Source organism: Sycon ciliatum, chromosome 7, assembly GCF_964019385.1.
Source record: "Sycon ciliatum chromosome 7, ocSycCili1.1, whole genome shotgun sequence".
NCBI lineage: Eukaryota > Metazoa > Porifera > Calcarea > Leucosolenida > Sycettidae > Sycon > Sycon ciliatum.
The window spans coordinates 16,253,393-16,311,244 of NC_088649.1; the positions used below are offsets into that span (position 1 = coordinate 16,253,393).

Genomic DNA, 57,852 nt, shown 5'->3' on the forward strand with positions numbered 1-57,852 from the left:
GCCATGCATGTCGCGGTGTGCTCTCTTTCTGCGCATGTATCCGTTTCTGGCTGCCGCGCATGTCGCGGTGTGCTCTCTTTCTGCGCATGTATCCGTTTCTGGCTGCCGTGCATGTCGCGGTGTGCTCCCCTTTCTGCGCATGTATCCGTTTCTGGCTCCTACAGCTCGCGTTGCGCTTCCCTTGCTCTCCTATGTGTACACATGTCCATTTCTGGCTGTACCCGCATGCCTATTTCTGCCTTCGCGCTGTCCCCTGAGGAATCGCTTGAGCCTAGTATGGATCCAGTGATCCGAATGTAGCGCCGTTCCCAGCAAGAACTTGCCGACTTTATATTTTGTTGCTCTACAAGCAGCTTTTCGCTAGTCTTCTTCATGTCTCTTCTTAGAGTAGAGACCAGTTTTTTCCTGCTCTAATCAGTAGCTCAGAGCTACATCAATAGCAATAATAAAACCTTATAAAAGACACAAAAAAACTCTTGTCGATGCGATGACAACGACGACAAACTGGTGCCAAAACCCTACTAAGTAGATGCCAGCGAAGAAGGATAAGACGCCCGTCGGGACTTTGTTCCTCAGACGTAGGCAGGTGCATGTGCAGCAAGTGGCCATTCAGAGAGACATCAAGGAAGCCTCTGCCCTGCTCCAGACCATCGAACCTGCCTCTCCCGATCCGGACACCTTGCAAAAGCTAAGTTTCTTGTGCTCTGTTTTAGAATCTTCCTTATTAGCATATGACGATTTTTGTGGTAGTTTAGCTGAGATTTTGGTTCCTGAGAATCTGGGTATCTCTAAAGAAGATGTTGAAACTGAGTTAGAGGATTGTGTAAATTGCTCATCATCTGTACGCTCCACAATTACTGCCATCAAACGCACGTTACACACGTCATCGCCTAGCGCGATCGGAAACCCAGCTGGCGCTAGCGACCCAGACTCGCACGATCAGCATGTCTTAGCCTCAGCATCACTACACGCTACCGCAACAAAACTGCTATCTACCACACAACAACAACATAAATCCATGACTCAAACACAGTCACAGCTCCTACAACAACAGACCGCTCTCCTCAACACGCTACATTCTCAATCTCAGCCTTGTACTACTTCAACACCAACATCTGTCAAATTACCAAAAATTGAAATTTCTGAATTTTCTGGAGATTTTTTGAAATGGAGCGAATTCCATGACATGTTCATGTCCTCAATTGACAATAACACGGGGCTGTCAGAGATACAAAAACTCACCTACCTCAAGGACCACGTTACTGGGTTGGCCCATGACGCCATCTCCGGCCTCCCTTTGTCGAACGCAAACTACACCATTGCATTGGATATCCTCCGTGCCCGATTCGGCACCAAACAAGTACTGGTGGATTCGCATTACACGTCAATGCTCGACTTACCTTCCGCGTCGAACACCACGACATCTTTACGCAAGTTGTATGACCAGTTAGAAATTCACTTGCGTAGCCTTGATGCTCTCGGCGAGAAAACTGACTCAGGCGTAATTATCTCCATCATGACAAGCAAACTTCCACGTGCCACACTTGTAACCCTTGAGCTAAAAAAGGGCCCAACGCCGTGGACCTGCCAGGATTTAAGAGACGCTCTAGGAGTGTACATTGCGGCACACGAAGCGGCAGATCGCCTTTGCCCTCCAAAGAAGCCCAACGATACGAGCAGCTTCAAGGCCTCTCATGCCGCATCCCCTTCCCCATCTCCATCTTCTGGGCATTCATTACCAGCACAAGCAATGTCTCGGCGAAAGCCTACTTGTGCATTTTGCAAGGCCGCACATTATACAGACAAATGCACCAAAGTTACCACGATCAATGACAGACAGAAGGCAGCTAAAGGTCGTTGCCTCAAATGCTTCAGTACACGGCACAGTACACGTGAATGCACTAGCACAATCACTTGCTATCATTGCAAAACGTCTGGCCATCACCGCAGTTTGTGCCCGACTAAATTCACAGCCTCATCTCAAACCAGCCTAAGTGCTCATGCAGAGGTTTTCACACCTCACGCCAACACACTAACAGCGAACAGTGGTAGCCATGTCGTAATGCAAACGGCCGTAGCATCATGCTCCATACACGATGGCCACATTGTCAATGCGAGAATCTTGTTCGACACTGGTGCAAATCGCACGTATGTCACTTCACACTTAGCAACACGTCTCAACCTGCCTACAGTCGGTAAGCAGTATATTTCTTTAGCAACCTTTGGCAATAGCAAGCGACACACAACAGAATATGACCAGGTGGAAGTTAGGGTGCAGTGCAATGATGGCTCTATGCACCTCCTCAAAGCATGTGTGTTACCAGAAATAACTGCACCGATTCAGAGGGTAGAATTGGCAAAGCGGTATCCAGTCTTGCAATCCTTGCCCCTTGCCGAACCGCTAGCTTCTTCTTCAGGCTCATTGCCCATCGACATACTGGTGGGCCTCGATCACTACTACCATATTGTGGGTCCAGACCGCTTGGAACTTCCAGGGGGACTTGTCCTCCTGCAGTCTTCCCTCGGCTTCATTTGTACAGGTACGGTACCTACACCGGCCACGTCGGAGGGTCAATCATGTCTTGCAATCCACAGTCACAGCGATGGAGATCCCTCTATGGACTTGCAGCGGTTTTGGGCAGCGGAAGAGTTCCCTGTCCCAGACAACGCAGACCACGAAGACATCGTTCTTCAGCAATTCCTCCACACACTCTCTTTCGAGGACTCTCGCTATGTTGTCGAGTGGCCATGGCGGGACCTGCACGACGAACTTCCATCCAACTACGGATTAGCACTGGGCCGACTGACCTCCCTTTTGAAACGTGTCACGTCAAAGCGTACTCTTCTTCAACAGTTCAACAGTGTGTTGCAAGATCAGTTGACCAAAGGCATCATTGAGATAGTACCGCCTGGGCCCACTTCGAATTCTGTGCATTATCTTCCCCACCACTGCGTAGAGAAGCCTTCACACACGACTACAAAGCTCCGAATAGTCTACGATGCTTCCGCCAAGCTCTCACGCTCCCACCCCAGCCTGAACGACTGCCTAGCTGCTGGCCCGAACCTCGTCCCTGATCTCGCTGGAGTCCTCCTGCGTTTCCGCCTTTCGCCTATTGCCATTTCCAGTGACATAGAAAAAGCTTTCCTTCAACTCAGCCTATGCAAAGCGGACAGAGACGTCACTCGTTTTCTGTGGGTCAAGGACCTTGATCAACCACCCTCACCAGAGAATCTTGTAGTCTACCGCTTCTGTCGTGTGCCATTCGGGGTGATCAGTAGCCCCTTCCTTCTAGCAGCTACTGTTCGCCATCATCTCTCTATTGCCGACGTCCCAGACGCGCAAGAACTTCTTCGGAATATCTATGTAGACAACTTGTTTATCGGCGCAACCTCTCCTGATGAGGTCCTTCATAAGTACACTGCAACGAAGAAGTTATTCTCAGCCGCATCGATGAATGCTCGAGAATGGTCCAGCAACAGTCCAGAGTTCCTTCACCACGTTCCCGAACTCGATTGCGCTTCAACCGGTACACAAAAGTGCCTTGGTATGCTTTGGGATACCTGTCAAGATAGTCTCTACTGTACAAAGGTCGCTGCCACTCATGCCGTCATAGCAACCAAACGTCACCTACTGCAAACCGTGGCCAAGTTCTTCGATCCCCTTGGATTGCTTTCTCCTGTTCTGGTGCGCGCCAAGATACTTCTCCAGGACGTGTGGAAGTTAGATGTAGGCTGGGATGACCCTCTTCCACTTGAAATCTTGGATCGATGGCAGAGTATTGCGATTGATTTAGAAGAAGCGCATACTGTAGCCTTCCCTCGGTACGTCAGCAACGCATCACCCAATGTCTCGCATGCGCTCCATGTCTTCTGCGATGCGTCTGAAGCAGCCTATGGCGTAGCTGCCTATCTTGTTACCGACAATGCCCACGAGCGGGCATCTCACCTCATCTACAGCAAGTCTCGTGTTGCGCCAGTAAAGCCGTGCTCCATCCCCCGCCTCGAGCTGATGGCAGCTCTACTTGGTGCCCGAGTCATCCTCTACTTACGCAAGGAGCTTCCTTTGGCCTTCTGCTCCACAGTGTTGTGGTCTGATTCGACCACCGTTCTCCACTGGCTACAATCAAATGACAAGTTGCCAGTCTTTGTCCTCAACCGTGTAACCGCAATACGAGCCGTCAACGATCTCCAGTGCCGTCATGTTCGCTCAGCTCACAACCCAGCGGATCTGCCGTCACGAGGAGCATCAACCTCATTCCTACTGGACAACATCCTCTGGTGGCACGGACCGCCCCTCCTCACGCAGCCTCTAGCTGATCTACCATCAAATGGCCCAATCGCGCACGCTACCATCGCCCTTGGGGAGGGTCCTCCGGATTCAAAGGTGCCAGAGTCTCAGCAACCACACAATAAAAAACCCGATGCACATCACAAGCAAAAAAAAAGATGTGATGAAACACCCCCATTTGAACATCAGTCGTGATCATTTATGTGCCCCCTTTTTTGGCACCAAGCGATTCCCTTTTGTATGCACCCAGCCATGTCTGGCTGTCCTGCAGCTAGCAGTGTGCTCTACTTGCTCTCTGTTGTATGCATGTACCCGTTTCTGGCTGCCGTGCATGTCGCGGTGTGCTCCCCTTTCTGCGCATGTATCCATTTCTGGCTGCCATGCATGTCGCGGTGTGCTCTCTTTCTGCGCATGTATCCATTTCTGGCTGCCATGCATGTCGCGGTGTGCTCTCTTTCTGCGCATGTATCCGTTTCTGGCTGCCGCGCATGTCGCGGTGTGCTCTCTTTCTGCGCATGTATCCGTTTCTGGCTGCCGTGCATGTCGCGGTGTGCTCCCCTTTCTGCGCATGTATCCGTTTCTGGCTCCTACAGCTCGCGTTGCGCTTCCCTTGCTCTCCTATGTGTACACATGTCCATTTCTGGCTGTACCCGCATGCCTATTTCTGCCTTCGCGCTGACCCCTGAGGAATCGCTTGAGCCTAGTATGGATCCAGTGATCCGAATGTAGCGCCGTTCCCAGCAAGAACTTGCCGACTTTATATTTTGTTGCTCTACAAGCAGCTTTTCGCTAGTCTTCTTCATGTCTCTTCTTAGAGTAGAGACCAGTTTTTTCCTGCTCTAATCAGTAGCTCAGAGCTACATCAATAGCAATAATAAAACCTTATAAAAGACAACAAAAACTCTTGTCGATGCGATGACAACGACGACAATGAGTCTCTGCCCCAGGAAAGCCGGTCCGTGCAAGATGAACAACAATCATCTGTGGACTCAGCCAATCCTCCCCAAGGGCTGCAGCAGCAACAGCAGCAGGCCTCTACACCTGTTGCTCCATCGCTGCCACCACCATCGCGAGGTAAAGCCGCCCACTCATCTCCAGATGAAGAAGGTTTTACCCTAGCATCGGGAAAGCACACCTTCGCACCCCATGTCCTGACCCCCACCCAGCTGACCCCCGAGCAGCAGCCAGCATTCAATGTCGACATACAACAGCAATGGGCAAAGCAGGCCAGCGCGAAAGAGATGGCCGATGTTGCCAAACGAGTAGCCGCAAGGCATCAACGGCACTTGAGCAAGTAAGCATCCTAGTAATAGTTGTCAGGAACATTTTTGCGCATATCAATCTGTATTCTACTACTGTGCTGATTCTGCCGACACTCTTACAAATGGCGTCTCTTAATCCCCTAGCACCCAGCTTTTTCCCCTCTAAGTCAAATCTAACCAGGCCTACCAGTATATATCCTACTCACAATGCAGAACCCCTCCCTGCCCTTCTTGCTGATGTGACATCTAGCCATCCACCCTACACGCCCATAACACATTCATTCCACCTTAGGATAGGCCAACTCAACTGCCAAAGCGCCACTCATAAGATCCCAGTCATTGAGTCGCTACTACACATTTCGTCCCTTGACCTCCTATTCCTCTGTGAGACGTGGTTCTACCAATCACTGCCGGATGCAGCCATCTCAATTCCCGGATACAGCCTCCTGCGTAAAGATAGAGACGGTGCCCGACACTCCGCGATAGGCGGAGGACTTGCTGTTTATATTCGACAATCGCTTATGTGCCATTTCCAACGGCGGACCGACCTTGAATGCAAACTGGAGCACATTTGCGTGGAATTTATAGAATCGCAGAACAGTCGAAAGAATACATTCCACATGTTTTACAGGCCCCCTCACCGATCATCAGCAGAAAAACACGACTTTTTGTGTCCTTCCAGTCCACCATTGCCAACGCACTGTCAGCCTCAGGCACGACAGTCATTCTCGGTGATTTCAATGCCAAACTCCGACAGTGGAACGCAACAGATGTTGATACGGCAGAGGGCAAACAGCTAGCAGGATTGTTAGACGACCTTGCACTACAGCAAATTGTCCGAAACACCGCAACCCGATACTCAGCTACGGGTAGCCAGTCATCACTTCTCGACCTGGTTATCACAGACGCAGATCATCGTATATCCGACCTTGAAGTCCTAGATCCGCTATCAGACCACTGTCCCATAATCTTTAAATATCTCTCAGGAAAGCACACCCCAAAGCACCCGCCGCCCCGCTTTGTACCAGACTACGCGAACACTGACTTTCAATCTCTACGACAGAAACTTTCATCTCTTCCACTTCGGGAGTGTATGCTTGGTGCTTCCACCATCGAGAGTGTGTGGTGGGCATGGGAGTCATGTATCACACAAGCCATTGCCAGCTGCTTAGCGTACAGACGAGTTTCATCTCGAAGACAGCAAACCAAGCCTTGGTTCACCCCGCATCTGCATCACCTTCATCGCCAGAAGCAGCGCCTTTTCCGTGCCGCCAAGCGCCACCAAACAGTAGCATACTGGTTAACCTACAAGGCCCAGAGGAATGCATATCAGAACCAGTTAAGAAATGCCAAGACCCTGTACTTCAAGCGCCTCAGTGAGAATATTCACGATGAGCAAGATGCCCACCTTTGGTGGAAGAAAGCCAAGACACTTGCCAACATCTCCTGTAAGAAAGATAAAGTTCCTGACCTAACGTGTGAGGGCTACACGGCACAGAGCGAACCAGAGAAAGCAGAAATGCTCGCGAAGGTATTTGAGCGCCAGTGCACTCCTGCTCAAGGTACAGGTCCAATACCAGCACCAGCCGACGACTGTCCGAATGAATTATTCTCTCTGCCAGTCTTGGCCGAATCCTCAGTGTACCGGGTGCTCCGAAGGCTCCCGCAGCATAAGGCAACAGGCGGGAACATCTCGAACAGGATCCTCCGAGAGATCGCACCTTGTATAACGTCCTCTGTTACCAACCTGTTTAACGCTAGCCTCACCTTAGGTGAGTTTCCTAGTGCCTGGAAGCTGGGAACAGTAATCCCCATATTTAAAAATAAAGGTAACCCGTGTGATCCCTCCAACTACCGCCCTATAACCCTACTCCCAGCTATTGCGAAAGCACTAGACAAGATTGTCGCCACCAAATTCGGTCACTATCTCGAGGTCAACAACATCATTGTCCCGGAACAGTTCGGCTTTGTCCGTGATTGCTCCACAGTTGACCAGCTGATACAGCTCACTACTAAGATCGCATCGACCATGGATAAACGCATCCCTTACGATGCTGCATTTCTCGATTTTGCGAAGGCCTTCGATAAAGTGCCGCATGACGTGCTTCTCCAGCAACTCGGGACTATCTGCGATGCTCCGGCTACGAGTTGGTTTAAGAACTACCTCGATACGCGTACATTCAGCGTCCGCGTCCAACACCATCTGTCCTCCCCACGTCCCGTCAAGTCTGGAGTACCCCAGGGTTCCCACCTCGGGCCATTGCTTTTCCTGGTACATATCAACACCCTACCCAGAGCCTCGACACGCAACCAGCACGCTGATGTTTACCTGTTCGCGGATGACACCGCCGTCGGCCAAGCACGAACCAAAGGTACCAGCCCAATGGAGACTGCCCTGCAGGACACATTTGCCTGGGCCGACCGAGTAGGCGGAACCTTCAACCCATCGAAAACCGTTGTTATCTCATTCGCTGAGGAAGGAGCTGCAGAGACCATCCGCGGTATCCAGCCGTCAACCAGTCACCGTCACCTGGGAGTGTTGTTGAGTGAAACACTTAGCTTCCAGGAGCATATTGAACAGACAATAAGCAATTTTAGACAGCGCTGCATTCTTCTGTGCCATATGGCTGACCGTTTAACAGGAGACATCGTCAGGAAGCTGTACCTTACGTATGTCCGCCCCACAGCAGAATACGCCGCCCCAGTATGGGAGTCCTCCCTCTCTGCTGCACAGCGGCTCACCCTTGAACGGCTGCAAGCCAGAGTAGCTCGCACAGTCATGCGGCTTGAGAGATGCCCTTGCCCATCAGACGAGCCCAAGTCATCATTGTTTAAACAGCTGGGGTGGCCAAGTCTATCCTGGCGCAGGAAGATCGCCTGCCTTATGGAATTCTTCCATTTGGTCACCACCCAACCAGAACTTTTTGAAGCAGCGGGATACTGCCCCACGCGTAGTCGCCGCCGCCAACTCGCATTCACTCTGCCAAGGGTTGGGAAACACGCCGGGAGGTCATTTCTCTTCCGCACCGCTACTGTCTGGAATGCCTTGCCCGCAGACCTGAGAGCCACAGCCTCGCAGTCCCTGTTTCACAGTCACATTTGCACGCACTTCTCTGACACCAAACACAATGCCACTCCGCACTGACATGCCTCTGTCCTCCTTCTTTGTGCGTTGCGCTTATTCTTATTAATTTTTGTGTTTCTGTTTCGGTACATTTCGTATTTCAAGGCATACCCCGAGGCTATAGGTATCATTGATTGAAGGACCATTCTGGAACATTCAGCATAATTGTATTTCTCTTGCTAGGCTGTTCATTACGAATTATTAGCCCTCCACTGTCTGCTATCTCAACCCCACAGCCTCCCATTATAATGGAACTCCCTTCAATTTAGACTACGTCTTTGGGAAATCCTCAAATATATATAATAATAATAATAATATTTGTTCGGTGCGCATGGACGCGATGGTTCGGGTGGTGTTTCCTGATGTCGAGCTTTCTGCCCCGCCGGTTGCCATTATTGAACTCAGTTGCAATCCACTCTCTTCTTCGTACCCGGCTTTCTTCATGAATGCGGTCGTGAGTGTGGTGCCTTGTCTTGGCCTCAAACCACAGCTCCAACAATCTACGCAGCAGTCTAGAGGCACAGCGGCAGAAATCCACGGTCGTCGGACAAAATCCAAATCAAACTGAATACAGTGTAGTTGGGGTAGACAGACTCACGGTCAAAACCAAAGGCACAGGGATAGCACGGTTCCACGGACACAAGAAAGAACATCAATATCAGTTCATCATGTCAACTAGCTGCGCTGAAAAGTGAAAGTACAGGACTTCTGCATAGGAAAGTAATGATCTCTACTAAAAAATCCAAGATGTCGCGAGTAGTTCGAAATTTACTTAGTCGTGTTACCTCCCCTCCTCACGCTGGTCGTGGGGAAGGTAACACTCCAGAGCTTTTAGAGGATCCCGACATTGTGCCACCTACACCAGTGAGGAAAGTCGGAGAAAAATCCAAGGTGCAGGATCGGTCCGACAACCCCACCGAAATAGATGACTTGCACAAAGATTGTCTGGGTTCGAGACGGGGCAAGTGGACCTTCTGACTCTGACTTCCCCACCTTTTGAGTTCGTGACTTTGGCTTTTGCCTGACGAACACTGAGCTAGATTTTTGGCTAGAGAGTAGAGTTGTTTTGATTCGGCTTGTATCGTCATGCCGAAGCGCCGCTGCGCTCCTGAATGCACTAGCAGACGAGAGATGGAACTGAGGCTCCCATTCCATACGTTCCTTGCCGAGCCGGCCGGCCGGGAGGCAGAAAAATGAGGGAATATTATTTTAGTATCATTGGTGTAGGCTGCAACAAGCACATCGTGGTCCTGAAGTGTGACTACTTTCCCGCAGTGGAAGCGAAGTCAAGCACAACGAAAGTTTGTGGACGTCTGAGAAAGAACTCGATTCCCTTTGATTCGGCTGCACTAGCTCCATAGCGACACTCTCCTGAGGACAGACTGCGGAGAGGCCAGGAACCTGCCGAGTCACGAGTGGAAGCCCAAACCACGAAAATGAAGGGTGGAAGGACTGAGTGTGAGAGTCAGATGGCCTTTACTAGTACTTCAAGTAGTATCTGAGTTGAAGGAGAGAACAAGTGTGCTGGAGAAACGCTGCGACTGAGTCCTCAGGCCTGATGTGTACTAGCTACTGTTGAAGTCTCACTTGTTCCGATATGAACATTTCATCAGCCCAAGTCGCACACGATTTTCCAGCTATGGAGAGAAACATTATGCTCTTGAAATTCACATAGGAAAGACTGTCATGGCGAGATATTCAGATACACCGTGTGACATAGCCAAGTTTTTCCCTAACACTGTGCAATCAGTCTTGACAGCAGTGTAAGTTTCGAAAATGCAGCCCATCTCGGGGATACAGCAAAGGCTGTAATTAAAGACCACCGTGACTAGCGACCAGCCTGGTACTACAGACCACATTGCCAGGCACGGACGGTCTCACATTCATATCCAAGTCCAAACTTGGAATCAACTGTGAGCTCAAAGTTTAGATGGACATCACTCCCTGTATAGAATCCAGCCAATTGGCTTCACCCCTATATAGAGTCCATTGGTCCAAAATCAACTGTACGAAGTCCAAACTTTGAAATCAACGAGTCTTTATGTGGACAACAATCGCTGTATAAAGTCCAGCCAATTAGGCATCCCCTATCCAGAGTTCCAAATTAGACATAGGATCTGCTGTAAGCAGCGAATATTAATCAGAAAACGGCCTCTCCCTTTAATCCTTTACATCATTCACTTCTCAAGATAAAAAATAAGTATTGAGGCGCCACTGCAGCCACTTCATTACACGAAAAACCCTACAAACACCATCCTCAAGTCAAGTGGTCTCTTCGCAGACGCTGCAAATTACAATATCTCAATCATGTAGTGTTGCCAAATTATTGTCCACGCACACACACAAATGCACACACACACACACAACGCCAAGAAAATACGTAGAAAAAAACCAAGAATAGAAAAAGAATAATGGAGAGCCAAGGATTAATTATTTGTTTTCAAATTATTGTGCGTGCGCACACACACACACACACACACAAACTTCTACAACGCCAAGAAAACTATTGTTTTGTTTGTTGAGCACTGACCAAGAAAGCACAGCTATGGCGGACTCAACCCTAGACCTAGCCCTGATCGAGTTCAATGTGTTGCAGCAGGTAGCCAAGGACGTCCGAATTCCAGGATGGGACGACCTATCCAGGGCGGACCTCGTGTTCGCTCTCCGTAAGCAGGGCCAGGGAGCCAGCGCACCAGCCAGAGGAGCGCCATCTGAAACCGGTATGGTACCAATTGTATCAGAACTGTTAGACGTAGTCCGAGCACTTTCAAATGAGATTTCGCAAATACGAAATGTGATTGAAACAAGTAAGTCTTCGCAAGAAAACTTCGAAGCCCAATTGTCACGATTGCGGGAGGAGATGGGGGAGCTCAAAAGTCAGCAAGTGCGAGCCCCGGTAGTGCCACTAACTAACCACTCGGTACCAACCGAATACGTACGCTGCCATCCTTTGACGTGCATCTACTACAGAGCCCAATGTACAAGTAGGTCCAAATATGTACACTTCTACCATTTCTGGCGCATCCTCTACAGAGCCCATTGTACAAGTAGGTTCCCAGTACGCACCTCCCGCACCCAAACATGGCACGCGAATGACCAGCTCTGGCACTCCTGGTGACACTGACCGTAATGGTTGGCAGTATCCTCCACACCGACACATGGCTCGTGCTCCAGCACTGCAGCGTTCTATCACATCACAGTACAAAAAGCCGATGTCCAGTAAGCGAGGCAGCCTCCAGGGGGCAGAAAGGATCAAGCGGAAGTGCTTCTACCTCGGAAATGTCGATCCTGGGTGTGAGGCTGACTCTATCAGGGAGTGGTGCAAAAAGAAAGCAGTTGACGTCCTCAGTTGCTCAATTTCGGAGTCCAAGTACTTTGGTACTGCTTATGCTCACCTTGTTGTTCCGGCTGAGCATACTGACCAGGTTCTCGAAGAAGATTTCTGGCCAAGCAAAGTTTCCATCAGGGAATGGAGATTTGCATCTGACAGCACAACCTTGGATCAGTCTGCTAGTAACTAAACCATGCAATTGGACCCACACCCACCTTCCCCACTGAACTCACACGCACACCCATTCTTTCCTACCAGACACTCCCTTCCCACTCACCAGCATTCTACACCACCCCAGCTCACACTCCTATCAACAAACTGTCGTTCTGTAGTAAATAAGTGTACAGAGCTTACTATTGTTGCTGAAGAGTGGCAGCCTGACATAATCTGCCTAACTGAAACCTGGCGCGACCCGAATATTGCACTTAATATTACGCGTTATGACACCTTCCGGAGGCACAGGCCCCCTGCAGAGAATAAGTCCGGGACAAGTGCAAGAGGTTAAGGCGGTGTCGCTATCCTTGTTCGACAGAATAAGTTTAAGTCTGTTGCCATGCGTCCCGATCTAGCTCGCGATGGGTGCGAAGCCGTTTGGGTTCAACTCCAGCCGTATCCGGCTGCAGCTGAGCCGATCCTCCTCTGCTGCAGTTATCGTCAACCTTCTGCTAAGCCAACAGATATACCAAGGTACTGCCAGACTCTCGAAGACGTACTCATTACTCTTCCTCTTTCATCTTCTCACGTTATCTTGACAGGTGATTTTAACAGCAAGCACACGTCATGGTGTTCGACAGATTCCACCAATACTGCCGGTGCTGAATTGTATCGCACGCTCAGTCCATTTGGTCTTCACCAACTCGTCAACACATGTACATACACGTCACCCTCTGGTGTCCAAGCCTGCTTGGATTTGGTGTCCGACAGCTTCCAAAAAGCAACCATCCTCAACAAGCAGTTTACCTCTGTCGCGGTGCCTGATGACCCACGTTTAGTAATACCCCCTCTCCAATATGACACTCGTCTTACTCGCCAATTCACCCACGTTCACTACAGCAGATGTTCGTAAAGCCATCTCAAACCTGAAATCTGGGAAAGCGCCAGGGCTAGACGGTATCACGAACAATATGATAAAGAAGCTAGCTACTGCGATTTCTTTTCCACTTAGCCGCCTATTTAACCTCTCCTTTACCACAGGCAAGTTCCCTACTGACTGGAAACTGGCTAAAATTGTGCCTATTTACAAGTGCAAAGGCAGCAAATCCCAAGCTAGTAACTATCGCCCAATTTCCCTCCTGTCCTGTATTTCCAAACTTTGCGAACGGCTCTTCTTCAATCAATTGTATAATCATATTTCTCCTGCTCTGGATCCCGCGCAATCTGGGTTTCGTCGTGGTGATTCGACCGCTCTACAGATCACCAAGCTGATCCAAAACATTGCCGACCATCGTCATATGGGGCGGAAAGTTGCCATGTGCTTTTTCGACCTCGAGAAAGCTTTCGACACCGTGTGGCACCGTGCATTACTTGCTAAACTTTCCAAAGTTTTCGGTGTGTGTGACTCAGCGCTGGAGTGGATTACAGACTACCTATCCGACAGAACGCAAGTTGTCTTTGTAGGTGGAACTCTCTCAGATGCTTCACCTGTTCTGTCCGGAGTGCCCCAGGGATCCATCCTTGGGCCCCTCCTTTTCCTAGTGTTTATAAATGATCTTCCCAGTCATGTTAAAGGTGTGTCCTTATTTGCTGACGATACTGCACTGCTCCGGTTCAATGAGTGTCTAGACAGGCTGCGAGACAGTCTCCAGCGCGGTATCAACGAAGTCCATCAGTGGATGAATACCTGGAGACTAAGACCTAATATCGCCAAGACTGAGATATTATTCCTGCCGAACTCAGAGCCAACCTATGCATTCACTCTTCCCGGTTCCCTCACAGACCTCACAGTGGTAAAACAACACAAACATCTTGGTTTGGTCATTGACTCAGACTTATCGTTTAGTAGACATGTCGACTATATCTGTAGCAAAGTCAGTAAAGCTGTTGGCTACCTCGTGTCTCACTGCTCCCACCTACCGCTTGAATGCATTCGCCTTTTTTATCATTGCTATATTCTCCCCATTTTTCTCTATTGCTCAACCGCCTGGTCATCCCTACTTAGTAAATCGTTAATGAGTACCCTGGAAGTCCACAATAAGAGGATACTCAAAGTCCTTTTCTGCAAACCATCATACTTTCCTTCTGCCGAGCTGTATGATATTATGTTAAACACCTTCCCTATCTCTAGTCATGCGGATCGAAAACTGTGTATTGTTGTTCATTCTATTCGTCTTGACAAAGCCCCGCCACACTTTCGTAAATATAACTGGTTTCTTCCCACTCGTCCTACGCGCAATCCCTGCACTTTACCTAAAGCCCGAACCTCAGCTTATACCAGATCTCCGTTTTTTGCTGCCTATTCTCTCTGGGTGGCCCTGCCTCTATCAGTAAAATCGTCTTGTACGCTAAAGGATTTCAAGGCCAACATGAAGCTCGTGTTCTAATAACTGCTAGTTCTTCATCCACATTTGTTTCTCTTTGCCTCCAGTAATGTGTAATATTTATTTATTTTTGCTTTGTTTTTGTTTACTGCCATGGCTGGCTACCGCCCCCTCCCTCCATATTGGCCTATATTCTCTGGCCACGGGAAGGTGAAATAAATATATAAATAAATAAAAAACACCAAGAAAAGAGTAGAGGCACAATACACAATCAACTCCAACAGCCATGCAAACGTCCACCCATTTACACGTAAAGTCAAGAGGGATAACACATAATTATACGAAACGAATGCATACGTGGGCGGATGCACGCACGTTTACATACATGTAGTAGTGTAAGAGAGTAACATAGTGCAGTAGTCAGCATAATACTAGCACATGCTGAGAGTGCAATAGCAAGCTTCACCATTGCTCATGGCCATGCAAATGTTCAGCATCACTCAGTTCCACAAGGTTCTGAAGATCAGCACACCTGCAACAAATAGATTGCACAAGGATACGCTTATTACCCTAATGATGCATGGGAGCACACAACTACCAAGTTCTCAACGAATGTGATGCTCAATGAAAATCCATCCACTCAAAGACCTGTGAACAGGTGAGGGTGGGGACAATAATCTATTAGTAATACAAGGAATAAGATCGTTTGTGCACACTCAAGACGCACAAACACACCACCATACATGTAGTGTACACAGTGTTTCACTTCACTGCAACTAAATTGATATGAGATGATTTGAACAATCTGTACAGCGTTGCCGTCAGTCAGTCTTTCCCAAAATGGAAATGCAATGATTTGTTGTCACGAGGCAGTTTCACTGACACAATGTCATGTTTGTGACATCAAAATGGTTACGTCATGGAATACGAGTACATGTATTAGCTTTTAGAAGCTTTTTCTTGTCATCGGCATACAAGAAATCCTCCTACTACTACTACTACTAGTACACTGGCACTGCGTTTGTGGATCCTATTGTTTTTGACATCATACTAGAGCCTACAACAGGAAGAGTGTCGTGGAGTTCACATAATTATCACAGGGATAAAAATACATTTCTCATGAAATAAAATAATTGATGATAGCTAGACGATCGTATACGATTGATGCAAAGTCCTTGCAGTCCTTGAGGACTATTACGAAGTGGTTTATTACTTTTAGGGCATTCATTCAAGCAACATCAAACAAAAGCGATACGCTCTTTGAAAATGGAAAAAAAAATCAAGCATAACGACAGAACAGCAGACCAATCGAAACGAGTAAAAGCTTCCTCACCTCAGTCATCGTCCTGCCATGTAGTTGGACAGCCTTTTGACACGGTGGTACAGGCAGCTCTTGTCCAGTCAAACAGGGTACTATCCTTGTGGCGTCGAACAAAAGAGAGTGTCAGTGTATGCTTTCTGCTTTCATCCCTCGCTCTGATGAAACCGTTCAAACGTTTTACTGCCAGCAATGGCCAGCCAAACAGGGGTTCCTTGTGGCGTCGAACGAAAGAGAGTGTCAATGTACCTGACTCGTCAGATTTGAACTGTGCTGAACTTTTCTCGTTCTGCAATTTCTGCTTTCATCCCACGCACTGATGAAACGTCTTCAGAGAACCACAAGACGCTTTCCAGATTTGATTTTGAACGTCTCCTTATCCTCCTTGGTTACCTCGAGACAGATTACTGTCAGCAACTGCACAGCAGAACTGGCAGCCATGGCTGAAGTGAAGAAAGGAATGCGCTGCCACGAGGCAAGCAAAACTGAAAAGGTGTTTTTTTTTTCGGGCACAACACACAGGACGGCGTGACTGGATAAACTGGACTCCTGGACCGTGAATAGGGGACTTGTAGAAAAAGTGTACTCCTCATAGGGGATTGCGCGGCAGGATGAAGCTGATCAAACTCCTGGACTCTGTATAGTGGATTTTGGACCAATGGCCTCTATATAGGGTGCTGGACATCATATAGTGCATGGACTCTATACTGAGTCCTACATATATTACGGAGTGATACGCTTGGTCATGTGGATCAGTAGGACGACTCGCTGGCGGGACTGTGTCGTGATGAGGGTGATGTGGCTGGTGAAGTCGAGGTTAGAGTCCAAGATGACTCCAATATGTCGGTGAGTCGCTACATCAGACACGTCATCTCCCAGGACCCTGCATACTAAGGTGCGGAGTCGGATGAGTAGGGTGGGCATGTTCTGCACGACTTCTAGGAGTGAACTGCATGGTGCAAGACTTCGAGGGGTTGAAGCAACCTCCGACTGAATCAGCCCACTGCAGAACGGCACCAGTGGCGGCCTGGAGGGGTGGACCATTTGTTGTTGGTTAGGTTCTCAGGCTGCTATACCAAGAGCAGTGTCATCGGCAAATAAGAGCACGTCAGTAGTGACATCAGACGATATGGTGCGAGGAAGGGCATTACATAGAGAATGAAAAGAATCAATGGGGCCAAGGTGAGACTCTGGGGAACGCCTGCAGAAATTAGATGGGTCGGCGACTTGGCAGAGAGAACTTTAACACAGAAGGACCGGTCTCCGAGGTAGTTGGTGAACCAAGGAACGGCTTCAGGGGATATTAAAGTAGCGAGCTGTCGGAGAAGAACAGGGTGCGGTGCCTTGTCAAACGCTTTCGCGAAAAATACAAGAACAGAGCGTGGTAGACAGGGCTCTTGTCGAGTGCTTTAGCCACTCTTGAAGACAGGACAATTAGCTGATCGAATGTTGACTTGCAGGAGACAAAGCCATACTGGTGGTCGGTAATTAATTTTTCGGTCGGTTATTAATCCCTGCCTATTGAGGAAGCTGGTGAGGTGCTCGGCGATGATGGCGTCCAGAATCTTGGCCACGGCCGGCAGCAGGGAGATTGTATTGTATGTTTTTTATTTGAATTCGCAAGTACACATGGGCTACAAGCTCAATTACATGGAAGCGAATGTGATATTTAATGGGGTGTAGGAAGGAGGAGGAATGTTGCAAAGTAACAAGAAGGACACTTCAGGAGCAAAATTAACAAATGCGCATACAAACATACAAAACCATAAAAATTCAACTGGATGAAGAATGTGAAGAAGAGGTTGGTGCTACCTCGGCGACAATTGGGGAATTGTGTGTTGCTCCATACGTGGGAGCTTGCGCTATTCCTGCCGACTTGAATTCTCACTTGACTAACTCACGACTACCATGCAGAGCGCACGAGAAGTCCATCGAACCGCCCACTTGGCAAACCTGCAAGAAAGCACCACTCCCTGCTCAAAAAACAGTGTTTTTGGGAATTCATCCCTCATCATTTGCCTAGTGGACGGTTCGATGGATTTCTCGTGTGCTCTGGACTGGATGGCAGTCGTGAGGATGCCGAAGTCGCACCAACCTCTTCTTCACAGAGTTGTCCCCGGCGCGGGCATGCGAATTAGATGGTTTGGAGGCAACAACGTTGTGAATGGCAAACGGTCCTCAGCGTCTGTTCAGCACCTCCAAGAGCGACACTGACTCACGCTGCTATCTGGTGTTCACGAGATGTTTTTCGCGCTGGAAACGGAGCGTCTCTGTAAGTTTGTATCCCTGGTGATGTCTTTGCCTAGAGAGCACTATATAAGTCGTGCTCTTCAGGCACAATCTTCCTCAGCCTACTCAAGCTCAACTGATGAGGGGTGAATTCCTCGAAACACTGTGTATTGAGTAGGAAGTGGTGCTTTCTTGCAGGTTTGCCGAGTGGACGGTTCGATGGACTTCTCGTGTGCTCTGGATGGCAGCCGTGAGTCAGTCATGTGACAATTGAAGTCGGTTGGTTGAAGAATGGCACAAGCAAACATTTCCTGACAACGAGAGGGACTGTAACGACAGCCACGGCAGTAGCACCAGCAGCAGCAGCAACAACAACAACATCATCATACAGAGATAGGCCTGTAGGCTGTAGTTAGCTGGCCACGCATCTTTGCCGTTCTCTTTGTAGATAGGTAAGACTGTAGCCAACTTCCAGTCACTAGGTAGCTGCCCGAGCCGGAAACTAGTGTTGGCACAGGGACTGCATGATCATGGCTGCCACTTCTCTCAGTGTGCCGTTCGTGATATGCATACCCCCGCCCACAGACTTGTGCTTGAGCAGAGTGCGCAGCTTGCAGAAGACTCCCGTGCTGGGTTGTTTGGAAATTGAAACTGGAGATCTGGGGTAAATTTTGCTGGCTTATAACAATAAAATGTTCTCATACTTTCTGCCTTTCTTGTCATTCTTGCTTCTTGAATTTGTTTGTTTTCCTCTAGTTTTCTTGTGTTTGCGGAGAAGGTTAACGGAGAAGGCGGAGATACTGAATGCGGTAATGCGGTCAAGCACAATATTTGTTTGGGTAGCTCAGGGGGAACGCCAAATATATGGGTACATGTGACTGTTTTTTTTCTCTCTTTTGTTCTTTTTTTGGTGTTTATTGGAATTCGGATACATGTAGCTCAACATGAAACAGTACAGAAGTACAACTACAAAGAGCACCGAATAGAAGGCCCCGGGAACGGGAAACCAAAAAGAAAAAAGAAAAAAAGAAGAAAAAAACAGCAACATCAATTTACTGATTATGATTCTCCATGGCAGCATGAATCCCAGCACCATTGCTGTTTTGTGGCACGGGTGGTCGAGGCAAGGCTTCGGCTTTTCTCAAGCGCATTGCATCTTTGCTTCCCAAAACCGTTCTCATTGGCGAGGGCTCATCTCCTGTTACATGGTATTCTTGTCGCAGTATTAGTTAGTTAGTTTTTTGGTTTGTTTGTTATAAATTATGATAACTGTCCACCAACGTAACCAGATCTTTATACAGTCAGCGAGTGCGACAAAATGGCACAAAACTGACAAGGCCGGGAGTACTGAGACATTCAGCGACCTGACACCTAGGTCCAACACTTCTCCAAGGCGCAAACCAACAACCTTCCAACTTGGAAAGCTCAGGTTCGGAAAGGTCCCCTGTGTAGGCTTTCCCCAAACCGGCCCGTTTTTTCCGCTTGTTCCGCTTTTCGCTCGGGTCAAAAATACATCAGATTCGACTGCAAAATCAGTTGATTGTTTGACAATCGGCTGCAAAACTGGAATATACTGGAAAATCGGCTAAAAGAACTGTTGGCATGTTGGCCTCAAAATTTGTGAAATAATTTATTATTAGAAGATTTGGTCGATTTTCGACGATTGTCAAAGGAACCCTCCAAAATCGGCGAAAAGCGTAGCGATTTTCGATCAGTCTCATTTTCGGCGAATTTTTCGCAGCCTGATTAAAAGGGATTTTACTACAGTCCATTCATCGGAAACAGTCCCGCTGGCTTTTGCAAGTCCAATTTGGGCCGAACTGAGGATCAAAAACCCACTTTAAATCTCCAAAACCTGGGTTTGGGATCTGCTTCTCCACACATTTTGACATGGTATACCTGTCCTAATTTTGTTAAACCTGGCTCAACCAAGACCCTATCAGTATCAGCAAGAGTCCATAACCCCCCAGAGTGTGCAACTCCAGGCTGGGGTCTGGCGCAACAAAATCCAAACATTGCGTCATCCGGTCCATAGTCAAGCATGGGCGGATGGGGCCATGTGCATATCTGGTACATCCTCTACTCACTACATGACGTATGAAGTTTGGATTTCGTTGCGGCACTGATTTGTGCTGAGAAGGATCACGAGTTGCACACTCTAGGGGGTTATGGCCTCTTGGTATCAGGGACTATGCAGGGCTGGAGCAGGCGTTGCACACTCTGGGGGGCTATGTACTTCTGCTAAGCTTTGTTACAAACAGCAATCTGTGTCGTATTTAGAGCGTGCGACACCTTCGAGTACTAATTTGTTGACCCCGCCAATCAAAGTGAATGGCATGTAGGCTGATACGCGCTGCAAATTCCAACATGCTGGAATTTCCATTTGGGCGCGTTTCCGTATGCATGGCGCACCAAAAGCCAGCAAAATACGCACAAACGCGTGGTTTCACGCGGACACGCACCAGTTGTGACCAGAGCTTAAGTCCGAAGATTGAGAACTTTTCCTCAACTTAGAAACAAGAGTTAGAAATGAAAAAAGAAAAAAACTGGAGCCAAATGACTTGAGCCCAAACTGCCAGATTCTCAGTCAAAGAACTTGGGGAACACATTAAAAGACTAAGTAACAACTGAGAACATCTGTTTATAAATAAGTAATGTAGACGACTTATGTATATACTATGTGCTAGTACAATACACAACAACAAAGCTAAACCAGTTAAGGTATGCTATGTCGGGATCAATCTATTATTGCCCTCCTCATCTTGCAAATAATAGATGCGTAATTACTAATTAAAATACGACATAAATACTCAGCCATAGCGGGTTATGGGATATCAGTCTGCCTCAGATTTTCACTGATCTGAAATTGCAGATTTGAAATTTACAATGGGAGGAAATTATCAGGACTGGAAACACACTTGGTTAGCCAGGCTCTTCACGTTGTGGAAACGTTCCGTTGGAGTAACACCGATTGCATGTGCCTGTCGAGTTTCCTGGACCGAATTGTGGATGCTATGGAAGATGGGTGGGTAAGTGGAAAGGCACCAGGTTAGTCCTGTCGGTAGTATCCCCCCCCCCCGGTTTATGCGTGACTAGTTACAATTACTGACACTTCATGCACTGCACTGTTCATCACCGTCACTCTATTAGACGACTTCGGTTGGAGTAGTTGTGGCTGGGTCACTCGTTGGTTTGGTTATTGGGTAACTGGTCGTGGGTGTAGCAGCCTGGGTAGTGTTGGCGGACTCGTTGCTCTCTGTTGCGGAGAAACAGAGATGACCCACACAAGCATCTCAGCAAAGCAGTCAACAGCATACCATCCACTCTTCGCAAAATCTGATTTCAAAAATTACTATGGAAACCCACCAACATTTTGACTTTAAATCTTCACTTTTTTTGTTCCATATTGCTCTCCTGAACTCATAGTGCTCAGGGTGATATTTGAAAGGGGAACACTTAGGGCCCGGTCCCACGTGCACTGGGGTTCGCTTCAGCGTGGAGGTTCTGCAACAGCGAGCCTGGTGTCGCTCCAGCGAAACCACGTGTGTATGGTCACGCATACAAACAGGGCAAACTCCTACTTCGGCGGAAAATGAGAGTAAAGTGGGCTGTGGTGCATACGGTACGGAGAATAAACGAGGTCAATGACCATCTTGCACGCATTTTGTTGCATGGGCATCATACGCATACAAATTTCTTGTAGTAAGTCCTTATACAGCAGACCGTGGTGTTTTCCGCTGAAGCAAAACCGCAGAAGCGACAGTCTTGGTTCGAAAATTTTGGAGGAAGCGGATTGGAGTTTCCACTGAGGCGGAAGTTCTGCTTTTCGCCGTTGCCATGGTATTGTTCGCTCCTGCGACGTCGCTTCAGCGGATCCACTACTTCCGAGTGCATGTGTGACCGGGCCCTAACAAGTTACGATACAGATGGCACCGAAAATTAGGAATTTCCTCAACTCTGAGGTCACCGGTGCTCCTGCCTATGCAGTCAGCTCAAAACCCGGAAGGTTGTCCCGAGCTCGGTCCGCTTGCCATCAAGAGTAGATAAACAAGTGTGTGCAACTCGCGGATGGGTAGGCCCACGGCAGATTTTTTTGATGACGTAATCTTTTCGACGACGCTCGCGCTGCGAGTCTTTCGGAAAGTTTTCCCTCGTGCTCTTGGCCGGACTTACACTACAAGCCCAGTGCCCAGCACGTGCCCCAGACTAGGCATAGCCTGATTTTGCTAGCAATTATGCTAGCAAAATATCGAAGAATTCTGAAAGGGAATTTACTAGCAAAACGGAGCAAAATATCGATGTGTTCGCTGGAAATTTGAAGATTTTACATTTACACGGTGCACGTGACTCAATTTCGCACAGTTTTAGCAAAACGTGACTCACTTTTTCTCATTTTTGCCAACACTTGACCCACTTTCGGTCACTTTTCCCACATGTGACACAATTTTTTTTGAGGGGCAAAAAGGGAGCAAAAATGTCGAGTGGCCTGGGAAAATGAAAGCAAAATATTAACGATGAGAAAGCAAAATATTGCGGCAAAATATCGAAGCTTCACTGGCAAAATCGGGCTTTGCCTACTCTGCACTGCTCTGCGGCAAAATGCGCGTTTCTCTGAAAAAAGGTGACGCCCACAAAAATTCTGCAGTGGGCGGGGGTATTTGCAGATTGTGCAGGAGAGATCCGGAGTTGCACACTCTTGTTTATCTACTCTTGCTAGTAACTAGTAGCTACCACCATTTCTCTGGTTATTAAAGGTATGTCTTCGCCACCGTATCAATATTACTCAAAAAACTCTTTTCAGGAGCTGTACTGAGGCTTTTAAAACTCTTGTGAACTTGCAAAATCTGGGTTTGCGTTAGGGCTGAAAACCCCTCAATATTCGAACCTCTGTTCTTCTGCCTTCCCAGCTCGAACATCCGCGATGTGAAGAAAATTCAAACTGGAAAACGTGATCCAATCCGCACACAACTTCCGGTCCTTCTGCGCTCGCACTGCACATGAACCATCCTGACAAACAGTCCTACAGCGCAGTACCACAGGACGTGCTACGAAGTTATTTTGCGAATTCCGTGTATCCACACGTAACCATATCCAAAGGTCAGTGGTTAGTATACCTGGCAACCATACCGCTTTTGGCCGGGCCTGTTTCAATTGCGAGGACAGTAATAGCACGAAAGAGCGAACCACAGATACGACCATTTTTTTACAAATTGCGTGTGAGGCGAGCACGTCTGTGAACAGCATGCCCAAGAAAGGGGACGTTCCCTGTAGGTCATAGTTGCATGGCTCGTGCAAAGTAGAGGTCAGAATAGCTTGAGCCTCAGGAATCTGAGGACTTTGAATGACCATTCTACGTTGAGCACGTGAGCCGATGAAAATTTTGGTTGGAGGATACAGAGTTTTGCTCACACGCAGTAAGGCAGCTCTCAAAAAGGCGTGACAGCTATTTTGTTGCTTGTACATTGCATGTAGCAGCAATAGTTTGAGAGCCAAGATCTGTAGCACATCGCATCCATATGCCAACTGGGGGCGCATTTGGTTGGTACGAGCTAGAACAGGATTCACCAGAACAGCGCGTTTGGTTGGCACTGCACCTGTTCTGGGTCGGCCAGAACATGTTCTGCTTGCTAAGGCCTCAAGGCCGGAGCAAACCGAGCAGTTTCACTTTTTCACTGTGAAACCTGGCGGGAACATCGATTTTGGTCCCAAATGATCACGTGCACACACTTTGGGGTTGGACTCTTCGTACTGTACACAGTCACCATGGTGACACATACACATTTTGAAGTATGTACTAAGTTTGGCATATTTTTCACAAAAATGAGCTCTGTTTCTGGAGTACCGTGTAGTTGGCATGGGGCTGCGCCATGTGCACCAGCTGTTCGATCCTGTTCTAGATCGTACTAACCAAACGCACCGTGGACGTACAGAAACTAAAAATGAATTGAAAACGCACACTATGAGGGTAACTTAGTACAGATGATTCGGAGACCTTTGGTTGGAGGAGTTACTTTTGCCCCGCCCCCACTTCCATCCAATATGTCACCGCCCCCGCTGTGCAGCATCTGATGGTTCTGTGGTATTCAGTGAAAAAAAAACTTGCCAGGTGTGGGTTGGTAAAGGCAGGTTGTTACATTTGTACAGACACCGACTCCACCACACTCTTTGCCGCTGTCAGCATCGACCGAACACTGACTGGTGACTCGAGACTGGTCCACGCAGCGTTGCTTGTGGCACACGAGGTCCTTGTTAGCGCCGCTGGCATCACAGCGTGTTCCGTCCTTCACGAGCGATGGGTCATCGTGGTTTCTTGGCGGGGACGCGTACAAACCATTGCACCTGAGTACACCGCCAACACCGCGTACGGGAATAGTTTGGGACAGAACGCCACTACTGGGTTGGTTCTTTCGAGCAACTGGAAGGCAGAACAAACTACCACATAGGGCATCTCCAGCCGCACAGGCTGCATAGGTTCCTGGGGTGGAATTGGACGATTTGAAACCACAGTTACCCGTACGTTCTCCAAAAACGTTCATGATCGCGAAGCAATCCTCAGGAGCTGACCCTTGATCCATATCGTTCCAGACACTCTGACACTGGCCAGTTCGTGATTGGCAAACTCCACTCCAGCAGGATGCTTGACTATTGGAGCAAGGCCAGCCGTTGCGTGCGGTCAGGTCCTGTGGACATGTGGCATTCTCGCCGTCGCAGTACTCCGCCACGTCACAGTCGCTGGTGGCGGCGCGGCAGACCTGATCCCGGCGTGTCACGATGCGCTTGTTCACGCAGCATGGGTCCGTGTCCGCACACCCTACATTAAACCAACACACAACAACAACATTGGTCAGTATGCCAGACATTGGCATAACAGTAAGAAATCAGTCTACGAACCTCCCAAAGAAAAACGTGTGCAGCATGCAAATTATGCCCGCAGCAGACATCGAGAAAAAAAAGATGTGAGGTACTATTTAGGGACTTTCACAGTCTTTGAGGGCACGGCATGACAGATGGAGCAGACTTTTGGCTTGTAAATCCACGGCCAATACTGGTCTTTATGTCGAGATGCTGGACGGGCTTGAGTAGGAGCTGATTATTTCAATCCATTGGACCAGAACACATCCCATCCAACATCTACAACGGCCTGGCAACCCGTTCTATGGGGTCTGGTGATGGCGAAAACTCACATCAGGCGATGTAGTGTGCCTGTAGTTCCGACCTGTTCTAGTGACCACTGGGGAAAGCTTAATTTCTTCACTCCACTCGGCTTACATCATCGACAAACCATTCACGGCGGCTGCAAGGAAGGTCAAACCATTATATCAAGAATCCATAATCCTCCGGAGTGCGCAACTTCACTGATCAGATCTGGGACGAAATCCGTGTTGAACGTCATAGTGTGACATCATGAGTAGGGAAAGTGTGAACCGTGGTTGACCGCGTCGACGCAATGACGCAAGTCCGACCCAAACATGACGTAAATCACGGATTACGCCGTCCCACAACCCCATCCTAGTTGCGCACTCTGCGGGATTATGGACTCTTGATGATATTAATGAGGCAGGGACACTCCACTTCTCAAAATCCGCTGTGATCAAGTCCCGCTTATGTTTCCCGGGTGACACAAAATGGGCATTTTGCAACAAGCCAGGAGACCAGAAGTTGCTGGGGCCGATGACCGGCATTCATGCATGCAAATTGGCTCAACTAGTCCAACCGACGACAGGCAAATCAACTACTACAATGTACCATACTTTCCAGAGTAATCGCCGTACCTGAGTATTATCCGTGCCCAGATTATACCCATCCACCCTTTACATCGCGGTGTATTTAACCACTGGAGTGTGAGCAGCACAGACCTTTTATTTTTTTAGGGGGGTGTAAATTAGGAGTGTGTGTAAAATGCGTACTGTAATCCGAACACATGGCATTACTTTCACTGGACATAGATTTACAAAGCGAAAGAAATGTAACTGCAACATGCAGTACGCACGCCGAAGGAATGCAGCGTATTCGCTTCATTAAGTAGACACTTACGAGTCTGGCACCGGTCACCAATCCATCCTTCAGCGCAGGTGCAGGTGCCGTCTTCATTACAGCGACCCTGGTTCAGACATGTTCTGCACTCTGCACCAGTTATTGTGTGCAGTGCATGACGCACATATTGTTTCAGTGCACAACAAAAATAGCAACAGAACAGCACAGCATGGTTAGTACATGATTCATGATCTTCATTGGGTGCGACACGTCTAAGCAGTTTTTTTAAAAATCCACATTACACAACACCCCAGGTGCACTGGGGGGAGATCCACCACATTCAAACGGAATGATTATAGTAGTAGTGGGTCTGGATCTGTATCAGGGTATGAAGAAACTATCACAACCTCAGCCTTATATGCAATGAGTGGAAATAACTGTTTGCATTGACAAAAATGAATATCTTGTTACCTACCGAGTTGGCAATGTTCTCCGTAGAATCTTGTCGGGCAGATGCATTTACCCTCGTTGTCACACTGACCCTGGTTCAAGCACTTGCAGTCGTCTGTAGAGATACGATATGTTCATGCATGCGCAACAAGAGCAGGGAATGGCAAGGAAAAGCATCACGGCATGCTATGCAATGAGAAGCATGACGGGAGCAATTGAACCACAAACAAGTTACCAGTGGTTGAGCCAGACTGTCCAAGCACCAGATTTCCCAGAGTATAAAAGACACACATCACTAGTTCAACCCAAAAAAATTAAGGGTGAGGCCTATTCTGCGTCAAATTAATTAACGGCGATAGATAGGGTAGTAAAAGTGGGGAGGCGTCCTGTATTTTCATAAACAGTTGAGAGTAGAGCCCACACGCTCTCTTCCATTAACACTGCAATAGTTCAACTCATTTCACAACAATTATTCCAACGTTTCGGCAAATTGCCTTCATCAGGTTCACAATGATGTGCAACCTTCCAAACTATAGGGTAGGTAGCTGCAATTCGTGGCAAAAAATCTGGGTGTGGAAATACGGTCGTGATATCAGCACATGGTTATGTACAGTATTTTCCAGAGTAAAATCCACATTCGAGTATAAAGGCCGATTCACAATACAACTTCTAGCAACGCGACATGCGACTTGTGACACCTGCGACGAGCTGCGACAAGCCGTGACAGCGACACACAGTTCACAATCTTTTTTTCATGTATGCGAAATCCTTATGCACTAGTGTGCAGAGGCCACTCGTCAAGATGGCAGCAAATCCGAGAGTACAAAAATTTCGACTCTGGCTATGTGCGCGGCGGATGCGAATCTCGCACGTGCATGCAAAATCTAGCCTACTACAGGTAGAGCAAGTGTGTTGGAATGATGACCTTTTCCGAGAGAGAATGTGGCTCTTTTTATCCTAACATTTTACTGGCCACGCTCTCCCTCCCAGCTTATTGATACGAGTATCTGCTACCGAGTAGAAGTCTCCATCTTCACAGCAGGCCAGGCAAAAGCGAAACATTGAAATACTTTGCTCACTTGGTTTTTTGGTTCTTTGAGGTGTTGATGTGGTTGTTGTGTACAACTCAAAGTGACAAACTTGAGACCCCCGCGCCACAAAGTTTCGTTTGGCTGTTCAATGAAAGGACATATGAAACCAGGGATAAAAACTATCGTGGCTGCCGGGCAAACTCCTAGTAATGTAATAAACGGGGGTGTGACATTGGTAATTCCAAGGAGAATGTACGCACGGCCATTCCACAACGAAGACGAAACTACGAGCTCAAAAACACTAAGATTTTCAAACAAAAGACGCAGGAAAGAAGACATGGCCGCAGCGTTCCCGTGTAGCCTTCAAAATGCCTAATTTTACTTCGATAGCGGCTGGTTCAGGGCAAATTCAGGCCCAATTCGACCGCGTTGTACCTCTCAGATTCGCCCAAAACACGAGGAAATGTACGGTAGATCCGAATGCGTACGCATTTTGCGTACGGGGACGACTGGCCAGAGTTCATGCACTGCAAACACCCGTGTAGTAGTACTATGCACGTGCACTGCATGAGCATCCAGGGTAGAAACTGTACTCCATTTGTGCATGTCGAACGTCACATGTCGCAAAAGTTGAACTTTCTTCAACTTCGCGGACAGGTGCCTTGCGACTGTAAGCGACAGCTCGGGACAGACAGTTTCTAGTCGCAACTGTCGCAAGTCGCGTCGCAGAAAGTGGTGTTGTGAATCGGCCTTAATTAAGCTGCACTTGAGTATAAGCCACACGCGGATTTTGTTGGTCCTTAAATATAGACATCAGTATACCCCGTTCACCAGCGGGTTATTTCCATTGTAGTACATGTATAATCCACACAGACTTAGACAGTTTTATCCTGCAGTCTTACCCTTTTCACAGTATTCTCCATAGAAGACAGTGCGGTTGCACTTGCAACTCAGGTCCTGGGCCAGAACGCCATTAGCACAGTGCTCTGCGCAGAAAAGACAACACAAAAGGCTCCATTGCATCACTCGCTCACAGTTCGCTACACTTGAATGTTCGCAGCATCACAACACACTGAATTGAGTGGAAAGTCCGGTTAAAAAAATTATATCAGGGCATGTCGGACTGTGGGTGTTGATTTGAATGGTCCATATCAGTGGAAGCTGCAGGTCCATCGCTAATCGGATATTCCTTATCCAACGTCAGCACCCAGTCAGCTCGGCAAGCATTCGGCAAGGACACTAAAATTAATATGTTGCCACTTCTTCCACCACCGAATGTAAAGCAGTTTGTACAGTGGTCCATGCTTCATGTGCGTGACGAGGTATCTTGTCATTGTCGATTTAAGCTAACTCATTTGCTGCTAAGCCAGCGCTGTAGGTGATGCCAATGTATATGATACTCTCGGTAAGGCTCTCAGCCCCATACTATCACATAATTCTACGTCTGCAGGGTGAATAGCACAGAAATGTTTTCTCCCAGAAACAAAAACACAACCTAAATCTCCTTTCATGAAGTAGTGCCAAAGTTTGAATATATTGCTGGGACAGTCAGACCTCGCTTATCCGGTCCTCTTTTATCCGGATCCCTTGCCATCCGGAAGAAAATCGTTGGTTACCGATTTACAGCATATGCAGTGCATACATACAGTAGGTGTGTTCGATTATCCGGTTCCCTCGCCTTGTTTGCAACTATTCTACGCACATACGAAAGTCTACATGCCTCCGGACAAGCAAGACAAAAACAGGCTTCGAGGATAACCAGTTTTGAAACTGTCTTAGGGCATGTTCGTTTGGTAGGATCGGGATCCCGATCCACCGGATCCACTGGACTCGCACCCTTTCGATTGGTCGAATCCGGATCCAGATCCTTTGGATTTGGATCCGGTCAACCCACCTCGGGGAGCAGGGTGGACCGGATCCAACGGATCCTTTTTCGCCAATAAACCTTTCTTGGCACGACAACTGCACATTTGGCAGGACCCAACCCGCGGGAATGCCTTTCCTCACGCCTTACACAGCATAAGTTTGGTTGTTTCATTCCTTTGTTATTTTTTGGTTTACCGTTTCAACCATTGCGTATCCTTTGCTGGCAAACAGCCCTGAGTGGCAGCGAAATTCAACATATGGAGATGCGGAACCCGTTGGATCCATGTAGCTCTTTTCCCTCGGGCCACCAACAGTCGACGGGGAAGTTTTCATCCATTTGTGCCTCGTTCCAATTCAACTCACTCCAATTTTGGCTGTTATTGCGGCTTCTACCACTGCGGCTCATTATGCGGCAACTAGCCCACGTTTGAAGCGGAATTCAACACATATGGACATGGAGATACGGAACCCGTGGGATCGGGAGCCCTTTTCACTCGGGCCATCAACACGTGGAGGTTTCACATTATTCCGTTTATGCTTCGTTCCGATTCAACTCACTCCAATTTTGGCTGTTGCTGCTTCTACAACTGCGGCTCATTGGGCGAAAAATAGCTCACATGTACAACGAAATTCAACATATGGAGATACGGAGCCTGTGAGCGCCCTTTTCACTTGGGCCATCAACACGTGGAGCTTTCACTTTCTTCCATTTGTGCTTCCTTCCAATTCAACTCACTCCAATGTTTGCTGTTACTGCTTCTACAACTGTGGCTCATTGGGCGGCAAATTGCCCAGATTGGCACCGAAATTGCAAACATGGCCGGACCAGACCGGAGAGATGATCCTAGTATGGTGAGAATGACGTGAGGGACAACTTTTCCTCGCATATAAAAAGCATTCAGCAGGAGTAGTATTCACTATCTCCCTCATCTTTCTCGTTCCTGACAATGGCAGCTGAAAGTCTTGCGTCAAAGCCCCCTCAGCCCAGTGGCCAAGATCGTAGGCCTGGCTTCAAGTGGACAAGACGGCTGACGCTGGAACTAATTTCGGCACAGTCTGAAAACGACGGCTTGTTTCAAGACATCAACTGGAGGAAAAAGAGTGTGTGGAATCGGATTTCCCAGCAAATTGCAGTAACATTCCCGGACGAGGAACTACATCCGTCCGCAGAACAATGTGAAAACAGATGGAAAAACCTGATGAAAGCGTACAAAGCCTATGTGGATTCGCAGCAAAAAACTGGGGCTGACCGTAAACAGCCGCCTGCTTTCTATGATGAAATTAATGCTACGTTTGGTTGGAAGCCCAACATCCACCCAAAATGCTGGTTCCTGTCACCAGACCCCCAAAGCGTCCAGTTGAATTGTCGGATTCGGAGGACGATCAGGATGGTGAAGCAAGAGTATCATCCGCTCCGACCACACCGCAAGCTACTCCAGTCCGTCTCAATGCTACAGCAGGTGCATCAGCAGCCGTGGCAACCCCTGCCGCTAATGATGAGGAGAAGGGCGTTTTTGTGCACACGCTTATGTTGTCCAGGCGTCAGGGGCCCAGCCTCCCTGCCCATCCGACCCGCCACACACAACAACGAAACTGAACTAAGAGTTCTACATACTTTCTTGACAAGACGGAGACGGACAGACAAGAAGACCGGACACGACGAGGCAAACTGAAAACTGAAGAAAAAGACTAACATTTATGGCAGCATATGAGCATGCGCGCAACAAAACACAACGTATGACAATGACGTAACCGTTACTTGGATCATGTACAAACTATACATGCAACCAAAACCAGTCAAAGCAGAATGCAAAACAAACCAAAATAAACGAAAGGACCACAACAAAAAGAGCCACGAAAAGTCTTTCTACCGATACACAACAGGCGTAAAGAAGAGGAGAAAGCGGTCTGGAGGGCAGTCCAGTGACGCCCTGGAATGGCTCAAGCAGAAGAAATGTGAAGATCAAACCTGGCAAGAGCATAAGCACAACGACCAGATGGCAATACTTGGCGACCTTACTGCAGCTGTCAATAGGCTTGCAAAGCAGTAGAGGCATACTTCGAAGTACTATTTATTTATGTATCTATTGTGAGTTTGTGAAGAATACAGCATGTGTTTCTACATAACATCCAATGCTACATGCACATACACACACACACACACACACACACACACACCCACCCACACCCACACCCACACCCACACCCACACACACACACACACACACACACACACACACACACACACACACACACACACACACACACACACACACACACCAATGAATCGGTGATGATACTTTGCATCTACAATTATTATGTATCCCTCTCTCAATGATGTATCATTCAAGATACTCGAGTTTGTGCTTATTTCACAGTCTATAATGAGAAAGTACTACCTACGCAATATCGAGTATCATCTTCCGGTTGCGTGTATGTGTGACGCGGTTTGCGTTAAAGCATGGGGTGGCAGGGAAGACTACCAATCACACACTACTGCCTACTTGCACGACACTATTCCTTGCCATTCTCTGCAGTCAGTAGCTGGCACCCAAAAGCTTTTCACACATGCTTTGATTTGAGAACAGTTGCATGGAAGGTAGAGTGTGGAAAGAAATGAGGACCCTACTCAAATACAGCAGAATTATGCGAAGTGAGTAGTAGAAAGTCAATAATTGTGAAAGTCTGCCTTCCTCTGTTAAGCAATGAGATCCACAATTCGGTTGCGCTTGTCTGCGGCACCGGTGTTTGGTTGAAAATACTACGTTGGATTAGGTACATCACCATCAGGTAGGTCTTGAAGAAAGTCACTGACATCGTCTTCGTGCATGATGGCCATATTGTGAAACACACAGGCGGCAATGGTGATATGGGTCGCGTTCTCAACATTCACAATATTTAGATACTTGAGTTGCCTCCATCTTCCTTTCAGCAATGCGAAAGCTCTTTCAATACACATCCGTGTTGACGAGTGCCTGAAGTTATAATTGGTCTGACTTGCTGTGAGGTGACCATCATCCCTGAAGGGAGTCATCAGCAACGGCTGTAATGGGTACGCAGAATCTCCAACGATAAAGGCTTCTCCAGAAAAGAAACGATGAGCATCTTCAGTGACCAACTGCTTCAGGGGACTGTTTTCGAATACTCTGGCATCATGCACAGAGCCAGGCCAGCCACAATACGCACCCGTAAATAGCAGGTTCCTGTCGCAGACTGCTTGTAGAATAACGGAATGGAATTTTTCCTGTTCAGGTATGTCTCAGGTGCCTCATTTGGTGCTGCAATCGGGATATGGCAACCATCAATCGCCCCCATGACGCCGTGGATGTGCTGAGCTGAATGAAATTCTGCTTGCGTCCTCTCTGCACCTTGCCCCTGGGGCCATTATATCAGTAACGGAGCCATGTCCTGCAAGGCAAAACACACACGCCGTACGCTGTGCCATACTGTCGATTTGGATAGACCAAACTTGTCTGCCAGCTCTCTGATGGTGCTCTTACTGCCAAGCCACCAAAGAGTAACCAAAAGCTGCTTGGCCACGGGTATAGGCTTTCCGACCTCCATTGCCCTGCACAGCCATGTGGACAGAATGGGATAGCTTTGTGCATACAATTTCTACTGTTGCACAGTGCAAACGGAAGTGTCCACGAAAATCTGCATCAGACTGCAGAGGCACAACAACTTCGACGTAGACCCTCTGCCGCGGAACTGATACACGTCGAGGTGTTCGAAATCCAAGGACTCCATTGAAGCCAGGTTGGTGCGACAGTACATAAAATCATCAAACAAATCAGACGGTATCTCCTCACTTTGCAGGATTCTGGCAACTACCACAGCTACAAAGCCAACTAGGACACAGATTTTCCGTCGGCGAATCTCATTATCTCCTTCGTCCATGATGCTTGCTACCGAAAAATGGAACTGCACAAGACCTCACGAGGAAGGAGAACAACAGCTAACTTCACAAGCTACACGTGGAATGGAATGGAAGTGGAACAGCGGCTTTTTATGGACTTGAAATGGTCCTATTATGGAGGCGACAACATGATCCCAGAACCCTGCTTGCTCACGCTTTTAGATTTGAATTTCAAAATATATTACAAAAATTGATCTGTACCTTGACAACCTTGGCAACTTTCAATCGCCATTTTTGTACGTCATCATTACGACGACCAACTGTGCTAGCTATCGTTCGATTGGAGCTGGGAGGATCCGAGTGATCCAAAATCGGGATCGGGAACCGGATCACATCAGTCGAACATGCCCTTGTTGATAAAATATTTTAGGATATTAATACTACATTAGAACAACAACTCTGCAAAAGACTCAGCTCGGAAGCCGAACTTCCAGGCCAGACGAGTATGCGCAATCAGCTGGTAACACTGCTCGTACAACAAAACACGTGATATAATCACGACACCCGTATCCATAAATTATATTACATGGATGCGGGAGTGGTGCCATCACACGAATAAGAGCAAGAAAAGAACCGTTTAGCACGTGTCGCACACAGCAGACACTACAGTACAGTGTAATGCAATGCAAAGAAGTGAATCATGCCATGACAATAAAAATAATATAAATTCAGAGAGTGCAACATACATTCTGAACACGCCTATCCGGATATATTTTTGTGGAAAACGGGTGTGGCACAGTTCACGTTGGCACATATATGTTTGCACAGGACATGTTGGCACAGGACATGCTGGGACAGGACGTGTTGGCACAGGACATGTTGGCGCAGGACATGTTGGGACAGGACATGTTGGGACAGGACATGAGGGGACCGGACATGTGGGGACCGGACATGTTGACGCAGGATAATTATGTTGGTGAAGGACGTGTCGGCACAGTTGTTGTTGACTTTTATTTTACTTCACCAATTGCACAGGCATGATTGCCTTCTTACCGCCCTATGGGTTCGGTTCTCACAGAAAGATGAAGGAAATTATATGATATTAACTGGTTTGAGGGAAAGAGACTATATGAGGAAATGTATAGAGATAAAGACATGCAAGCGGTATAATTATTATTATAGAAATGTTTGTTATGACATTGTGTGGATGCTGACACTCAATTTGTGTGAATTTTTTAAATTGTGATAACAAATAAAATGTAGTGGAAGCATTTCATAAGAATATATGTGTGAACATTGGCAGACTTAGAGTTTACAAGTTACTGTAAGACATGTATATATAACGAGGAAGCAAATCTAACGTTTTAACGGATGACCTTTCTTCGTTATAATAAGATCCGTTGAGGCCGTACTGCTTCATATCTGGTGTGTGTGGATATGGCAGAATACTGCAAGATCGTTAACATATCTTCTCGTTAACCTGTGAATTTTGGACAATCGTTAAATTTGCGACTCATTATAATAACATGTCTTACCGTAAGTACGTCAATATCAGATAGGGCTCTCTTGAATTGATCGGCAGCAGTTATCAATCTTACATCAGCCGAGAGGGCGTTCCATGCAATACTGCCGTGAAACATCATACTCGAGCGACCAGCAGGCCCGCGAAGGAAAGGGACTTGGAGCAAGTTGGAAACTTGGCCCCTAGTGATGCGCTGATCGTTTAGCAAGGTGTTTGGAGCAGTCGTTGTAAAGAGTTGCTATAGGAGTGGGCTACAATATCCATTGATACAGCGGTGTACAAAAATTAGAACTTTCTGAGTGTATGTGTGTGTCAAGCTGACAATAATAAGAAGTGCCAGAAGCGGTGCGCGGTGGGGGTGAGAAAGCGCTGTGGCAAGGTTGCACGAATGCCTGCTTTGAAACTCTTCTCCAGACATCCAAGCAACTTGGCAGAAAGCCCAGGAACAAAACTATTAGAACCATAGCATAGCTGAGAGAGGACCATGCTAAGGAACCAAGTGCGTCTTGCGCGCAAACTGAGTCATTGACCATGCCTCCAGAGCTGGCCAATGGTCCTAGCAGTCTTGCGGCTCAGGTGTGCAATGTGGGGCTTCCAGGACAGCTCCTCATCGAGTATTACCCCGAGATACTTAGACGAAGGTGTGACAGCAAGTTTGTCAGCATGGCAGAACACCTCAGGCTGTGTGTCATCTGCGCCACGGGGCTTTATGAAGAGAAGCTGAGTTTTTGCTGCATTCAGCAGCAAACCAATATCTTCTAGCCACGTGGCAAGGCTTGTGATGCCGTGGCTGAGGGTTCGGCATACTTCAGTGGGGTCGGTGTCTGAGCAGTCGAGAGTAATGTCGTCCGCAAATTCTTGGTGGTTTACCGCCGGTGGCAGGATCGTGCTCAATGTGCTAGTGTACAAGACAAATAGCAGGGGACCAAGAACGCTGCCCTGTGGGACACCACGAGAACAATAAACGGCAGAAGAGAGATGTCCTTGAACTCTGATCTGCTGGAAGCGGCCTGAGAGGTTATCGGCAAGCCAAGTGAGTGGGGTACCAGATATGCCAAGAGAGAAGAGTTCAGTCAGAAGACGCTCGTGCTGAACTCGATCAAACGCTTTCGACATATCTACGAACACAACTCCGGTGTACTCTCGTCGAGATTTGGCTAGAGACCATCTGTTGACTGCAAGGACAAGTGCATCCTCTGTGGAGCGTTGTTTACGATAGGCAAATTGGCCGGTGGGTAGAAGCTGGGCTGATTCGAGATAGGTGGTGAGCTGTTTCTTTACAAATGCCTCCAGAATACGGGAGATGATGGGTAGCAGGGAAACTGGGCGATAGTTTGTAGGTGAGGTTGGGTCGCCATCCTTAAACAGAGGGGTGACATGTGAGGATTGGAAGGTGGAAGGAAGTTGGCCTGTTCTGAGCGAATAGTTGATAATTTTGGTGAGATTGGGTGCCAATATTGAGGAGAACTTGTGTAGGAGTAGGCCAGGCACACAATCACTGCCAGTCACCTTACTTGGGTCCACAGAACTCAAACAGGACTCGACGGCAGAAACTGCGACTGGCTGGAAAGCAGAGAAACCACATTGTTGGGTTGGTCCCAAGGGAGCTTGAAGAGTGGTGGGACGCGCTTGGTCATGTACGACACTACCAAATGTTTCACTGAGATCCTGTAGGGATGCCTGTGGGACCTGGGCTTTCTTTTGACGGCCAGTTACAACATTCAACACTCTCCATAGTTTGCGCTGGTCGCTCGTTCGGCATTGTTCAGTGAAGAACTGGTTGCGCAGTTTCCTGTCGAGTCGACGGGCCATGGCCCGAGCTTCTCTATGCTGATCACGCAATTGTACATTCGCTTGATCTCTCATGAGGAGCCGATGTAAATGATTACGTTTACGAACTGCAAAAACTAGCTCATCAGTCAGCCAGGGGCAAGGGCGGCGTGCGCGTTTACGCTGGGGTACCAATGGTGCATACTGGTCTAGTGTGGACATGATAGAAGAAGTGAAAGAATGAACCATATCATGGATATTGCTGTGGCTTCAAAGTCTTGCTGCTGTTTCCTCTGGAGGTCGATACTGAAACTGCCCCAGTTTACTCGATGGAGACCTCTGGTGGTTTTTACTGACGATGACACGTGGTGGTGTGTGTGAATGCTCAACCGGGCCAGCACAGCAAAGTGATCACTTATGTCTAAGTGTTTTGCTTCACAGGTACCATCCAATGGGGAGGATGAGAGGAACAAATCTAGCATCGTGGATGATGTTGCCGTGACTCGGGTTGGAGATGTAACATAATTGCAGAGAATGTAGTGGGAAAGTATGTTGTACAAAGGGGATGCAGATGGAGAAGTTGGATTGCTAAAATCAACATTGAAGTCGCCAAGTACCACAGTGGACTGCTGACATCCCTGAACAGCTTGCCCAATGTTCTGATCCAGTGTGGTCCAGTAGGCAGCAGAACTATTTGGCGGCCGATAACAGCAGCCGAGGAGCGTTCCATGTCGACCAGGGGCTAGAATCTCCAGCCACAGCATCTCTAGCTCGCACTCTAAATCGGCCCGTTGTTGAACAGCCAGTGACTCCTGACAATACACAGCAACTCCGCCACCTCGCTGATCAGGTCTGTCTCTTCTGTATAGCTCCAAGTACGGGATGGACAACTCCTGATCGGAAACATCCGGGGTCAACCATGTCTCGGCTATCGCGAGAACGTGAATGCCTCGTGTTGAGATGAACGTTTGAACTTCTGCTACCTTCCGCCGAACACTACACACATTCAGAAATCCCACACTGAGTGACTGGGTCGAGGAGGTAGGTGGTGCTGTGGGTGTTACATCATAGTTATATTTCGGCACAGCAGACATTGGCATAGCAGATGTTGGCATATGATATACTGGCACAATTACTGTTGTCCCAATCTGCATTGCCACAATGCATGTTGGTATAAGTCATGATGGCACAGATATGTTTGGACGAAACCTGTTGACACTCAAGGCATTTTCATAAGGACAGATTGCATGCCTTTTCACCGGCCGGTTGTGCCCAATAAATCGCTCTGCAAAAGTGATTTAGGTTGGGAATCTTCTTGAAACATTTGTTGGGATGAGGTCTTTCATTTATAAGGCAAATCAAAGGCGCAAATGAAGCAATGTTTTATTCCTCTGTGTCCGCAACCAACATGATATGCTATTTCGTTATGTTGGTTGCAGACAGAGTAGAATAAAATATTGCTTCCACATGGGCAGCCATTGATAAACCCACTCTAAAATATAATTATCACTTACTGACACAGAGGATGTTGGCGTGGCGATTGATTGTGGAATTTTGAAATGGATTACTGCGATTTCTAAACGTTACAGTTATGTAATGGGAGTTGCCATTCACTCGGATTGGTTTGACGTGGTAAGGTGCGTGCCGAAGAGCCAATCTATCTAGCCAGCGCTCTCTTAATACATGGCCATGTGCTTGCAGCCAGTCATAGGTTATGAGGTGAAGTCCGTACTCCTGACATGCCTCCTCTGCAAACTGCTCAGTCACGTTGGGTTTCAGTGATGGCGTGGCTGCGGCGTATACCGAGTCATTGTAATGGAGCCACTTGGCTGCAGGACAAGGGCACATACAGTAGTGGGCAGATAATAGGTACATTAGTAATGAAATATACTCGAATAACGGGTGCCCTGGACTCTATAGTCGTACTCAATGAAACCTTGTCTGATGGCAGTGTCAGTGCAATGAACTAAAAAAAGAAGGTAATCGATAACCGCTTTGCAGTGATCGTTTCAGCCCTACCCTGAGTATTAGCCGGGCACACACACACACACACACACACACACACACACACACACACACACACACACACACACACACACACGCACACGCACACGCACACGCACACGCACACGCACACGCACACGCACACGCACACGCACACGCACACGCACACACACACACACACACACACACACACACACACAAGGAGAACGATGTCGAAAGAAGAAGAATGAAGGTTGCTGCTACTCAAACATCCCGATGAGCAGTATGCTTGCTATACCTAAAGCTGCATGTGGCTGGGAAGACCTCAGTGACCAGCAGTACGCCACTGTTGCAAACCACTCAGTGGTTCTACCTAGTACAGTTGCTCTCGGTGAGACCCGGCCCAGCGTGCAGATTTAGTGCCTTCAACTTGCGCGGCCATTGACGCCGTGGAAGTGGGACAAATGCGGCCGCGTACGCATGTACAATACAATGATGTAATCGGAACTGGTCCAGGGCAGCCAGCTTTGCACTTTGGGTCTATTTTCACCGAGCGCAACTACACTTAAAGCAGTGCCGGAGAAAGAAGTTTTAACCAAGCTATGAATAAACCGTACGATGCCGACATAATAATGTGATGAACAAATTAACTTTGTATCTTTATAGTTGTAGTCTCTTGGGGCCCGTTTGATTGGTCGGATCCAGAACAGGGGCGTTTAGAACAGGGCCGTTTGATTGGTCTGCACCGGTCTGCTCTAGGTTTGTAGTGTTCAGAACATGTTCTGACCACTCCGACCCCAGAGGCTGGAGCAGCCAGAACTTGTTGCAAAGCCCAATGAGAACCTTACAGGACTACGCAATGAGTTTCGTTTTTTGTTTTGATTCGAATAGATTTTGGCATGTCAGTGATTACGAAAGGGCGTGGTGATGTACATGGAGGTCTAAGTATGATTTTGCACATTACACGGCGGTCCTCACGTCCATGATTGATTTTTTGGCTGTCTTCGAAGCTTCTTCTCCGGTTGTAGTTGCCTTTCAAGTTTGTTTTGCCTTCGCATGTTGAGCAATGTAAACATCTTTGAAATCTGTGGAAATTTTGAAGTTCGCGGCATGGTGAGCTTTCATGAGTTCTACAATATTTCAGGAAAAATTTTCGCCGTTCTGTTTGATTGGTAACTGGTGGTCTGACTGCTCCAGTGACTCTAATCTGAATCCGGATTCACCAATCAAACATGCCCTTAGTTTATTTCCTTCTTATCCTGTAGTGTTTTGAGAAGAAGGGAACGAAACTGGCTGATGGTATGTTCCCGCGTAGATGCATACGACGACATGTTATTTTTCTAACGAACAAATGGAATAAAATATGCAAAGAATATTTCATGAACGTCCCAGTTGTCACCGTTATGCCGGGTTATGACACAAGCATAGACATGAACTGTTTCTTAGCAGATGGGGTGAATTGGTAACTCGCGTCTGGGTCCGACGCCGGCTAGATCGGTAGGTTTTCCCATTGGAGTGGGAAACCTAAATGTAGGTTGTAATCACTCTTGGCATCGCCTCTCTGTGTCAGTCCTCTAGCCCTGTCAATAGACATGTATAGCATTTTACCGTTCACGTTCACTTCGACCGTACGTCGGCCTGTACCATTTTGTGTGTGTTTTCAAGACACTGGTTAGCATTTCGGTTTCTGACACAACGATCGACTTGTGACATACCCTAGTTGGAATCTTACCGTTTCGCTCTTCCGCTAAACACAGCTTTCTATCGTCGAAACGGTACCAAACCAACGGTATTTTGGGTGTTGGGTACGAGTACGGTTGGATTTAGAGTGAACGGTTAAATGCTAACCATGTCTACACACACAACAAACCGGTACAGGCCGACCATCGCAAATCGCGTGAACGGTAAAATGCTAACCATGCATAGTATTACTTTCTACCCTATGGTTGCTGGCTACTGAGCATCTCTCTCACGGGTTCATTTGATCACAATCCAACAGCCTACCTTCGCAGATGACATCATGATGGCTTGTTCCATCACTATCATACAATTCTTTAGTCAAACTGTTCTTGCCCTGCTGGTATATGAGATGTTGGTCATCCTTCTCGAAAGATGTCCATATTGAAGTAGGGTTGCTGTAACCGCTCGTCACCATCTCGTTGAGCAATGCTCCCATGCAGTCGCGCACGCCAAGCGTCTGATTGGTGAAGGAATCATGGTCTACCACGTTGTATCCTCTTCTTGTGCACATCTGGCGGGCATGCATCAAGTTCGTTTTCTTCTGGCAGCTGTCATCGTCGAGGTGTGAATGACACGGCAAGCTGGCGAGAGCCATCCAGGTGTACGTTGCGTTATCTGTACCCAGGCACTTTGTCTTGAAAGCTGAACATAACACAGTACACATGAAAGGCACAGTCAGGTGAAGTAGAAAGCACACATAAACAAGATAAACACTTCCTAGGTAGCGGTACCATAGTTCAATTGAAAATTATATACCTATGCAAATACCACTCACCCATTTAGCTCCATTTCCTCCAGCAAACTGACTTTCCAGCGCACTTTCTCTCCGGGTATCGTTTGACCCACAGTTCAAGACGAAACATTTCATTTTGTCCTCTCATTTCACCTTGATAGACTTTCATCATCTTGACCTTGTTGGAAGGATCAGACCTTAGCATATCCATTCTAATAGCTCTCAGCTAAAAACTGCGTTCGATTTTAGCTACGTGGTAATGTAGAGTCACTCTACCGATAGAGGAAGAAGGTAGAGGTAAGTGGACGAACGCTATTCTACCGGATTTATTAGTTTACACGATATGTACGTGAAATGTTTCTATTTTGTATGGAGTTGTGTACAAATCCTTGATCTTGCCGGAAATCCCGTAGCTCTACCAATTTCTACCGGTTTCCACCAACTTTTTCCTGGTAGAGCCGGTAGAGGAAAGTAGAATCCACACTTTTGACTTGAAGTTTTGACTAGAAGAAACGAACGCCTCTACCGAAAGAAATAGTTTCTACCCAAACCTGTAGATCAAAAAACCAACGTCTCTTTAATGTGTACAGGTATTCCCACATTTCACAGAAATATGCCAGCAAACTGGAATTCACTTCATACAGCATAATACTCACTATGCTGACACTTGTCTCCATGGAAACCGTTCCGGCAGTTGCAACTGCCATCGTCAGTGCACTGACCCTCATTCAAGCAATTACATGCTGCAGCAGTGATTGGGAATATTCACGCATTTTCCAAAAAAGCACAAAGAGAGGAACAGAAAAGCGGGTTCTTGACATGTCCTTGAACATGATAACATGGAGACGTTAAATTAACTCTTGACAACAAAATAGCTCAACTCATGAGAGTGACCAACTCCCCATAAATATGCATTATTTATTCCACATGAATAGAATAAAGAGGTAGAATTGGTTGGAGGAACTGGCATGAGGACACGGAAGTTTTTTTCTTCTTCTCGACTCCGAATACAACATTCCAGCATGCATGAACCCATGGATCATACATTATTTGACACGCAGGCATATTACAGTAGCTTTCTTTAGCCCTTACCTTCTGTGCAGTTGGGTCCATCTAGTCCCGGTTGACATTCACACACTTTGCTCTTTTTCACCCAGGGTTCCTCGCACACAACTGCATCCATCACATAGCACACACCGAAGAGGAAGAACACGAGAGAGTGAATCAGCCGGAAACGGAGTCAGGCAGACTAAAGACAATTATAAAGTAAAAGAGGCTGGACCAGGGAAACTTGGATAAATCTGGGTTTCGATCATAATGGCCTTCTTCCAAAAGATAGAATTGCTGCTGGAAGGTAAGCACTCTTAAAGCAGGAATGACAAGCAGCAGTTTACAAATCAGTGCTATCAGTAGATAGCGTCAATTATCATCACTGCTCTGCACACTCAGACAATTGAAACTTTGCTAACAAACAAAATGACGACAGAAGCACAACGTGACATGACCAACTTAAGACAGAGGGTGGTAATAGGTTTTTCATTTGATAAGACCAGACCAAACCAGAGCATTTGCAGACGACAGCACGAACAGTTCACAGTTCAGGAGTAGCACAAATTGCTATTTTGGAGTGTGGCCGGAGAACTGTTCGTGCTTTTTTGTTGTGTCATTTAGGAGTGAAACGAATTCTGAATATTCTGGAATTGTTCCTTTGGATAACAATTCCAAGCATTCGGTTCAGATCTGAATACATAGTGTTTTGGTTTTGGACATTTTGCATGTGCAAGTAAGGCTGCGTTTACACGACAAAGCTGGGGGTGAAAACGCAACAAAATCCTTTCGGATGCGTGGTTCATTTACACGGTTCGAAGAGCATAACGTAAAAGTTGTAGACCAAAATGGAAGAAAACCAAAACGCTGGCCAAGGTGGAAGAATTTGAAAACGGAAATGTTCTGAAGGATAAATTTGAGTGTGTAAACAGTCGAAACGGTATGCTGGCCTCGTTTTCCGTCACGTTTTTTTCGTTTTCGGCCGTTTACACAGATCCGGCAATCCAAAATATTGTTTTTACAATTTTCGTCATGTGACGAGTGTTGTTTTGTGGCCTATTCCTGGAGTGTGATTGGTGCTTCCACGACAACACTTGGCACATGACGAACGTTTGCGGATCCTTTGCTCCCGTGTAGACGCGCGAAAACGATACAAACGGAGACCACCTCGGATCAGCTTTGATCATGTAAACGCACGAAAACGAAAGAAGAAATGCGGGACCGAAAATGGAAAACTGGCCGTGCATTTTCATGTAAACGCAGCCTAATATTGCAGTCATTGACTTGGTCCGTGTGAGGTTATAGTTTACAACATTAGAGAGGTTCCGCTCAACATAATTAGTCGATGAATGGAGAGTCCCACTGCATGCGGACCTGTGTTCCGCCTGATGGAGTTTTCGAATCACGTACCTGCCCTTGGCAGCTTGGAACGCGGCAGTTTTTGACCGGGTCGACCTGGCTAGAGAGTCCTAAATATGTACCACTAACGTAAAGTTGCTCAGCTTTACGTAGTGCCGAACTTCTCTATTAGGGTGCTGTAATTTCACAAATTTTCTGTGTACTTTTATTTTCGGAACTTTCGGTGCGTCTGTTTCATACATAAAATTTCAAGACACCAAACAAACACTAACACACATAATCCAATAGGGAACTGCTTCTCTGTACCGAAAATTTCTGTCCACCTAACCTAGCCTGTTGCCCTCATGCCGAAAATATTGAGAACCGAAAATTTCTGAAATTTTGAGTAACCTCGAGTACATGGCAGTAGAATGCGGTGGTTGGCATGCTGGGAAAGGGGACTATGGCTCACAAGGCTGAACCAGACAGAACTGTCTACATATTCTTCAGTGATGTGAGAACAAACAAACTATAGAATATCCGGTATCCAATTTGAAGAACGGGTTGGTGCTACTTCGGCGATACTTATTCAATTCGTTTACAGAATATTCGGTACGATTTAGAATATTCGTTTCACCCCAACACTCCTATTTCAAGCGAGCACTCAAAAAGACCAGTATACATGTCCTAGTTCTCTGTCACCCCTGTTAAAACTACCGCGAAGCCTACTCGTACACGTAAGGTAAAGGGGAGCCCACTTTTACATGGATGTACGCTCTAAAAATCCCACGCCAGCCATATGAAATGAGTAAAGCGAATTCGCTTCTACTTACCGAGTTGGCAATGGTGGCCGGTGAATCCCCTAGGGCAGCTGCATTCACCTTTGTCATCACACTCACCTTGGTTCAAGCACTTGCATGCTGCAACAGGCAGGGAAAAAAGCACATGCATGGAGTGAGTGACGCAGAAATAATGCACGGGAGGTCACTGTGTAGTAAGTGGCCCCCGGAGGCAATCACGCACAAACTCAAGTCAAAGCACTCACTTTCTAGCTTTACAAATAATCGTCACAGAAGAAATATTATATACACACTTGGAAAGCAAAGAGAGTAAAGAAGCAACAATAAAGAAGAAAGGAAGGGAACAAAAGTTCGACAACCTGCAACCATGTTCTAGGTCCTTAACCAATAAGCAATCTACGAAAACCGGTTGCCAACAAAATTCTAGAACCTTCTGGAACATTAGTATAAATAGCCAATCACATTTCACAGCTCAAGAACACAAACAAGACACAGGGGATGTAGGGATGGCTTCTTGCTAGTGTTCATCCCTTTCTCTGGAAGGTGTGTGTTCTGATAAAAACAACAAAAACCTAATGCAGGGCGGTAGCGACCACTTTCGGACTGGTCTCAGTTGGACATTTTACCCTTTAAAACTTGCAGTTAAGATGATATGACCTAAACTTGGAGAAAGTACTTTTTTCTCGTCCGTCTTGATGATACTGCAAAACCATTAGATGATGGAGACGGCCTTGTGACGTCTTCAGGTGGCGAAATGCACGGAAAAACCTGTCTAATGTGGAGTTTGTGGCCGGAAGAATAGACAGTCGTGTGGCAAAGCACTGAACCTGCACCCTTATCATAATCCAGGAAAGCCAAGATTGTGAACCGTTAGGGCTTAGAAGCGCACATTACAGGCTTCGTTTCCTCGCACAATTGTTTTGGAAACTAAAAACATTGCTGGCTATGGGAATATAAGAAATCTCAGGGACAGATGCCTTCAAGGTTTTCGCAGCCATCTCCGACTCTCGATCAACATGAAGCAAAAAAAAAACCCTGTGCCGCCAGTCTGTCCCTGAGAGCCCTACATATAAGGCACAGTACATGCAGGTCTCCCTAGACGGTGCTGTGTACATAATGCACATGGTACTGCGCCCAATCGATCGCTGAACTCCCATCAGCTCTCTAGAAAGAGAAAAGGAAACATCGGCCCGAAAAGTGGTCCGGTGAAAGCAGGACCAACCGGACAGGTGGCGTTGCCCCCTGTAATCGCTTGCACACACATACACGCACCTACACACACATACACACACAAGCACGCACATACACGCACATTCAGATATGCATATGCGCACATACAGACACATACACACATATACACACACATGCACACAAACCTAATGGCTTGCTGTCTTACCCTTTTCACATTCTTCACCGTAGGACATAGTGCGGTTACATGCACAACTCATGTTCGGTGCAAGAACACCGCTCCCACAGGACTCTGTGCAGAAAAAGACAATAAAAGTCAATATTGGATTACTCTTATGCAGTCTATAACAGAGCTGCCACACTTGGAAGGAGAAAAATCTGACGGGGGTCTGGGGGTCCCCCGGGTGAAAATATTTAGGAAAATGGCTTGCTGTTGGGGTCCCAGAACACATTTTTAACGGTCAACACATTTGCATTTTACAGCTACATGTACATGTACATGTACAATGACTGGACAAACGCGACCTGGAAGCGCCGAATGGCCAACTGGACTAAAAAGTGCTCAAAATAAAATCGGTCGGTTTGTCCGACAGGGGATCAAAAATCGGACGATTTCCAAAAAATCGGAGCAAGTGGCAGCCCTGCTATAACACTAGAATGGGGATAATAGCTTATCTAAAAAAAACCTGTCACGCAGTATTGAAGGAACAAGACGACTTGTTCTTGGGCTTTTACACCCACGGTACCATAGACCGGGATGCATGACAGCAAGGCACGGTACTATAGAACGGGGTGCATGACAGCAAGGTACGGTACCAGAGATCGGGATGCATGGCAGCAAGGCACAGTACCATAGACCGGGATGCATGACAGCAGGGCTCAGTACCATAGAACGGAAGCATGACAGCAAGGCACAGCACCATAGACCGGGATGCATGACAGCAAGGCACGGTACCATAGACCGGGATGCATGACAGCAAGGCACGGTACCATAGCAGGGCCTGCTCTAGACATTCAACACAGCCCGGTCAAAGTGTACCTGGCGCATGCAGGCCAGCCGGGTCAAGCCGGGTCAGATCATCCGGCAGAAAAACAAACCAAAAAGCCTGCTCAAAAGTTAAACACGCAGGAAAACAGAAAGGCGAATTTATTACCGGAAATCGGAAATTTTAGAGAACAAGGCGAACTATCAAAGTCCGCAAACGTAGATAGAAGGTAAACGATAAAGCGTGAGTTCTTTTTCTCTTCGCGCAGCTTTTGACTGCCTGCCCCCGGCCCCATCGACTTTGAATGTCCTGACTTCCTGCTCACCGCTGGCCAGATCGCGCTCGAACCAGTTGACCCCAGTTGACCCTACATTTGTAGCCGAGTTTCTGTCGCTTGTAGACTGTAGTGTAGTGTGTACGATTGCACTACATTTGCAACAGATGGGGTCCGCGAGTCGTAAAACACCGGTATTTTAGGAATCCATTGTCAGTTTGAGACATTTTTCAGCCAGGTCAGACTGGACCCGGTGTTATCTGTTCAGCCAGGTCGTGCCGTTCCCCAGCCGGGCGCGTGACCCGGCTGACCCGGCTCTCCAGCAGGCCCTGCATAGACCGGGATGCATGACAGCAAGGCACAGTACCATAGAACGGAAGCATGACAGCAAGGCACGGTACCATAGACCGGGATGCATGACACCATAACACTTCCAACACGGTTTCTGAGCTCTTGCTGTACGATAGATACATCCGTATTACTGTGCAGTGCATACTGCAGATGCTCAAATGTTCGGAACTTGGCTTTCCCTGAATGGAATTGAGCAATCGAAAGGTCTATTTGCATAGGAAAGTTCTCAGCTCCGTCGGCAAATAGTAGGGTTACAGCCCTCGCCGGGGATTTCACGTCAAGTAGTAAACTTTCACCTCCTCACGTGGTGACAGTCATGGGAATTCCCCCTGTTTCTTGACAACAACAAAAAGTTGTCTGTAAATTCTCTCAACCCTGGTGGCATGTCGAACTTCAGCTTGTCATGCATTTTGATTCCTCGCAATTGGAATCCAGGAAGTAAATTCTCCCCCGTCTCTGCCACAAACTGATATTGCGCCAAACAAAACCTTAGAATCAAAACATGCTGTAATGACTTCGGAGTTACCCTGGGAAGACACCGAAGAAACACAGCCTGAATCTCAGTTCTGGGAGTGTTCTCAATGTTGTGATTCACCGTGGGTGCAAGAAAGGCTGGGAGACGACATGTTTGCACATTGCAAGTGGGCACATTGTTGGCATAAGCCCTGTTCATACAGTGCACGTAGCGACGGGAAACATTTACACAAACGCACAACTATATTCATCACGTTAGCGGCACAAACAGGGACCAAACACAGCTTGTGCATGGACAGCCATTGCAGAAGACAGTCAATTATTATTCTCTCACTTACTAACACAGAGAATCTTTGCATCCTCATGGCTTGTTTCGTTCTTAAACGTCACATGTTGTCTGCTAAATTTTACTGTTCTGTAAAGGGACTGACCATTGACCAGGATTGGCGCGACGTGGTAACCTAATCCGTCGGACTTATCTAAAGCCAATCTCTCTAGCCAGCGTTCTCTTAACACATGGCCATGTTCTTGTAACCAGTCTTTGGTTATGAGGCGAAGTCCGTACTGCTGACATGCGTCCTCTGCGTACTGCTCAGTCACGCTGGGTCCGAGTGCTGGAGTTGCTGCGGCGTATACAGAATCGTTGGCATGGAGCCATTGAGCTGCAACACAAGGGCATATACAGTTGCGGGTAGAAACAAAAATAGGCGGAAGAGAACTAAGACAAGCGGCATCATTATTGCTTTAACGCTGCGTTTCGTGCAAATAGCAAGGCCAAAGCTGTGTTCGTTTTAAGCTACCTAGTAGAGTAGAGTCACTTTACCGATAGGCCACACGTTTTTATTTCTAGTTTTCTCGTCACCTGAAAATCTAAAAATGTTTGCGAGAGGTGGAAAAATAAAAAAAGTTTATTAGACCTTTGTTCACACTAAAATCCACCAATACACCATGCAACATAGCATCCATAGTTAGCAACTAGTATGTGGTAGGCGCTTCTATCACAAGCTGTGCATGTGCAGCTAGATTGCGCACAACAAATGCCGACCTCGCATCATGTGTCGCGCAGGCCACGCCACATGATGTACATGTGCATGTGTGTGCTGGTCCCCACATGCACAGTCAGTGCAGCACAGTTTTTTTTCTTTTTTTCTTCAAGACTCCTAAATCGTATGCGCGTGCGTGACGAGAAACATAGAAATAAAAATGTGTGGCCATAGAGGTAGATGGTAGAGGCAAGTGTACGAATGCTGTTCTACCAGATCTAGTAGTTTACACGATGTGTATGTGAAATGTTTCTTTTTTGTATGGAGTTGTGTACAAATCCTTGATCTTGCTGGAAATCCCGTGGCTCTACCAACTTCTACCGGATTCAACCAACTTCTTCCCGGTAGAGCCGGTAGAAGAAAGTAGAATTTACCCTTTTGAGTCGAATTTGTTTTCAAAAACGAAAAACTCTACCGAAAGAAGTAGTTTCTACCCAAACCTGTAGATCAAAAACGAACGCCCCCTAAAGCAATCCTCAGACAACTGAAATTCTCGCTATTGTGAATTTAATATCGTGCTTGATGACACCCGATCTCTTGGATACGGAAGTGCCCAGAGCTAGTGAGTAGTTCAATGTTCACAGGCCTGGGGCTCGCCAGACTTCATAGAGCAGTACCGTGTCACATTTGCAAACCATTCAGCGGTTCTACCAAGGGAGTAGTATAACACCGGGTTATGACACAAGCATACGCATGAAATGCTTCTTCGCAGGTGAAATCAATTGGTTACGCATGTGTGGGTCTGACCCTGGCTATAACGGTAGGTGTGCCATTGATGTGAGAAACCCAGGTGGCTGCACTCTTGTTGTCTCTTTGTTTCATACTTTCTTGTCCCGTCATTATCATTGGACATAATGCACTGTGTGCTACTCAGCATTCTCACCATTTGCCCGCCCAATGATATCGCTTTAAAACAAGCAATTGTTTACCTTCGCAGATGACATTGTGACGGCCGAACCCATGAACACTAAATATCGCACCACTCGATTTGTTCTTGTCCTGCTTGTAAATAATACGCCGACGATTGTACTCGGATGATGTCCATATCGTGATCGGGCTGCTGTTACTGTTCACCATCATCTCGTGGAGCAATGACTTTACGCAGCCACGCACACCAAGCTTTGAGCCGAGCAAGGTGAAGGTTTTAAAGTCGACCAGCTGATATCCCCTATCACTGCATGCGTCTCTGGCTTTCGTCCAACTGGTTATCTTCGGGCAGCTGCCTGAATAACACGGCAAGCCGGCGAGAGCCGTCCAGGTGTACATCACCTTGTCCGTACCCAGGCACTTTGTCCTGGAATCTGAACACAGCACAGCACACAGACATGTACAACATACTCAGGTACAGGAGAAAAATATTACGATGGCCAAAAAACCCTTTCTGTCCGACTTGTTTTCAAATTTTCAAGGTTGAAGCACTATAAGGACAAGCTGTTAATCCCATTATTTTGCTAGTGGGTAACGAATCCTTCTCTATATTTGGGGCCTGTGAAAGTCACACACATTCTCATTTATGCGCTTTTACCAACAGGATGAAGGCTTGTACTAATTATGATATACCGTAGTGCCTTGTATTAAAGCCTATCTCATATAGAAGCAAACGGCGAGGAGACAATAATTTGATAACCGCAATCAAAAAAATTAGCTGAAACGACATTTGTGTATTATATTCACTGAAACTAGTTACAAGTGTTGGAAGCTATGTATCAGCGTCTGTATAAGCCAAATTTGTGTGTACAGAAAGATAGTATAATTGGGTTGAAATTGTTCAAGTAACGTGTCGTGTTTGGTTCAGCCAAGCTTGGACGTTAATGTTCTAAGTGAAATCAAGAGTACATGAAAACCAGAGTGTGCAGCTTGGGGCCTTTTCTGCTATGGATGTCTGTCACGGCGAAATTCCGTGATTACATCATATTTAGCCCAGATCTGAGGCGGGAAATGCGTACAGCTGAGCTGCAGTTGTGCAGAAAGAGACCTGCTTGAATCCTGCTACATCACTAAAATGATGTAATCACGGAATTCTGCAGTGACAGCCACCCATCCGAGCTGCACACTCTGGATTTCATGAACTCTTGGTGAAATGTACTGCTGTTATGTGTTATCACTTTGTCCTTCCTTCTTTCTTTCTCTTGTTTGTTAATTTCTCGCTTTGATTGTTAAAATTCAGACTTGTAAATTTAAGTAGAAAGGAAAAGGACATATGGAAACGAGTTAAGAGTAACTCTCCACCACTGTAACTAGATACTATATACAGTCAGAAAGTGCAACAACTAGGCACAAAACTGACAGAGTACTGAGACATTCGACGTCCTGACACAGTTGTTGCACTTTCTGACTGTATATAGTATCTAGTTACAGTGGTGGAGAGTTACTCTTAACTCGTTTCCATATGTCCTTTTCCTTTCTACTTTTATTATTGGCTCAATACCCGAGTTTCAACTTGTAAATTTCATTGCTGTTGTTCTTAGTGTTATTTCTCTACCCTAGATTTTCTATAATAGTTCAATTTTGTTTCAGTGTCCTTTAGTACAACGACGAATCCTGATGAGTGTTGTACGAAAACTTGTTTGAATCCATTTTTTTCTCCACACCATTTCTTCATATTTTCATCGTTTTATTGCACATCGTCTCCACCGTATTTTTTACATTGCATGAATAAAATACACAAATGTCGGTTCAGCTAATTTTATTGATAGCGGTTATCATATAGAAGCCTGTTGTGAATAGAGGTCTGATTTTCAGAATACACTTTTGGCACACAAGCCTGGTTTTAGTGTTGACGCACATATAAATACCTGGTTTGAATAGAAGCTTGATGTGAATACTGAATAGAAGCCTAGCCCTGAAATCGGCTTCCACAGGAATACGCTCGGCGGTAATACACGACACTACGGTGAGTACATATCAATTCTCTTTCTGGAATTCCGGACCACCATGATCAAATGCTGTGGAGACAAATGCACTGGAATCAGTTAATCCCATTTTTCTGTAAACAGTAGGTAAGTGGGTAAATGAGTCCAATAACGTCACATCATTTTAGCATAACTCTATGATACTAACTGTGTGAAATATGAAGTGCCTACAATGGAGTCTGCATGCCCTTAGGAAGGAACATTTTGCTCCAAGCATCTACAGAGAGGTGGCAAAAGCCATTGTTCTTAAAAAAGAAAAAGAAAACGGCTTTGACTGTGAGTTTGCTGAAAAGCATTACTTGTAGTCCAGCACTACTGCTCTGCTCGGGTAGAGTAATTGTGCATGTGCCGGTGTGTATTTGTGTGTGTGTGTGTGTGTGTGTGTGTGTGTGTGTGTGTGTGTGTGTGTGTGTGTGTGTGCGTGTGTGTGTGTGTGTGTAACAGTTTTCCCCTGTTCTCTATAACTTTACACTCCCTCGCACCTCATGCGTCTTACGCCTGTCTATTAGCACCTTCATTGGCGCCATTGCCACATGTATACTATCACATTTTGCATATAACTGGTCGAGGCACGCTCAACCAGGCCTCTTACTTTTCAAGTTTGATTAAACCTGTTACACTGGTAGCAGAGGATGGTTACTACTCTGCTTTTGGCAGGTGTTCTGGTCGCTCTGCTTACGCTCCTCGTACTCGTCGTTCGGCTGATAAACGATATCAAGACCGCTCAGCGCGTTAGCCAAGGAAACCGAACGATACATCCGAACTCGGAACCGTGGGAGCCAACACCCCGCCTTACGAAAGAGCCGCCTGTGTTTGGAGGAGATTCCGCTACATTCAAAGAATGGACGTTTGCAATGGACATGGCCCTACGGTCGTTGGCACTCCCAAATGCGGCACAGAGGGTCGACTACGCGGCAGGATTTTTGACTGGAAACGCTCGTCTTTGGTTGATAGCGGCATTGGAAGCTAACCAAGTGTTTTCCGACTGGCCTGCTCTGAAAGCGGCACTTGGCGATGTGTACGGACCACGGCACAACGAGGAAACATCGCGTATGGGACTAATTTCCGCAGCGCAGCGCGGGTCGCTGGACGCATACATTGCTGCTTTCACTCACCTCAGCCTGCAAGTGCCGGAAATCGACCACCACACCAGAGCGCTGCTGTTCATCAGGGGTCTAGTGCCGCACATCCAGCGACAGGTCATGCGTGAGCATCCACATACCCTGGAGCAAGCTGTCATGGCAGCAAACACCGTGGAGCAGTCGTCAGGGCCACCGGCGTCGGGGCCACCAGCCAGTAGAGAGTCGCGTTCCGTGCCCAGCTTCCGTGGTCAGGGCCTCCGCAAGCTGACGGACCAAGAGCGTGTCCAACTGCGAGCAATGGGACACTGCTTTGCTTGCAGGAAGCCAGGCCACCTCGCTAAAGACTGTACTGAGGGTGGACAGCGCTACCCAAACGCTGGTCACCAGTAAGAAAGGGGGTGCGCTTACTGGCGACGACCCAAGCGCCCACGCCGGTACCAGTCGCTAACCGGTTCGGAGCTCTGGAGGTTGAAGACGTTGCTCTCCAGGAACCTACGGAGCCGGAGACACCCATAGCTGTAGGAAATTGTCCCGTTGCAGAAAGGTGTCATGTCAGCAACGTCAGCGTCGGCAATGAACCTGAACACGACCTACTGCGCATACAGGGAAAGATCGGCGGTCGCCGTGCAGTGATGCTGATAGATTCCGGTTCGACGCATGACTTCATTGCAGACAGTTTTGTTCGAAAGCATCATCTTGACACGGATGCAAGCTCAGCAGTGCTGAGCGTAACATTGGCGGACGGCTCGACCAGCGAGGTCCCGCAGATTTCCACACGCACGCTAAGGGTGACAGTTGGGGGCTTCAGTGAGGAACAGCACTTTACTGTGTATCCCCTGACTCGCTACGACACTATTCTTGGCAAGCCGTGGCTTACAAGGAACAACCCCAGCATCAACTTCCGTACGAACGAAGTTCAGTTGGACGGTGAGCCCTTTGTTGCCAAATTGCCTTCAGCTAACCCGCCGACAGCCGACCGGCCATCTGTGGAAAGCATGTTTATCAGTGGCCGACAAGCTCGTCATGCCCTGAGGAGTGGAGCCGAGGGGTTTCTTGCATGGGTCACTGCTGCAAACGAGGAGAATCGTTCCGGGCCACAACTCCAGGAATCAGAGCAACAAGACATCCAGAACCTGCTCAAGAGGTACCAGGATTTATTTCCAGACGAGCTGCCGAATGAGCTTCCACCGAAGAGACCAGTCGACCATGAAATCCAGATAGAAGATGGAGCCAGACCACCGTCTCGACCCGCCTACCGCCTGCCGAAACCAGAGATGGACGAGCTCCAGTCACAGCTATCAGAATTACTTGAGAAGGGATTCATTGAGCCAAGTAAGTCGCCATACGGTGCACCTGTGTTTTTTGTGAAAAAGTCGGATGGTACTCTGAGAATGGTGTGCGATTGGCGAGAATTGAATAGAATTACGATCAAAAACAAAGCTTGTCTTCCTAATATTGATGACTTATTCGACACGATCCAGGGCAGTGCATATTTCTCCAAGTTGGACTTGCGGTCAGGCTACAATCAAATCAGAATTCAAGACTCGGATGTTTCTAAGACGGCCATTAATACGCCGTTCGGCCACTTCCAATTTAGAGTCATGGGATTCGGGCTGACTAATGCCCCGGCCACCTTTCAGTCACTCATGAACTCTATTCTGCAACCGCATCTCCGAAAATTCGTTGTAGTATTCTTGGATGACATTCTAGTTTTCAGCAAGACCTGGGAAGATCATCAGCATCATCTTCAAACAGTTCTAGAAACACTTAGAAATAGTGAGCTGTATTGCAAACAGTCTAAATGCGAATTCGGCGTGAGAGAAGTTCTCTTCTTGGGGCATAAAATCAACGGCACATCAATTTCCCCTGATCCCAAGAAGATAAGTGCTGTGGAAACATGGCCAACTCCGTCGTCAGTAACTGATGTGAGGAAGTTTCTTGGCTTTGCAAACTATTTCCGAAGGTTCATAGATCGACACTCGACCATCTCTCGTCCATTAGAAGAAATCACCGGAAAAAATTCACGCTTTGAATGGAGCGCTGCTAAACAGAAGGCATTCGAGTCTCTAAAATCAGCATTACTCGAGGCGCCAGTGTTGCAACTGGCCGATGTTGAGAAAAGCTTCATGGTAGAAACTGACGCAAGTGACTTTGCCGTGGCGGGTGTGCTCCTGCAGCAGGGAGAAGATATGGATTTGCATCCCGTAGCCTATTGTAGTCGGAAACTGTCAGCTGCAGAACGCAACTATACTGCGGCCGAGAGGGAAACGTTGGCTGTGGTATTTGCATTAAAGTGCTGGAGAATCTATCTATTCCGCCACTTTGACCTGATGACTGATAATATGGGTGTTGTCTATTTACGAACCAAACCGACTCTCACCAAGCGTGAGGCAAGATGGGTAGAGTTTTTAGCTGACTATGACTTTACGGTCTTTCACAAACCAGGAAAGAAAAACATTGCCGACCCGCTTTCCCGCCGTCCAGATCTGTTCAGTGATTCTGAAATAGGCGGGTCATCCTATCCTCCTAACATTCAGTTGAATGCCATAGAGCATACCCTAGAGATTAATCCAGACTTAGCGCAGTTAATTGTCAGCGGTTACAAGTGCGACAAGGATCTTGCTCCCATTATCAGGAGACTGAAAAATTCAAGCCATGACAATCTGCACGACCGTTACCTTCTAAATGAAACACCCGGTTATCTTTATCTCAGATCTTCACCACAGAACAGGTTATGCATTCCAAAGAGTAGCAAACTCCAACTCGCCCTGCTTCAAGAATACCATGACTGTGTGACTGCGGGGCATCCCGGTCGAGATCGCACCTATTTCAGACTCTCTAGATATTTCTATTGGCCCAGAATGGGACTGGATGTAAAGGCGTTTGTCAAGTCATGTGACGTCTGCCAACGAGTTAAAGGCGGCCAGCTAAAAACTGGTCTCTTGCAGAATTTACCAGTGCCCAGTCAGCCGTGGGCGGATATCTCGATGGATTTTATCATGGGTTTGCCTAGGACCGATACAGGTCATGATGCTATATATGTATTTGTAGACCGCTTGACAAAGTGTGTACATTTAGCACCTACTTCCTCTACTATTGACGCTAAAGGAAGTGCTGATCTGTATATTCAACATGTATTTCGACTTCATGGTTTGAGTTCTAGTATTGTATGTGATCGTGATCCAAGATTTACGGCAGCATTTTTTCAGGAATTGTTTGATCGCTTAGGAACGAAACTAGCATTTAGTACTGCCAATCACCCTCAGACAGATGGCCTAACTGAACGAGTAAACAGGATAGTAGAGGATGTGCTGAGGGCTTTTGTAAATCATAAACAAGATAACTGGGATATGCTCCTACCTCTCTGTGAGTTTTCTATCAACAGCGCTACTCAATCATCTACAGGAAACACACCGTTCTTCTTAAATTACGGTCTAAATCCCAGAGCGCCACCCGACTTCCTCAACCCTATTTAGGGAGGCAGAGATTCGGCTGATTGGTTGCAAGCAAGACAAGACGCGGTCAAGATCTCACAAGATGCGCTAGTGGCAGCTCAAGCTCGTCAGGCCTTCTATGCAGATCGGACAAGGGTCGAGGGAAAGCTGAAGGTGGGAGATTTGGTAATGGTCTACCGGGATTTCCTCCTGACTCCTGAAGCTCGGGACCGACCATCCCATAAATTACGCCCCAAGTGGTTTGGCCCCTTTCCTATAACCCATGTGGTCGGCCCGAATGCCTACAAGCTCAAGTTGCCTCATCCAGCCGCTGTCACCCGGTATTTAATGTGTCGGCACTCCGTGCCTACGAGAAGAACGCTATTCCTAATAGGAGACAGCCTACGCCTCCGCCTATCACGGACCTTGATGGTCATGCCCGCTATGTGGTGGAGAACATTCTCAGTCACCGCCGCCGGCAGAATCAGCTTCAGTACCTAGTCAAGTGGCAAGGCTACTCTGATGCCACTTGGGAGCCTGAACATTATTTGTTGGATGAATCTGGTAATGATATTGTTCCACTTCAGAAGTACAAAACCTTGGCTTCTGCCCGCTGAGTTTTGCAGTTGAACTTCTAGTTTCACCTTACACATTTGTTGAGCTTATTACACTTTATTTGCATGGAGTTTCAGTCGTCTTATTGTGTTACTTCAGTGCGAAGCCTTTTTTCGTCTCGCACGTGTTTGCGCTTATTGTACTCTATTCCACTTGAGCATTTGGGTTATAAGCTCCTTCCTCTCCATAGGAGGGGGATGATGTAACAGTTTTCCCCTGTTCTCTATAACTTTACACTCCCTCGCACCTCATGCGTCTTACGCCTGTCTATTAGCACCTTCATTGGCGCCATTGCCACATGTATACTATCACATTTTGCATATAACTGGTCGAGGCACGCTCAACCAGGCCTCTTACTTTTCAAGTTTGATTAAACCTGTTACAGTGTGTGTGTGTGTGTGTGTGTGTGTGTGTATGTGTGTGTGTTTTTTAAGTGAATGTGTGCAGGTGTGGTGTTACATACTCACTTCACATTGCAGATACCCTCATTGATTTGTTTCCGTCTTCTCTTTGGGCTTTGTTCATGATTGCATTTTCCTCTTTCTCTTTTTCTTATCAGTATCACAATCTTCATCATTTTGCAACTGTGGCAACGCGCCCAGTGAGAAGGCAGATTTTGCCTGTGCTTCTGGTGAAGAAAAATATAGCTAAACAAAACCAAACAGAGACACTTACTGTCCTGACATTGGTCTCCGCGGAATCCGGTCGGACAGACGCAGGTGCCGTCTTCAGTACACTGACCATTATTCAGGCAATTGCATGCTGCAGCAGTGATTGGATGCACATATTTTCCAAAAACAAACGAATAGTGGCAGAACAACATAGCATATGGGATTCTCGAGACATTGTTACATGTATCTTGATCATCATGACACTGTACCCACCAGTACATAGCTACACGAACAGCCAGATTACAACACTCCCACGTATATCCAACTGATGCCCATATGACTGTATCATTCATTGCACGTGGATAGAACAAAATTCCAGCCACTTTTAAGGTCACAGTACGTTGGGCAATCCGGCATACAAACTCGGAAGTGTATCTTTGGCTTCAAATACAATATAACGGCATGTATGTTCCCATGGGTCATACATTCTTTGACACGCTGGCACATAATATATTACAGCAGCTTTCTTCAGCGCTTACCTACTGTGCAGTTGGGTGCATCTAGTCTGGGTTTACATTCGCATACTTTGTTCTTTTTCACCCAGGGATGTGTGCACACAACTGCATCACATATCACAAGAAAGAGGGAGAACAGCCAGAGATTAGCCAGACACAAGAAGGACAGACAAGTAGACAGAGGGAAAAATAATTTATTATTATTTATTTTGAACAAACGACGAGGAG

At 47.2% G+C, this 57,852-nt stretch overlaps 1 protein-coding gene and 1 long non-coding RNA gene across 2 annotated transcripts in view; both read right to left on the minus strand.

Moving 5' to 3' along the window:
* Nucleotides 1–21,175: 21,175 nt before the first annotated feature.
* Nucleotides 21,176–45,613, minus strand: LOC135821652 (neurogenic locus notch homolog protein 1-like). Its single transcript, XM_065334650.1, has 11 exons — nucleotides 45,536–45,613; nucleotides 44,173–44,259; nucleotides 42,047–42,127; nucleotides 41,611–41,697; nucleotides 40,486–40,863; nucleotides 38,013–38,327; nucleotides 28,387–28,470; nucleotides 26,479–26,568; nucleotides 26,064–26,153; nucleotides 24,133–24,840; nucleotides 21,176–21,285 (listed from the first exon to the last, which is right to left on the minus strand). The coding sequence occupies exons 1-11, from the start codon at nucleotides 45,585–45,587 to the stop codon at nucleotides 21,176–21,178; spliced, it is 2,082 nt and encodes a 693-aa protein (XP_065190722.1). The 5' UTR covers nucleotides 45,588–45,613.
* An 11,589-nt stretch (nucleotides 45,614–57,202) lies between these two features.
* The window catches only part of LOC135820579 (uncharacterized), a 6,707-nt gene continuing 6,057 nt past the window's right edge, over nucleotides 57,203–57,852 (minus strand). The window contains exons 2-3 of the long non-coding RNA XR_010554119.1: nucleotides 57,649–57,729; nucleotides 57,203–57,260 (exon numbers count right to left, since the gene is read on the minus strand). This is a non-coding gene — a long non-coding RNA (uncharacterized LOC135820579). The remainder of the gene's footprint in view (nucleotides 57,261–57,648; nucleotides 57,730–57,852) is intronic.

Excerpts from the sequence above, each read along its gene's own strand:
- LOC135821652 (XM_065334650.1), bottom strand. The coding sequence starts at position 45,587 with ATGAGTTGTGCATGTAACCGCACTATGTCCTACGGTGAAGAATGTGAA. Across the intron at positions 42,128-44,172 it reads CGGCCACCATTGCCAACTCG|TTGTGTGCGAGGAACCCTGG; the intron begins GTAAGTAGAAGC and ends TGATGGATGCAG. Across the intron at positions 38,328-40,485 it reads TCATGATGTCATCTGCGAAG|CCAAGTGGCTCCATTACAAT; the intron begins GTAGGCTGTTGG and ends CTTGTCCTGCAG.